Consider the following 72,089-nt stretch of genomic DNA (forward strand, 5'->3'; position numbering starts at 1 on the left):
TTGGGGTGTCATATATTATACATGATCTATAGATATGTGTTAAATCGGGAAATATGTATTTTAATGAATATTCTAGGATGATGTGGCTAGACATTCCATTTAAATATCTTTTCAAGAGTTTTGGGGGTGGGTGAAATAATGATAAATATAGAATATTCTTTGAGGTATTCTTTGGGGACATATAAGAGGTTTTTTGTTTGTTTTTACATTTTTATCATCTGCTTAAATTAGACTATCAAAGGATTAGAATATACTGTCCACTATTCTTTTGTAATTTTATAATAATATTGCAAATCAAAGAATCTGAGTAGTCCTAAAGAAATTTTTCTTAGCTTAATGAAACCAGCTTCCCTAAGTTATCTTTGACAATGTAACTTTTGTTTCCCTCTAATGTTTGTCATCAAGCATTTATTTGAGAAGTTGTTATCCCAAGCATTTTTTTTCCGTCTATTCTGTGATATCATCTTTGTTATTGTGAAGGTGAATAGTAAATAACAAAGATTTATTATTTCAAATTGTGTTTTATACTCAGCTTTTCCGAATCATCTTTGTGACAGGAAATTGGTATATGATTGGAGAGCAGAGATTAGTTTGGGGAGGAGGAAATTGGCATGCTTCTACAGGCGTAATCGGCTGATTACTGCAGAATGTGGGCGAAAGGGACTGCTTTTATGTCCTATAAGCAAAAAGAACACGTATCTTTCATTGAAAATTTACTTTCACAAAAATAGACTCCATTATTTTCCCTCACCTTTGATTATTCTAACAGCTGTCTCCTATAATTGGAAACTTCAAAACATGACCTCTTGGCATTGATGTATTTGTGAAATTACTTCTCTGTCTTTAAGAATCACACTTGTAACAGTGAGTTAATAAGAGGTGGCCTGGTATTTCAGCAAGAATTTTTGTTGTCATTTTGTGGAAAGACCACGTTGCTTTGTGTTAAACAATTTCTCTTTCCACCAGGACATGACAGCAATCAACTAGCTAAAATCTTGGGTTTTATATTATTGTAATTGAAAGAGAATTTGTGACAATACCTTCTTTTTCCTTTCGGTACTGGTACATAATTGCGAAAAAAAAAACACTATTCTTTTTTTGTGCTTCTCTATGTAATATAAAACATTTGTCATTTCTTATTAGCTCTTCAGATTTCTATTATTTACAATCCCTTTGAGATGCAATAAAAGTTTCCACACAAAGCTCATTATTTCTAATTAATCCCGTAACAAGACTTCAGGATGGCTGTGCTATGAAGCTCTTTTCCAAAACAATAGTGTCTTATTATCCATTTCATTTTATAAATTTTACTTCTGAGGTATCAGGATAATTTGTCTAATATACATTTTCTGTTGTTTTAATATGCAGCGAGACTTCCAAACACAATATTTGATAAATTATTCACATCTGTGAGATTATAACTTTTTCCTTTGAATTATAAATAAGATATTTGAGTTAACAGTTTGGAAATAGTGCCTCTCCTCTAAACAAACAAAATATGACAATACCCTTAATTTTTCTCTATCACAAATGGATGCCATCTGAAATTGATACCTTTTGAAATTAAATTTCTATTTTGTGCCTATCGATTATCTTGGAAGTATACTTTTTTATTAGAATAAAAAATATGATCTCCTTTTTCATAAATTGAATTTAGTTTTAAGCAAAGAACAGATCATTTGCAACTATAGTTCTTAATTGCTATAATGTCATTGATCATATTTTTACACCTAGCCCTGTGACTCTTTCTTTTGAGATCTACCAAAAAGTCAGAAATTTTATAAAGATTCATTTATTTTTGAGAGAGAAAGAGAGAGCAAGTGGGGAAGGAGACAGAAAGAAAGGAAGACAAAAGATCTGAAGCAGGCTCTGGAATGACAACAGTGAGCCCGACACGGGGCTCAAACTCCGGAACCACCAGATCATGGCCTGAGTCGAAGTGGGACGATCAACCGACTGAGACACCCAGAAATTTTAAATCAAGTAATCAGTGGAAGAGAATACTCAGGGAAAATCTGTTGCATGCACAATGAGATAAAACTATTATATGATATAAAGGACTTAATTGAAAACAGAACCTTCAGGGAGAAAAATCACTTTTAAATTTTTAAAATCTCAGTCAAGACAATGGTAACTATATAGAAAAAATAAATAAATCTGCAGGAGTTTGGCTGGATTCTTTTCTTTGAAAAAAAACAAAGTAGCTACTATTTACATATGTGGGCCACAGTAATCAGATTAATAACAACACTTAAGATATAAGAAAAGGATGGGGTCAGAACACTCTTACTGCTCTGTGTGAAATCTACTTCCCTGTGTATAAATGGCAACACCAAATGTGGACCTTCACAGGATGTCTGTGGTGATTACATAAAGGCATTTTATATTCCTGACTCTGTTTCTTCATTCCCTATAAGTAAGGCCTTTTGGGTTCACACTGGGTACTAGTAATTCATTTTCCTTCTCATGCTAAATCAGGAAATAGTAAACAAGATTTTATTATGAACCGGTGAAAACTGTCTTCTATTTTGCAGTCAACATGTTAATTTTTTTGTGTTTGTTTGTTTCAGTTTATTTATTTATTTTCAGAGACAGAGAAAGAGAGAGAGAGAGAGACAGGCAGAGAGAGAGGGAGATAGAGAATCCCAAGTAGGCTCCACGCTGTCAGCACAGATCCAGACACGGGGCTCAACCTCACAAACCACAAGATCATGACCTGAGCCCAAATCGTGGGACACTTAACCTACTGAGCCACCCAGGTGCCCTAGCATGTTAATTCTCTCAAACGTTCCTCTGTAGCTCTGATTTCTGAAAACTCTGCCAATCTGTGCTCTTTTTGTAAAACCTTTCCCATTAACAAGGTCTTTTGAAGAAATGGTTAGAAGATGTAGAGACAATAGTGTGCGTTTAACTCATCACAGAGCATTCCCTCCTTACCCTGAACAATTATTACCGAGTTGAAATAAAGGGATTATGTGATCATGTTTAACACATAGTAAACATGTTTTTATGTGTAAATGTGATGTTTCCCAACCCTATCCTAGGAAGCATTTGGCTAGGAATGAAGTACAGTGACAAAGGTGCTCTCGCTGACTAAACTTAGTCAACCTTCTCTAAGCACTCTGCTCACCGAGGCCTCAACCTTGGACTTCAGTGGCCAGCTCTGGGGAGCCTGCACGAGATGAGAGAAAATACATATACTGGTCTCCACCCCTACTTCCCGACACAGGGCTCCTGAAACCTTTGTAGTTTCTGGGGTGACAGGAGTGTCTTTTGTTCTAATGAGGCAAATTTGGGTGGACTCCTCTATGAGCTCCTCCATGAGGTCCTGGATGAGGGCTGGTCACCGGAATAAAGAAACCATGATTGGAAGCTTGAAATTTTCATCTCACTCGCCCTCGCCATTCTCTTGAGAGGGGAGAGGACTGCAAATGGAATTAATGATCTATCATGTCTATGGGGCAAAGCCTCCAAAAATAATACTGTAGTATAGAGTTGGGAGAGCTTGCAGGTTGGCAAACACATTGACATCTGGAGGACATTCCAATCCCACAGGGGCGGAAACTCCTGTATCCTGACCCTTCAGCCCTTCCCCTAAGAATGCCTTCATCTGGCTGTTCATCTGTATCCTTTATCATGCCGTTTGATAAGCTGGTAAACTTAAGGGTTTCCCTGAGGTCTGTGAGTTGTTCTAGCAAATTAATCAAACCTGAGGAGGGGAACCTCCAATCTGTAATCAAATCAGACAGAAGTTGTGGATAACTTGGGACCTACTATTTGCAACTGGCAATGGGATGGGAAGAGTCCTATAGGGCTGGCCCTTAACCTATGAGAATTAAGTTAAATCAGAGGGCACCCGGCTGATGTCACATAGAATTGCTTGTCGTGGGGGAAAAAATCATGAATTTGAAGTGTCCTGAATGAGTGTGACGTAAAGGAGACACAAAAGACAGAAAAGAGATAGGAAGGAAGGGTTTCCCCTACTCAGAAAAATGGGGCTTTCCTAATTCAGCCTACACCACTCAGTATCAGCAAGAATATTGTTAAGTCAGTTTAGAGAGAACCCCCACGCTTGATCTCTAATAACCCTCAATGTCTGCTGAAAAGTCTCATACTCCATGGGATATCAGATGACCCTGGCCTGCCTTTATCTAGAAGCCTGCTAGGTCAGTTTAGCAACAATTTCCCCTACCCTTGATGTCTCCCTCTTTGTAACTTTCCATCCATTGATCCCTCTCCACAGACTTTCTCCTTAGCTATAAATCCCCATTGGTTGTTGTGTTTAGAATTCAGCCCAGTTCTATTCCAAGGTCTCTTTTTCCCTACTGCAATAGTTTCTGAATAAAATCTGTTTTTACTGATTCACTACTGTCCTGTACTGGTTTTCTTCAACAATGGTCAGATAAAAACAAGGCTTGATTAATTGAAATAGAAAAAAAGTACTTAGTTTCAGTTATCCTTAGTAACCTAGGTAAGAAAGTATCATGTAATGATCTAGAATATGGTATAATTATAACTCTCGAGGTAATTTCCGATTGAATTTTCTCATTTCACTTTCTGAAAATGCACGTATGTATTTTCCTAACATCACATAACACCAGGGATGATAAAAATGGAATACAACATCTGTCTTATAATAACTCTGATGTGGTTGGGTAATTTAAATGATATTACAGTCACAAAAATAAAAAGCATGATGGAACTTGTTGATATATAATATTCTTGTTATCTCTATGCCATTTGTTAACTGCCCTAGTGTTACCCTAGTTATGCTTTGCTAGACAGTTTTAGGATGAAAATTAAATGAATCCTTTCTTTGCACTGAAGGAGTATATATATATTAAAAATACCACTATTACTTCATTAGTAAACAAAGAAAGTTGTCATATGGGCTAATATGATCGAAATTCCCTCAACATTAAATTATGACTTAGTATTTAATACCTCATAGTTCCCTTTCACCTCCTTAACCATTCATCACAGTTTGGAAATCTACATGGATGTGTTTTGTTGTTTGTTTACTCAAAGTGCTCTATTCCTGGCCACACGGACATGTAAACCTGGAAAGGGCAGAGGTGGTGTCACTCATTCTTGTTTGTTGCAGGCAAACTTCTAACAGCCAGTGTTATGAATAGCATACGGTAGGCATTAACTCAATATTTGTTGAATAGATAACTGAATAAATCTACTTGCTCTTAAACTCTGTAAGGGTGAAGACTTTGTTTAATTTGTTCAATAAAATATGCCCAGTAATGAACACTATACTTGGAACTCATCTGAATGAAAGAGAAAGGAAGGAAGGAAAGGAAGGGATAAAGGAAGAAAGGCAAGTAGAAAGAAAAAAAAAATCATGGAATAAAGACAATGGATAGAATCTTTAAATGTATATATTTTCCTCAGTTTTCCTGAGGAATTATATGTAAAGTATATACAAATCATCTCTAAAATATATACATTATCCACATTTTCCATATAAATAAAATGAGATATTAAATTTAGCTCTACTTTGACAAAATGAAAATGACATAAAATATAAAATTATCTTTGTAACAGTCAAGTATTTACTTTTAACAGATAAACCTACGTGCAAAGAAAAAAGAAAACAATGAGACATAAAGTACTTAGATGATATTTCTAGAGGCACTTATCTAGTAAGTGGTGAGCCAGTGCGAAAAGTAATGGCTGTGATACAGTACATTTTTCTTCCTAACCAACAATATTCAAAATCAGCCTATATTACACTTTCGATTCTATCTAGCTAGAAAGAACCAGACATAAAGTATTATTTGTTAGAGGTAAAATCTCTACAAATGGGCAGTATATCATATCTCACATGAACTAAAGGCTTAATATTTTATGTTAATTTGTCATTCCACTGAGAATATTCTATGTGCCAGGCACCATTCAATGAGCTAGAAATCACAGTGAAAGAGCGGAGAGAAATCTCAGTCATCACTGAGATGTGAATTCAACTGGAGAATTAAATGTATCATCAAATATTACAAATGTTTAACAAGCATTCAATAAAAAGAATAAATACACACACACACACACACACACACACACACACACCTCTCTCTCTCTCCTTCCTCTCTCTCTCTCTCTCTCTCTCTCTCAAACACACATACACAATTTTACGAGTTTACTCTACAAATTCTTCATTCTCCACCTTCTGCTTCTAAAAAGTAATTGATAGTAAGAGCTGGATGTAGAATTTATATACATTTTTTGTGCTTATAGAAACCTCAGATCATATGCAAGCATGTTCTAGGTTTCTTCGTAAGTAAATATATAATTATTATTGAGAAACCAGACAGGTCACTTGGCCTTCTGTTTATTACTGAAGGCCATTGATATTTTCAAATTAAGGTATTTACATGTAATAAGATTAACCCTTATTAGTGTAGTGTTTTATAAATCTTGAAAAATGTATATGGGTGGGAACCACCCCCACAGTCAAGATATAAAATAGTTTTGTTCGGGTGCCTGGGTGGCTCAGTTGGTTAAGCATCTGACTTCGCCTCAGGTCATGATCTCACAGTTGGTGGTTTTGAGCCCTGCGTCGGGCTCTGTGCTGACAGCTCAGAGCCTGGAGCCTGCTTCGGATTCTGTGTCTCCCTCTCTCTCTGCTCCTCCCCTGCTAATGCTCTGTCTCTCTCTGTCTCTCAATAATAAATAAAAATTAAATTTTTTTTTAAAAAAATAAAATAGTTTTGTCACCCCCCAAAATACCCCTTATGTCCGTTAGTAGCTAACCTTCCTCCCTACCCAAAACCTTTGGCAACTACTGATCTGTTTTTATTTCTATATGTACCTTTGCATGAATGTCCTACAAATGGATTTTTGCATGTGACTATTCAATAAATGTTAGTTATTAATGACATATGCCATATGTCACAGGATTTAAGAAGATAATGATTATATAGAAGATTTCCTTTATAGTTTAATACCAGCAAAAATATCATTAAATTTTAATGTATGCTTTCTCATTAATCATACCTATGGAATCATGCCTATGGAACAAAATTGGGGGAAAAAGTGATTTTGAATCATTGAGACACTGTATTATTGTTTATTCCCAAAACATTTGGATCATTCCACATACATCCTCAATACTATCATTATATAATTTTTCATATCGTGATCTTCCCTTAAGATCAATGATGTGGATCTGACTCACTCTTTTTATTTAATGAACATATACTGGAGTATGAATAAACTTCTCTTCATTCAACAATTCCTATTGGTATTCAAGTTCTTTAAAATTTCATGGTATTACAATCTATGCTGTAATCAAAATAATTGTGCATGTATTCTTGTTTCTTAGTGAATTTATTTCTATATGAAAGAGTTTGTAGTGCAAGGTTATGTGTATTTTAAATTTTCATAGAAATTTCTTGTTTATTTTCTAAAGCACTTTAGCAATCCACACATCCAGTTACAATGAAAAAAACATGTCTGTTTCCCTAAATTCTTATTACATGCAGTATCTTTAATTTTTTTTTTTTAACATTTATTCATTTTTGGGAGACAGAGACAGAGCACGAGCAGGGGAGGGGCAGAGACAGAGGGTGACACAGAATCCAAAGCAGGCTCCAGGCTCTGAGCTGTCAGCACAGAGCCCAATGCGGGACTTGAACTCATGAACAGTGAAATCATGACCTGAGCCACAGTCGGAAGCCTAACTGACCCAGGTGCCCCTGGATGCAGTCTCTTTTTAAAATTGTTGTGAAAATAGCATTTCATGTCTTCTTTATTTTTCTTCTTTATTATTTTAAAAGTTTTTATTTAAATTCCAGTTAGTTAACATGCAGTGTAATACTAGTTTCAGGTGTAGAATTTAGTGATTCAAAATTTCCATACAACACCTTGTGCTCATCACAAGTGTACTCTTAATTCACACCCCCAAAATGAATAATACAATTTAAAAATGGGCAGAAGGCACAAATAGACATTTTTCCAAAGAAGACATATAGATGGCTAACAGACACACGGAAAGATACTCATTTCTTCTTTTTATTGTTTTTCTATATACTAGTAAATTGCAATGTGATATTGATTCTAAGCAAAGGACTTAAAAATAAGTAAACAGTTATTTATTGAAATTATTCATGGAAAATATGGGAGGAAAAAAATAAGAGCAGACATATCGAGACTTTAATATTAAAGAGGAGAAAATCCTGCACTTCACTGAAAATATTTGGTTGAAATGTAATAACTCAGATTTCTTTCTGAGTCAGGTGAGGGGGTAACGATATGTATGCAGGATCCCTTAGGTCCTGTGAAGTGAAAACTTTCAAGATTCTAAAATATTATAAATGATTATAAGCATAGGAATTATTTTATTTCAATAATGTTCTAGCTTTTAAATTAATTTCATCTAAATACTAAATAAACCAGATTTACAAAATATTGTTGAAATTCAGCTTGTGCAACTTTGTATTAAAAAACACACACACAAGAATTTCCTGAATAATGTATCCTTTCCTGTCTGTCCTCATTTAAATGTACTTGTGTTTGGAGATTCGCTACTGTCTTTTTTTCCATGAAAGCAATACTCTAATCTACCTGTATGAAATAGGAGACAATTTATATTGAATAGCCAACATCTATTTTAGTGTAACTCACTAGAGATACAGTATCTGAATTCTCAGTGTTTGTGAGGTCACCTTCAGACTCAAGAATAAGAATACCTCCATATCTACTTCTCTCCTGTTCCTATCAATATTTAACATAATCATTGTGTGTTGTGAAATATATATATATATATATATATATATATATATATATTTTTTTTTTTTTTTTTTTTTTTTTAACTTCCATTTTTCCATGACTTTATTTGGAGACTTTTTTTTAAATTTTTTTTTCTTAATGTTTTTATTTATTTTTGAGACAGAGAGAGACAGAGCATGAGCAGGGAAGGGGCAGAGAGAGAGGGAGACACAGAATCAGAAGCAGGCTCCAGGCTCTGAGCCATCAGCACAGAGTTCGATATGGGGCTCGAACTCACAGACTGTGAGATCATGACCTGAGCCGAAGTCGGACGCTCAACCGACTGAGCCACCCAGGCGCCCCTGGAGACTTTTTGACAACAGAATTAAAATGTGCCCAAATGTGTCATGTGAATATTGCCAAAGGGTATCATCAAGGGCCATCATGGCTGATACAAACTGCAAATTAAAGGGACCTAAAACAGTGAAGGCAGAAAAGTCAACAAAACCCCATAGGTTAAAAAACAAACAAACAAACATAAAGATGGGATATAGAGTCAAAATCTGTGGACCTGATCATCTTCTAAGTCACTTTAAAGTTAAAAGAGAAGGGGAATCAAGACTCAATCCTCTTGATACTGATAAAGTTAACATTAATTGTAAAATAGTAGACTCTCACTTGGTATATTTTTCACTGCTCTGTCTCTTAATTCTAGAATTCTTCTCATAAATAGAGACATTCAGTAAAGATTTGTGGAATCAATGAATAATAAACCAAATTTAAATTTTATGTTTTAAGGATATATAAATGGCAGTAAGCCACATAAACCCTCTGCCCCTTGCTGCTTTCAGATAATATGTTTTGGAAGTCTTACAAATCGGTGTATATCAGTTTTCATTTTCTTTGTAATGACTGAATAATATCCCTTTTATAATTTTATTTTTAAGTTTATTTATTTTGAGAGGGAGAGAGAGAGAGATAGAGAAAGCGTGTGTGTGTGTGTGTGTGTGTGTGTGTGTGTGTGTGTGTTTGCATGAGTGGGGAAGGGGCAGAGAGAGAGAGGGAGAGAGAAAATCCCAAGCAAGTTCCTCACAGTCAGCACAGAGCCTGACGTGGGGCTCCATCTCTGGAGCTGAAATCAAGAGTCAGACGCTTCACCTACTGAGCCATTCAGGAGCCCCCAAAACATCCCAGTTTTTCAATGCACCGTAATCTATAAAATTTGAACATTTTGGTTGTTTTTATTCTTATGCTCTTTAAAACCTTTACATGCATCCTTTCATAAGTTAGCAAGCAATATATTTATATATGTGTATTTAAGTTGTACTTCTTATGTATAAATATAATATATATATAACATAAATGTATTTTTGTGAAATATATAAATACATAAATTTATAAGTTATATATAGGTAAATTATTCATTATTCATATTGGGTCAAAGGTTTGGTGTATTTTAATGTTAAATATATTGTTAAATATAATTTCCCAGAGACTGGCCAATATATACTCCCATTATTCTTGTACTGAGACGTATCTGATTTTCTTCTTATCTTCTAGAATACCATTTTCTTCTTCAACACCTACATTAACTCCAAAATGAAGTGTTACTAATTCTTTAAAATGGCTTTTTGTATCCTTTTAGGCTCTTTAAGACCCTGGTTGTTTCCCTTAGATAAACCACCGTTCTAACTACTCCTGGTCTATTGCAGCAAAACAGGTAGAGTGTACTTTCTTATCTACATCCTGTGCTTATAAGTCTGCAATGATTTTCTGTTTAACTTAATTCAAAACCCAAAACAGTTACTATGGTCTCTGCCTAATTCTCTAAAATCATCTGTCATTCACTCCCTCAATCACTACAATAACGTCACACTGATTTTCTGTCAGTCCTTGAGATATTCTGTTTTTAAACAACTCTATAATTTATTTTTTAATGGCTCAATAATTTACTCTATTTTTTATTTTATCTAGAATATATCACTCCTTGTTCTTCAATTTACAGATTCCTTGCTGTCCTTCACATAACTGTTAAGTATGTCTTTTTTTTTTTCCAGACTTTAACTGAATCCCTATCCTAGTTTAGGTTTTTCTCCATAGCAGGATTTGAATCAAGAACTTGAATATATGTAGTTTATTTGGAAGATGATCACAGGAAACAAAAGAAGGAAAAACAAAAGGGTAAAGAAAGACAAAAAAAAAAAAAAGAGAGAGAAGACAATAAAATGTACGTTGACAATCAATTAACCAAGACTAAATCTATTAGCAGCTCTGAACAATTATGTGAGGTATCTCTCAGATTCATTTCATTAAATGGAGAAAAGGCTACAGCACGATCGAATGATTTCCACCCATGGTTGGTGAAGGGAAGCCCTCTGTATTTAAGGATTTCATGTGACTGCAGCTGTACAAGTTAACACTTTATTAGAAAATGCTATCTGGCAGAAAATAAGAGAGGTCCAGCTTCTTCAAAGAGACAAGTGACATATGCTGAAAACTTACTTCTTTTCTAACTACATGTGGACACAGATAAGCTTATGGGATATGGGGTGGAAAATGCATAGGGTCTGTTACAGTTCACCACTCAAAGCATACAGACCCATCCATTGTGCTCCACATGGAGTCTAACTTGTTACTGATGAAGCAGGAAATCTGGTAGCCACAATGTCAAGAAAAAACAAAAGAGTGAAAATAGGCAGTTAGTAAAACCAGGTACATAGAATTTCTTCTGCTTCCACTTATATGAAGGTCATATTGATATTAACATTTTTGTCTCTATCAACCATTGCAGATTTTTTTTTTGCCCTTGGCTAGCATATTTGCTATGTACTTTTTTGAGGTAATTGTTTTTTATAATGTTACTAAGTTTATAAGTTTGAGATAACTATTATATAATCAAGGAAAGACATTGAATAAACAATGGAATGAGTTAATTTGTGATTCTGGAGAAAGGTCTGTCCTAGAGAAAAAAAAAATGATCTGTAAATAAGGGTATGTAAAGAATTTAAAGCTGTGGGAATTGAACAGTATGGGAGTGATTGAAAATAGGAAAAATTCTCAGTAGTAAGACATAGGGCACAACGGCACTTAGAGTTTGGTCCTGGGAGAACAGTCCTTGAGATTAGAAGAAAAGAGGTCAGTTTGATGCCCTGAATGCCCAGTAGAGAAAGTTTATTAAAAAGCCATATCCATTCGACGTAGTAACATGAAAATAATGAAAAGAGAAGACATAATGAAGCCGTTAGAGAGAAAACTTGACTGGATTATGTTCAAACTAGAATGGAGGTGAGCAGAATTGGAGGCCTCTAGTGAAGAAGAATGTGTCAAGGAGTTTTACAGTAGAGAAATGAAGAGGCAGCTGGAGTAAGGAGTAGGATCTAGACATGTTTTGGTTTTTGTTTCTAAGGTTGGGTAAACAAAAGAGTGGTTGAATGTTGAAGGGATTGATCCAGTAGAGAGCGAAAAGTTGATGAAGCAGGATATGAAAGGTGGATCTGCTAAAGTAATTGCTTTAGGAGAAAGTAGGATGACAGCTAATGAACCAGTTGAGTGTTTCACACTGCATGCATCCATAGTAATAGGCAACTCAGAGTATACGCACACAGATCCAGATACATGATCAGGTGTGGTGATGGCAGCTTTTGGAATTTGTCTTCTTACTTATTCTTTCAGTGAATTAGGAACAAAGACATCAACTCATAGTAAAAATGAAGGAAATTGTATTGAGGTTTGAGGGGAGATTCGAAGATATGAATGAATATGTAGAAGAGAGGGAGAGTGACAGAACATGGAATGTTACAGGATGAAGAAAAACATTCAGGGTCTACTTACCGCTATTGATCATTGATTTAATTGGAAAATGGATCCATGTTTGTTTTCTTTTTTTTTTCCCCAGATACCTTTAGCCACTAGCAAAGAGAGCAGAAGAACTGTTTCATCCAAGTCCCCGCCCCGCCAAATGAATACAATGAAATTAAAGAGAATAAAATGCAAAATGAAAATGATAGACAAAGGAATTTAAGCTGTGTGAAGGCAGAAGTAACCAATGAAGCTAATGACAGACTAGAAAACGGTAAGCATAAATGGATTGTGAGTCCTGATGTCCTGATGGGGTGTGAAACTTGCACAGGTCAGGAGACTAGGTGGAATAATCCAGAATAAGAATTTCTAGGGGTTTGAAACTATTCTTGAAATTGAGACTTGGGGGATCTTGCAAGTACTGGTATCCAAACACCATCCATGGTATGAACAGAGAAGTAAGTAGTCAAGTTTTGTGGGTTTGTTTATCTTTACTATTAGAATATTAACCACAATAGAATGGGAATAAGTCTCATTTGTCCAGCGTTAGGAGAAAGTACACACACACACACACACACACACACACACACACACACACACACTTGAGTTCCTTAAAATCCTGGTAGATGGTAAAGGCTGAACTTAAAAAAAAAAGATGTTCAGTGAATGAATACATAAAGGAATTCATATGCCATTATGAGCATTAATGCCGATTAATATTAACTTACATTTTACTCTGTTTCTCACCTAATAACAAACTTTTAACTACAGAATATGTAATTTCTATTAAAGTGTCCATGTTTTATAGCCAAAGACCATGAAGAATGCATAAATACACAGCACAGGGAACGATGGTATGTCTCCAAAAGAGGATGTTAGCAAAACACCTTGTACCGGATTTGAGTGTTCACGAGGTGATTTGGAGGGAGTATAAAGAAGTAGAAGTTTGCTCCAGATTGTATGCTTTTTAAAAAAACAGGAACAACTCAATAATTGAGGATCTTAATGAATTTCATCTATAGTGTGACAGACCTGGAGTAGAATAAAACTGTAGCTGGTAAAGAAGTAGCAGTCGTTTATTTTGACCAAGGGTTGGTATTTGCTATTTTGCTGATGGCACAGTGATCTTGTTTTTGTGTGTACCTAGAAAAATTAAAGAAGTAGACTTGCTTTGTCTTATTTTTTCATAATCTCAGAGTAACATTGTCTGACGGTATTCTGCAAGATTGTTTATGCCTAATGAGACAATAACATGGCTTAGCTATAAGTGTAGGGCCAGTTTCTTGAGGTCAGGAGCTGTTCTTTTTTTCCCTCTTTCTCAGAAGTAACTACTAATATTCCATCAGTAAGACTTCTGTTAATATTTCACCCTTAACAAATAAGTTATGTAAGGCAGATAACTTCTACTGATTGAAGTCCACTAAAGACTATTTTGATTGATGCTAAAAGACCACTTTATAAAATCATTTATTTAAAAAAACGATAAGATTTCAATGGATGTAAAACTATAGGCAGCACATTGGTAAATATATAAAGCTTGGATATGGTGAAGGATTTGTGCTTATCAGTCTTTACTACCCCTTAAGTCTCTTTTTCAGACATTTCTTAATGAAACTGTATTTACAGGTAAGATGGCTTTCAAAACCTGCCCATTGCCACAACTGTATCTGTTTTTTGTCTTAATCAGGGAAGATCTACCACATGTTTTTAATGGGAACAATGCATCTTTTATTACTGGTTTGCCCCTAGTTTTCCTTTCCTAGTTCGCTCTTTCCTAATTGCAACTTTTCATCTTAGGTCAGTCAATTTGCTATTCTGTTTTTATTATACTATTGCGGGGGTGGCGGGGGGGGAGGAGAAGAGACATGCATTGTAAGAATGTTATTCATTTTACCTATTGAACATATAAAAATTAGGGTTCAAAGATAATTTTAAAAGTGTGTGATTCAAAATCATATGTCTCCTTGAAGTAAGTTTAACAGAATTTCCTCTTATCTGTACATATGGATATTTATATGTGTGTATATATGTAGGGTATATGTACAAGCACATTTTTATTTTCTTTTGCAACATACTTCAGTAGTCCAATTAATATGTATGCCTGTTCCGTCAGATCAATTTTCTGCCCATCACTCAATCTTGACTTAAAGTAAAATTAACCCACCAGCCCACCAGCAACTCAGTCTAAACAATTTAAATAAAAAGACTTCTTCTGAATATTGATTTATTCTACCAATTCACTTAATTCTACCAAATTGGTTCTGATCTTATTTAGAAGTCTAAAAATGTATGTTATCACACTAATAACCTTTTTTGAATATATCACAATTGATTAACCCTTAGCTGAGGAAATTTTGAAGAGTGATATACACTAATTTGCACTCTTAGAGACTGGAATTCATTTTATAGAATATTCATTTAAAATAGCTTTCAGATTATCATTATCTTCCTGTGTAAGGTGACTCACACTCTCTCTTGGGAGTAAAGGTGTTCATTCACCTAATTATCGCCCCTTTCCTTTCATCATATTTTCTCATTCTGATCCTCAACTGTAACGTTACTTCAGTCCCTGTTAGTCAGTTTTAGTGGTTTCTGTGATCTTATGTACATAAGATAATACATAAAATTAATCCATGGTCTTATAGAAATCAGTGCCTATATCTAATTTAGTAATTTTCCATAATAGATTTTTTTTTTTAATTTACCTAGGGATTGCAATCTACTCTATAATATTAAATAAGATGCTTCATGTTTCCCCCAGTTGGGGAAGAAAGCTTATGGTGAGAAGTGGAGATCACAAACCAGAAGTATAAATAAATAAGTAAACACATACTTGTTGTGGGATACTTGTTTCAGAATTAGATTGCTTTCCTTACACCCTCTTTGGATTTCCTCCTCCTCCCCATCCGCCACTACCTCTAAATATGTAGCGGTTCTCAGTTTGCTAACACTACGTACTTAAAGCAATGCATGGAAAAAAATTATAGCAAGTCCGTAACTAAAATTAATGTAAAACTGTCTTCTGCTAGCATGGAGTCTACTAATTCTAGCATAAAAACTTCTATAATGGGAGGATGCATAATCTATTGGCAGGATGAGAGAACAAAGAAATAGAGAAACAGAAAGGACCAGAGCAAAGGAGAGAAAGACATTTAAAAAGGAAGGATGGAAGGAGTAAAAAGAAGAGAGGGAATAAGGGAGATATTCTTGTGCATTAACATGAGAAAATTCACCTACTTACCAATTTTCCAAGTCAAAAATTATCTTTATTAATATTTTAATGACAGATGCTACAGGAGAAGTAGCAGAGAAACAGCATTTGACACATGTCTCATTAACAGAGTATCAGTGAATATAAAGTCAAAACATGCTATTATCCAAGGAAAATGATAGATTCTCATGTTTTGTAGCTTTTGGAGAACTGTTAGCACTACAAAGAGTGTGTTGACGTTTAATTTTTATTTGGAACTGTATTGTGCTGATGATATTGCTAAATCATCCATGGGTAAGTAATACATTTATGAGGTACATATTTATGAAGAGTAAATTAAAAACTTACTTTAAGGAAGTGACTAAAAATAAAAATTACTTCCATATAATTTTATTTCTCATGTACACTTACTCTAGGATAAATATATGAAAAATTATGATAAAGAAAAAAATCACTAACATTTTGAATGTTTACTTTATTGTATAAAGTGGAGATCTAATTTAGATTTTAAACAATAACAATCCTCTAGTCATTATTTGATGTGTTTTTATGCACAGATTTATGTTTTGTAATATTAACTTTAATTATTAGATCCCAGCCTGTTAATTTAATTTTTTTTTTATTTTTGTAACAGAATCTTACTATTCTAAGAAATGAGACTGCATAATATTCATTATTATCTGTATAGGAAATTCCTTTTGCAAGCTTATTTTTTCCCCAAATTTTCAGTTGTTTTCACATGTTCAGCAATATTTGGGCCTGGCTTGCATAGTCAAAAAATTTAGTTTGAGAATATTTGTTTTGCATTAATATTCACAATCTCTCCATTATTTTTTCCAAAATAAAATTTTCGTTTTTTTTTTTTATATGGGTGTTATATTTCTTTTTTATAATTGTCTCTGCCTCTTATTCTTTTACTGTTTTAGGTTGTGACCTAAGTTGGATTCTTTACTGCTATTATATTTTCTAAATGGTAATTACATGAAAGACGATTACTAAATTTAATAGCCAACATATAACACTTCACGAAGTGCTATTATTGATATAAACAACTTTCATGGGTCATCTGCAAAATAGTTTTTCAATAACTGCCTTTTCAAAACATCTTTTTCAGCACAAGGAAAATGATGTGTTTTTTTAAAAAATTGTTATAAATTCAGATATTTTTCATGCTTATGATTCAATAATCATGAAAACATTTGATTTTTATCAGAGAATATTATCCCTTTTATCAGATTTTCAAATTAGCCTTTTTTTAAATTATATATGTTTCTTGTTTCAAAATGTTTTTCATGTCTGTTCTATCACTTGTTTCCATTCTCTTTTTATAATTTCTAGAATACATGACTTTCCCCCTTATCATTTTAAATATGATTATACTACCATTTTTATAATTAAAATACTTGTTTTTATATTTATTTTGTATTATCTTCTCCCTGTTTTGTTAATTTAAACACAATATTTTTTTTGTATTCAGAGATAAATGCTAACTAATTAATCTTCTTGCTTTTTTGAATGAACACACTTTAGGTTGCAGATTTTTTTATTGAGGAACATCTACATATTCAGATTTTATATGTGTTTCGAATTCTGTTTTATTTAATTTCTTACTTGAACCAGTACATTTTAAGACCTAAAAATGTATTATATTTGAGGATTTTTAATTTTATTGTGCTATTAATTTCTAAATGTATTGAATTTAAAATATACTACAAGTACAATTTATGATTTTAGAGTCACTGAACATTTCTCTGTTTTCCATGATCACTATTTTTATTTATTGTTATTATCATTTGGCAAAGTTTCCTTGGAGATATGAAAGATTTGTTCTCCATTCGTAGAGCATAAAACTAGTTCTATCAGTATTTTAAATTTCTTGCTAGCAGTTTTTGAGTGTGTGTGTGTTTTTAAGTGTGCTTAATCTCTAGATTATAATTGCTTTACCCAATAGCACACAAAGAGCCAGCACTAATGTAATGGTTAAAATCTGAACCCTTATATCTGGCACAACGCAAAGTTGAGCTTTTATTATTGAGACATTTGTTGTAGTTGTGTCACTTATGTTTACTGATTATTATTTTGTGAAAATTCTACTTTATGGAAATGATGCTTTAAAGCCTTAGAAAGTTCTTATATTAGAGTTGGAGAACAAAACACAAGGTAAACAGAAGATACAGGTTCTATATACCTTACTTTTCAGCTTAAGGTTCTTCAACTACTAATCATATAAGATAGTGTACGTTTAAGTGTAACGACCTCTGAAGTTCAGTATATATTGTCTTATTGAAATATAAAATTAATGATACAGAGATGACTCTATCACTGCCGGAGTAGTGATATATTCAGATAGTCAAAAAAGTCTTTGAATTTAAGATAAAATTTCTCTTCTCAAATTTTCCTGGTTTAATTTTAACACAAGTAACTAAAATTGACTTTCTCTCAGTGAAAAAAACAAACTATAATTAATTGAAACATTTAAAGAGTTCTTAATCCTCTAATTACTGAATATAAGCATCATGTCTTAAGAATTTAAATATAAGACGCAAGATAAAATCTCACATATGGCTGTTTTCTTTTCCCATGTGGTACCATGAACTGTAGTCCAAAGTGAAATAAGTTGTGAGTAGGGAGATTGGCAAATGACATTTTCCTCCATTAGTTCTGCAGTCCTCGTTCCACTCTGGAGTCCCATTCCCACATGAGGCTTGTCACAATCTGTACCTGTCACCTCAAGTGAATGAACAACTTTCTAATGTTACTGACATCAGGATTTCAACATGTGGGAGGATTTGGCAACAACCCCTTGATTGGCATTTCAGACATCCCTCATCAGCTACATGGTGGTTTCCGACTTGCTAAAGAGCTGAGGCATTGTAAGATGGCGTACTTTAACTATTTCTGGGCTGATTTTCTTTATCTTGAAAATAAATAGAGAAGTGTACTATATACTGTATTGATTTTATACTTTCTACAAATTCACCTCTCAAGCATTTGATGACTCTGATAGCGTCAATATAAACCAACTAATCAATCCAATAAAGTAAGGATATAATGTTATAAATAAGCATATCTAATTTGCATATATTACTATCCATTCACAGTAAAGAGACATTAAAAGCAGACACGTGTCAAGCATTAAAGTATATAATACGTTTAAAATAAATTTGTTACCTAACAACTAATGATTTCAACAATGGTATGGGTGGAAGAGATAATGTGTTTTATGTATCAGTAACACATTAACATATTGGAGAACATCTAAACTTTATATATTTCTTAATATCTACCAAATAGAAAGAACAGAAAAAATTAATTTAAAAGTAAATTAGATAGACTGCAAATGGGACACTTTTAACATGTAGATAAATAACAATAAAATATTTTCCAAAGTGTCATTCAAGTGTTATGTATCATTAAAAAAAAAAAAAAAAAACAGTGTTAGGATATAGCTAACATGGAAAGAAGTGAAAAAGATGGAGACAGAAAGAAATTTTAGCCTTTTTTTTGTAACACCAAAGATGATTTAGAAAAGATGTGAGAGTGTATATAGACTTTGCAATTTCATTTCGAATATGATTTGACATAAGCACCATTTTGTCCTTCCTTACTCTATAATACCTTTAAATCTGACCCTCAGGAAAACGTCAGCAGGGACCAACAGACCTCTGAAGCTGCCTTCTAGTCAATTGATTCTATTAAAGACCTATTAAAAATCAGACCTTAATTACTATAATAAAATTAATATTGAACCTTGATATAAGAAAAACTCTTCCCTCTCACACCCCCTACCCTTTTCTCTCCTTCTCCCCATGTAATGGCGAGAATTGGCCTTCACAAGCTATATCCTTCATATTATAGACCGAACTTGCTTTAAAGTGCATTTTTCAAGACATTATATGAAAGTTCTCTTGTCTTATGCTTTGAGATTTGTCCCTTAGATTTATATATAAAGAGCTATTTTCTTAAATACACTTAGGGAGCCACTGTTTCTGACAATAAATTTGTACTCATAATACTAACCTGTTATTGTGTTGATATTTATATCGGGTTATTTCACAGAATAACATTTGTAGGCAAAGAAATATTTTTCAATAGGCTAATTTGCATTAGCCCTAGAAATGGAGGGTAGTAACTCTTTTCATAATAAAACTGGGTTTCTTGGTGTTATTAGGTCAGGGTGGAGGCATTTCTAAATAATTTAAAAACAAAACACATGCTGACAGGCCTCTTGTATTTAATAACATAATTATTTAAAGGCTTATGGAAAAGGAGAAAAAAAGATTCAGCGAATGCTTACAACTTTTGTGCTATTTCAAACTTGCTAAAATGAAAAAAAAAATGAGAAAGTGTTCAGAAACGAGCCTGTAGCACAACTAACACAAACTATTTGTTTTCCTTTTTAATCCTCTAAGAGAATTTTTTCTGTCTCATTTTTTGACATTATTTCCTATGCCAACCTAACATGCTAGGTTCAAATGGTTAAACGTTGTGGTGGCACTTTTTGAATTAAAGAATTAAGGCTGGTGACTTAATTTTTTTAAATTTTAAAGGACTGTGTTAGCTTCATGAAAGTCCTCAAACAACTGAGGTTACCCGCGTCTATTGTGACGGACCACAATGGTTCCATCCTCACTTAACAAATGGGGACATTCGTGGAGTCCTGACAATAGCTTCTAGAAATCATGTTTGCAGAGATGGTTGTTGCCTACAAGAAGGAATAGGTAATTGGGCAAGTGGTGGAGTGTGGCAGCTGACGAGAAGGGAAAGTGCTGGCAGCTTCAAACACATGAGACGATTTTAGTGACAAACAACTACAGAAAAGGATTTCCTTTTGGGACTTGAAAGATGCCAAAATAGCCTACACACATCAACGGAAAGCAGAGCACAGTATTTTCTTCCTTTAAGATAGTGAAATAAAATAAAAATGAACTGGATATTTCAATCTTCTAGACTCTTAATGTATTTTCATTTGGAGAGACTTCTGTTATATCATAAAAGCAGCAATGAAGAGTAAAAATGGAAAGCACTAAAACACGGTCTTTACTGACCATATTCATTTCATTCTGATCTGGGGCTTAGGCTCTTTTCTTTGTATATACTTGGAATCAGAACTTATTTAAATAGCAAATAATGCTGATAGCTGACCTAGCTGGTAAATAGCTTTAAAAAATAATGAGAAAACTATTGGCCCACATTTTCAAAATAAAAGAAAAAGAGAGAGAGCAAGGGAAAGGCTGGGAAGGAGAGAACAAGGATAATAATTTAGCTTTTGGAGGCAAAAGAAGCAAATCTCACATATATTTTTGGTACATTATATTTGAGATGACAAGTGTGAATGTAAACAAGGAAGGAAAAGTATAGAACTGAAACATTAGATATACAATGACGACAATGAAAGAATTAGCCTTCTATTGGGTTTCTATTGGTTTTACAAAATGTTTGAATATATATTTTCCCAATTGCATATATACAGTTGCTAAATATATAATTATAAGGGAGAAAACATGGCATATATATGTATTATATAATTAAATATGAAGATTTTTTATACATCATATAAAGATATAAGATATAAAAGCAATATTTATATATATTCACATACTTACAATATTATATATATTTATTATAAAAAAATAGGAAAAAATTCATCTGCTTTTGGGTTCAAACCTATTTCTTTACAGTGTCATGGCAAATAGCATAAAAAATGCGTCCCCTTTTATTTCTATCAATGTTATGATCAGGTAGACATTTGGGTCATTTCTTCTGTGATGAATAGAAAGAAATGAAGTCCAAACTATGCTTCCAGTGAAATATGATAGGTAAGATTTCCAGTCTCATTAAAATTTTTAAGACAATGAAATATAGTATACAAAAGATGGGATTTGAAATCAATCTTTCCGTTGCTATTACTATAACTTCAGAAACATAACTCGGCATTTCTATGACTGATTTTTTATCTGTAAAATTATAATTCTTACTCTATCAGGTCATAAGCAACACATGTAGCAAAATGTGTAATTATTTTAGAATTCGAAGATGTTCAATCAAACTTAATGAATAGAAGTTATCCAAAGGAAGAAAACTGTAAACTATTTGCTTCCAGGAAGATGGAACAGAAAGCTGATTAATATTTCTAGAGTGTCCTATGCAAGACAAAGAATTGGGGTTGCAACCAGCCGGGTAGGCATTATTAAGGGTAGGGAGAGTCTTTCATGCCATGCTAAAAGCTCAAAATTCTTCTGTGGATGGTGTGCAGACATCGGATATTTATATGGATTGGGCAACATGGGTAGATTTGTATCTTAAATCATTATTGAAGAAAGAGACAGAATTATTAGGAAACTATTATAGTCATCAAGTTGGGATCTGATAAGAATCTGGATCAAGAAAGTACTAGCAGGGATTAGAGTGGTAAACACATTGATGAAAATTCTCAAAATACGAATTTAGAAGGACTTTATGAAGCCTCAAATATAGGAACTAAAAATCAAGAAATAAAGACCAATGATTTCATACTTGTTTGGATTTGGCAAGGTGTGGGGCTCATCTTTCAAGACTTTCAGATAAATGACGTTTTTTTTAATTGCATAATGCTATTAATTATTTCTTCTAAGTAATGCTTTTGCCTGAACCTAACAGGATAATTCCAGGAACTTAAGACTCTTTTACCTATACGTAAGTCAAGTATTGAAAAATATCATTCAGCTTTAAAAGATTATAATTTTACGAAATTCATATCACTGAAAGTATTATGTATTTCGGTCTCTGTACTGTGTATATTTTTCTCAAAATTATTAAACATATGTTGGTTTTGAAGGAAAAGAGTATTGTTCTTTGAGTTTGCCATTTAGTATCAATCAGAACCTCCTTGTGATGAAGCATAACATTGGAATTAAGAACAAAAACCAAACTAAACCAAAACAACAACAAAAACATGATTCTAATGAAGTTAGTATCCATCTTTTACAACTTCCAAGCTTTACTCCAAGCTTTACTTTTATTCCAAGAGGCAAGAACATGTATTAGTTTGGTGCCATGACCCTGATTGGGTTATATTTACTAACATAGCTGTTGCCAAGAATTCTTTCTCCAGCAAGGCTGTCATTCAAAATAGAAGGAGAGAGAAAATGTTTCCCATACAAACAAAAGTTAAAGGAGTTTGTGACCACTAAACCAGCCCTGTAAGAAATATTAAGGGGGACTCTTTGAGGGGAAAAGGATGGAAATATAAATAAATAAATAAATAAATAAATACCCAAAGCAACAAAGATTAGAAAGGACCAGAGAACACCACCAGAAACTCCAACTCTACAAGCAACATAATGGCAATAAATTCATATCTTTCAGTACTCACTATAAATGTCAATGGACTCAATGCTCCAATCAAAACACATAGGGTAACAGAATGGATAAAAAACAAGATCCATCTATATGCTGTTTACAAGAGACCCACCTTAGACTTAAAGACTCCTTCAGAGTAAAAGTAAGGGGATGGAGAATTATCTATCATGCTAATGGTCAACAAAAGAAAGCCAGAGTAGCCATACTTTTATCAGACAATCTAGACTTTAAAATAAAGACTGTGTCAAGAGATGCAGAAGGGCATTATATCATAATCAAGGGGTCTATCCACCGAGAAGACCTAACAATTGTACACATTTATACACCAAATGTAGGAACAACCAAATTTATAAATCAACTAATCACAAACATAAAGAAACTCATTGATAGTAATACCATAATAGCAGAAGACTTCAACACCCCACTCACAGCAATGGACAGATCATCTAATCAAAAAATCAACAAAGAAACAATGGCTTTGAATGAGACACTGGACCAGATGGACTTAACAGATATATTTAGAACATTTCATCCTACAGCAGTGGAACATACATTCTTCTCCAGTGCACATGGAACAGAATAGACCACATACTGGGACACAAATCAGCCCTCAGCAAGGACAAAAAGATCGAGATCATACCGTGCATAGTTTAAGACCACAACACTATGAAACTCGAAATCAACCACAAGAAAAAAATTGGAAAGGTAACAAATACTTGGGGACTGAAGAACATCCTACTAAAGAATGAATGGGCTAAACAAGCAGTTAAAGAGGAAATTAAAAAGTATATGGAAGCCAATGAAAATGATAACACCACAACCCAAAACCTCTGGGACCCAGCAAAGGCATTCATACGAGGAAAGTATATAGCAATCCAGTCCTTCCTAAAGAAGGAAGAAATATCTTAGATACACAACCTAACTTTATGCTTTAAAGAGCTGGAAAAAGAACAGTAAATAAAACTCCAAACCAACAGAAGACAGGAAATAATAAAGCTGAGAGCAGAAATTAATGCTATCGAAACAAACAAACAAACAAACAAAACCAGTAGAACAGATCAATAAAACCAGAAGCTGGTTCTTTGAAAGAATTAACAAAATTGATAAATCACTAGCCAGTTTGAGGAAAAAGAAAAAGGAAAGGACCCAAATAAATAAAATCAAGAATGAAAGGGGAGAGATCACAACCAACACAGCAAAAATAAAAACAATACTAAGAGAATATTATGAGCAATTATATGTCAATAAAATGGGCAATCTGGAAGAAATGGACAAATTCCTAGAAACATATACACTATCAAAATTGAAACGGGAAGAAATAGAAAATTTGAACAGACCATACCAGTAAGGAAATCGAATTAGTAATCAAAAATCTGCCAAAAAGCAAGAGTCCAGGGCAGATGGCTTTCCAGGGGAATTCTACCAAACATTTAAGGAAGAGTTAACACTTATTCTTTTGAAGCTGTTCCAAAAAATATAAATGGAAGGAAAACTCTGAACATCATTCTATGAAGCTAGCATTACCTTGATTCCAAAACCAGAGAGATACCCCACTAAAATGGAGAACTATAGACCAATTTCCCTGATGAACATGGATGCAAAAATCCTCAACAAGATATTAGCCAACCGGATCCAACGATACATTAAAAAAATTATTCACCATGACCAAGTGGGATTTATACCTGGGATGCAGGGCTGATTCAATATCCGCAAAACAATTAACGTGATTCATCACATCAATAAAAGAAAGGACAAGAACCGTATTATCCTCTCAATAGATGCAGAGAAAGCATTTGACAAAATACAGCATCTTTTCTTGATAAAAACCCTCAAGAAAGTAGGGATAGAAGGAGCATCCCTCGAGATCATAAAAGCCATATATGAACAACCCAACGGTAACATCATCCTCAATGGGGAAAAACTGAGAGCTGTCCCCCTAACGTCAGGAACAAGACAGGGATGTCCACTCACCACTGTTATTCAACATAGTATTGGAAGTCTTAGCCTCTGCAATCAGACAAAACAAAGAAATAAAAAGTATCCAAATCGGCCAGGACGAGGTCAAACTTTCACTCTTCGCAGATGACATGATACTGTATATGAAAACCCTAAAGATTCCACCAAAAAAATGCTAGAACTGATTCATGAATTCAGCAAAACTGCAGGATATAAACTCAACGCACAGAAACCGGTTGCATTCCTTACATCAACAATGAAGCAACAGAAAGAGAAATCAAGGAACTGATCCCATTTACAATTGCACCCAAAAACATAAAATACCTAGGAATAAATCTAACCAAAGAGGTTAAAAATTGAAAAATCTATACACTGAAAACTATAGAAATCTTACGAAAAAAATTGAAGAAGTCACAAAAAAATGGAAAAAGATGCCATGCTCCTGGATAGCATGAAAAAATATTGTTAAAATATCGATATTGCCCAAAGCAATGTACATATTCAATGCAACCCCTATCAAAATAACACCAGCATTCTTCACAGAGCTAGAAAAAATAATCCTAGAATTTGTCTGGAACCAGAAAAGACCCTGAATAGCCAAAGTAATCTTGAAAAAGAAAACCAAAGCAGGAGGCATCACAATCCCAGACTTCAAGCTATACTATAAAGCTGTAATCATCAAGACCGTATGGTACTGGCATAAGAACAGACACTCAGATCAATGCAACAGAATAGAGAACTCAGAAATGAACCCACAAACGTATGGCCAAGTAATGTTTGATAAAGCAGGAAAGAATACCCAATGGAATAGACAGTTTCTTCATCCAGTGGTGCTGGGAAAACTGAACAGCGACATGCAGAATGAACATGGACCACTTTCTTACACCACATAAAAAAATAAACTCAAAATGGATGAAAGAACTAAATGTAAGACAGGAAGCCATCAAAATCCTCGAGGAGAAAGCAGGCAAAAGCCTCTTTGATTTTGCCCACAGCAACTTCTTACTTAACATGTCTCTGGAGGCAAGGGAAACAAAAGCAAAAATGAACTACTGGGACCTCATCAAAATAAAAAGCTTCTGCACAGCAAAGGAAATAATCAGCAACACTAAAAGGCAACTGACAGAATGGAAGAAGATATTTGAAAACGACATATTAGATAAAGGGTTAGTATCCAAAATCTATAAAGAACTTATCAAACTCAACATCCAAATAATGAATAATCCAGTGAAGAAATGGGCAAAAGACATGAATAGACACTTCTCCAAGGAAGACATCCAGATGGCCAACTGACACATGAAAAAATGCTCAACTTCACTCATCATCAGGGAAATACAAATCAATACCACCATGAGATACCACCTCACACCTCAGAATGGCTAACATTAACAATTCAGGCAACAAAAGATGTTGGCAAGGATGTGGAGAAAGAGGATCTCTTTTGCACTGCTGGTGGGAATGCAAGCTGGTGCAGCCACTCTGGAAAACAGTATGGAGGTTCCTCAAAAAACTAAAAATAGAACTACCCTACAGCGCACAATTGCACTACTAGGTATTTATCTAAGGGATACAGGTGTGTTGTTTCGAAGGGACACATGCACCCCAATGTTTATAGCAGCACTATCAACAATAGCCAAAGTATGGAAAGAGCCCAAATGTCCATCGATGGATGAATGGATAAAGAAGATATGGTGTATATATATATATATATATATATATATATATATACACACACACACACAATGTATATACACACCATATATATATATGTGTGTATATATATATATATATGGTGTGTGTATGTGTATATATATGTACATATATATGTATGTGTATATACATACACGTATACATATATATGTATGTGTATATATATATATATACACATACACACACACACATACACACAATGGAGTGTGTGTACTCGATAATCAAAAAGAATGAAATCTTGCCATTTGCAACTACGTCGATGAAACTGGAGGGTATTACGCTAAATGAAATTAGTCAATCAGAGAAAGACAAGTATCATATGACTTCGCTCATATGAAGACTTTAAGAGACTAAACAGGTGAACATAAGGGAAGGGAAACAAAAATAATATAAAAACAGGGAGGGGGACAAACCAGAAGAGACTCTTTAATATGGAGAACAAACAGGGTTATTGGAGGGGTTGTGGGAGCGGGGATGGGCTAAATGGGTAAGGGGCATTAAGAAATCTACTCCTGAAATCATTGTTGCACTATATGCTAACTAATTTGGATGTAAATTTAAAAAAATAAAATAAAATAAAATAAAAAAACAATTGTGCAACCTCTTTTAGCCTAATTGAAACTTATTTTACAAGTGAATTATTTCAGTTGTTAGTTACCGGCTCTATAGTCCAACCATCAGGGAAATTATACTTGCCTCTGCCATTTAAGGGTGTGTATTGTTTACTGTCACTAAGCACCACTTTTTACAATTTTGAAACGGGAATTAAAATAAATATCCAAGGAGAGCCTGGGTGGCTCAGTTGGTTAAGCCTCTGACTCTTGATTTGGGCTCAGGTCATTATCAAAAAAATAAATAAATAAACTTTAAAGAATAAAATAAAATAAAATAAAATAAAATAAAATAAAATAAAATAAAATAAAAATAATAAAATAAAATAGTAAAATAAGTAGCCAAAGTGTAATTATTAAATAAAAGAAGACATGTGAAGGTCTTAGTCCAGTGTCTTTAATATAGTAAGTACTCAACTAAAAGATGAGTATTACTACTATTTGTGCAATATCAGTATCTATGATTGTTCCATAAATAAATTATAATCACAGATGTGAAAAGAGTTTGAAAAACAACTATAATCCTATTGTTACCAGTATTAACATTTTTACAGACTGGTGTTTAAATTACAACTGCTAGTCAGTGCTTAGACCATATTAAACACATACAAAACGAGTGAACCCATGAATGGGAGAAATATCAGTGTTAGTAATTCCTTCAACAAGGCTCCATCTAGCATATCCCCTTTTTCTTTTGACCCCTCTAAACATTTACAACCTAGCTAGTATGAAAAGTGAACCATCCAGTATCAGGAATATGAATTACAAGTTTACTGATTTGCTCAGTTACCAACATGGTGTAAGAACTGGGATTTAAGTCAGGCTGTCTGGCTCAGAAGACTAGGCTTTATTGCATCTTTAAGTATTATGATTAATTTGCATTTATTCAGCACAGAGAAATAAAGAAAATATCCTTAAATTACAAATAAATATAAACAGGATTAGTGATTAGGCTTAAAAACAAAACAGATCATAAGTATATAGATAGAGGAATTTAAAGCCTCTGTAAAGAATGAATTCCTGCATTCAAAGTGATATGGTCCTTGTGCTTCTAACGTACTGACTGCATTAAGTGGGTACTCAACACATGACGTAAATACTAGGTACTTAAAATTCTTTAATGAATACATTAATTTGTCACCAAGCATTTTCCAGTTTTTGTTTTGTTTTGTTTTGTTTTGTTTTGTTTTATCCACTCACTGGTTTGGAATGGCTAAGGACATTGAATGATTTGTATCAATCACACTGTCAGTACCTCTCACCACACCAGAACAAAGGCAGGATCTTAGACTGAAAGACGTATGCCTAGAATTTAATCAGGTACTTAATTTGTTCAATAAACATTGATAAAGTGTCCCAGGCGCTGTGCTGTGTCCTTGCTCTTAAACAATTCACCTCCCGAGGCAGAGGGACACTTATAAAGCAGCAATGGTAATGCCAAGTAAAAAAATACTATCACGGTATTTTAAAATTTGCATTGTAAGGGGCAACCTTAGTGGCATGGGAAGGTAGTGAAGGTTTTACAGAGAGAAGTACCTTTGCGCTGTGTTTTAATGAATGTAAATCACTTTGTTATCCGAAAAGGAAAAAAAAAATGTTTCAGGCAGGAGGAATAGCAAGTGTGCAGGCACAGAGCAACTTGAGGCACGAAGAACTATTCAGCGAATATTGCAATTGATGGAGAGAGAAAATGAGAGCAAAAAAAAAAAGCCCTCAGGGAAAGCATAATGCTAAATAATATGACTTTGCACATACAGTCCTGGCAAATATCATGCTTTTATAATATATCAAAGATGAAATTTTGATATAATGCAAAGGAAAATAAGACATGATACAAGATAGATGACTTTTTTCCTAGCCTTATAAGGGTCTGATTTTCATTACAAGAGATCTAATGAGCTAACAGTAAACCTTGACTATATTTTGAAATAACCATTCTTGAGTCTTTATTGTATATTCATCTGACAACTATTTGATTCTTCAAAGAAGACTTTCCTAATAAAGTGGGAATATATGTCAGGAAAAGATTAATTTTTATCTTTTCCTAGCTCATATTCAAAGATACTGCTCTCTTGCTAACATGATTGAGTAACTCATGTTGAAATCAATTAGTAACTTGAGACTTTTAATTTGAGTTTGCATGGCAACCAAAAGGTCATGAAAACCCAAATACAGTTAAAATAATAATGTGTGTCATAGCAGCTAGATTCAACAACAGTAATCAGAGCAAATGATTATTTCAACCTGAGCTCCTTCAGATATTTTTTATAGTCCTGGTTGGTTCCCTCAAAAATCAAAATATTATTGGGGCACCTGGGTGGCTCAGTCGGTTAAGTGTCTGACTTCAGCACAGGTCATGATCTCATAGTTCATGGTTTCGAGCCCTGTGTCAGACTCTGTGCTGACAGCTCAGAGCCCAGAGCTTCCTTCAGAGCCCGTCTCTTTCTCTCTGCTCCTCCCTGCTTGGGTTTGTCTGTCAGCCTCTCTCTCTCTTAAAGATAAATAAATGTTAAAAAAACTTTTTAAAATCTAAATATTATTTGACTTGACAATGTATGAGTTTCATAATAACCATACAGGATGCGTTGGGTTCCTACGGTATTTTAACAAAGTGCTGCAACAATTTGCAGTGACTTAAAATAACAACATTTATTATCTTACAACTGTGGAGGTCAGAAGTCCAAAACAGGTCTCATTGGCTAAAATCAGGGCACTGACAAGGCTGTATTCCTTTGGAGGCTCTAAAGGAGAATCTATGTCCTTGCCTTATCCACCATTTAGAGGCTGCCTGTATTCCTTGACTCCTGACCCTGTTCATCTCCAAAGTCAATCGTCTGTCAATTCTTGTTCATTTCTGTCCTTTTCTGCTGCACTCCTCCGCTATTAAGAATCTTTTGATTACACTGGACACACCTGGTTAATCTGCTTATTTTAAGGTGTGTTGATTAACAACCTAATTTCATCTGAAACTTTAATTCCACCTTGCCATGTAAGGTCACATTCGCTGTTACCAGGATGAGGGCTAGGAATTGGGGCAGGGGGTGGGGGCGGGGATGGCAGGATATTATTCTGTGTGCTACACAGAATAAAAATATTAAAACATAATTTAGAATATGACTTTACACCTGTAAACTATGAGGAACAAGAAAAAAAAAGCATCTTTATAGTAAAGTGCTTATGTGTTGGGTACTCCAATATTTTGATGGCTACATTAGGCTGCTTCAACTTTCTTTACCCTTGGGATCAGTAGTTACATTTAATTTAATTTTCCAATTAAGAAAAATTAAATTAATTACTTGCAGTTTGCCCTTGAGAATACATTCTTCAGTTTTAATGGCACGTAGTTATTATGCCTCAGGAAAGGAAGGTTTACAAAATGTTTATTAACAGTCACATTTGCCAATACTCTTCTATATTCATCTCCAAAGTATATAATTTAAAAATCTATGGACTATCTTTTAATAAGATACACAGGTGGGGGAAGTGGAGAGAGGAGGACGGAAAAGGGAAAAGAGGAAAGCTGTTTTTATCTAAAGTTAGGAATTGCGTATTTCCCCCTTTGAGTCACTGGTTAGAAAAGAAGGAAAGGAAAAAAAAATTAAAGAAGACAGAAGCGTATTAATATGCTGTCTCAGCAATCCATTATTTTCAACCTAGTTTTCAGATACGGGGGATGTGATCCTTTAAGTCCTCAAAATTCTTGCATTCAACAGCTGCAAATGCCTAGTGGCTTTTTGTTCTTCAGCGGTATCCTCCGCGCCCCTCCCCCTCCTTTTTAATTCCCTTTTATTATCAGTTTGGTTTGCCATCTTTTTTTATCTGTTCTATGAGGGCCTTGAGGCCTTGGTTACTAGGATGTATTGAATGTTCTTCTTATATTAATTTTTCTTGAATCCGTGTATCACCCAAGGTGCTGCTCTTTCTTACCACCTTTTTTATAGACTATAGTTCTTCCCCTTGCCTGCTGCCTGCCACTTTCCCTGTCATGTTGCTTTCACTACAACTGTTACCAGTTCTGACCATTACTTCTGCCACTGCTGTCCCAGCCTTCCTGCCCGATTGCTGTAATCATCTCTCTTCCTTCTTGGTCTGTATCGCTTCTTCTTTTTTTCTCCTATATTTATTCCATATCGGTCCACTTAATACCTGGTCAGGACTGACCATTGTGATCGTACTTGCATTCGTTGACTAAATATTCTACTTACAACATTTACATCTTCTGCTCATAAATGCTATTCATTTATTCATTCATCTAGTCACTAAATATTAATGGAATGCTTACACTTTAATAAAAACAGCAGTATTATTATTATTATTATTATTATTATTACTATTTTAGGGGCGATAAAAATAAATAATAGATGACTGCTATCCCCAAAGAGTTTAAAATTTAGTTGTAGAGATGACAAACACACACACAAAAGCCTATAATTTTAAAATCACAGATAATGAAAACGAGAATAATAGAAAATGTTGTCAAACACCAAAACCAATGATCATTTTATGTTAAAGTATTAAGGGCTAGTTCACTGAGATAACTCTAATCTGCCCCTAAGCTGCAAATATCGTCATTGTTAAAAATGAGAAGTTCTAGCTCTTGGACAGATAATATAGGATAAGTAGTAGGGGTCCTTAATTCTTAAAAGACCATTTGGTATAAGACATGAAGTCTAGATTCAGAAGATTTCAGTTTGATTTTTTTGCTTCATGTCCCTTTTATTTACTGTCAGCGTTATCTGTGCTCTAGTCCAAATATCCTGGAAATCGTCCCCATCTACATAACCAGGAACACCTCAATGTGCCAGAAAAGTTGGTTGACCAGTTTCCTATACAAGGTGTGGGAAGTCTCATTTATAGACTATCAATTAATAGACTATCCACAAGTATGCAAAAATGTAGTAAGACATCTGCAGGCAAATCAGGTGCCTATTCTTTTCCAAACGATAAACTAACAAAATGGGGTCTGACTCAATGAACTAAAAGACCGTTGAAATTTCCACCAATTAAAGTAATTGTATTTTATCTTTCTATGGCAAAGTACATTCTAAAGGAATATTGTTCGGGCATCTGGTTGCCTCAGCCAGTTGGGCATCCAACTTCAGCTCACGTCATGATTTCACAGTTCATGAGTTAGAGCCCCACATCGAGCTCTGTGTTGACAGCTCAGAGCCTGGAGCTTGCTTTGGATTCTGTTTCCCTCTCTCTCTAACCTTCTCCTGCTCGTACTCTCCCTCCGCCCCCCCCTTCTCTCTTTCAAAAATAAATAATAAACATGAAAAACACTTTTAAAGGAATATTGTTGAACTTCTGACCCCAAATACTTTTTTTTCATAACATATTTCTAAAGTACTGAAAGTTTATAACAAAAGCACACAGGAAAGAAGTACAGGTTTTTGTGGGTTTTTTTGTTTTTAATTTTTTTAATACGAAATTTATTGTCAAATTGTTTTCCATACAACACCCAGTGCTCATCCCAACAGGTGCCCTCCTCAATACCCATCACCCACCGTCCCCTCCCTCCCACCCGCCATCAACCCTCAGTTAAGTCTCAGTTTTTAAGAGTCTCTTATGGTTTGGCTCTCTCCCTCTCTAGATTTTTTTTTCCTTCCCCTCCCCCATGGTCTTCTGTTAAGTTTCACAGGATCCACATAAAAGTGAAAACATATGGTATCTGTCTTTCTCAGTATGACTTATTTCACTTAGCATAACACTTTCCAGTTCCATAGATCTACCCTATGACCCAGCAATAGCACTGCTAGGAATTTACCCGAGGGATACAGGAGTGCTGATGCATAGGGGCACTTGTACCCCAATGTTTACAGAAAGAAGTACAGGTCTAAATGAATTTAAAATTTAAATGGCTAGGGAAACACAGCCCTATCAGATTTACTTTGTTAAATGAATTACTGCATTAAGGTCCATAACTATGACAACAAAAATCTAGACTTTTAAAGTATTATAAAGTGAATGAGAGCAAAATTAAGAAGACATTATTGTACTTCAATAAGCCAAATGTTAATAGTAGGGTAACTGCCATTTTAGCTATATCATAAAAATCCTGTTTCTTAAAAATCTCATGGAAAATCATCGTTATAAAAACTAACAAAATTGTTAACGGTTGGAAAAAACTAAACATATATTAATCTATGCCTTCCAAAATATCTTTTTAATGATACGTAATTCATGGTTTTCATTTTTACTTAGACAGTAAACATTCCAGTATTAGAAATATTCCAGTATTAGAAAAACTATCTGTGTATTGGGAAGGAATTATAAAGTACAGGAAATAAAAATTTTGGACTTTTTATAAGATATAATTTCAACTGAAGAAGACAACATTCTCCAATAAAAAAAAAATCACCATTTTGGAATAATACTGAAAGCAGTATCTATTTAAGTTGATTCTATTTTTATTTTTATTTATTTTTTTAAACGTGTATTTATTATTTTTATTTTTTTTTTTTGAAAGACAGAGCACAAGCAGGGAAGGGGCAGAGAGAGAGAGGGAGACACAGAATCAGAAGCAGGCTCCAGGCTCAGAGCTGTGAGCACAAAGCCTGACACGGGGCTCGAACTCACAAGCTATGCCATCATGGCCTGAGCTGAAATTGAAAGCTTAACTGACTGAGCTATCCAGGTGCCCCTGAATCTGATTTTTAAGTTAAATTGAATAATATAAATGAAGATCAATTCATTTCATTTATCTCGTCTGAATATTAATATTATCCATTATTAGGTCAGAAAATGTGTTTCAATAGCTGCTCTGCTTCCATTCTAAAAATGAACCTATGTTGAGTCACTTTTTGAAGGAATGATAAGCAGCTAGTTGATTCATTGGTGTACTTGACCATTTGGGTACCTATGTGCTGCTATAGACTAGATTTTGAAGCTTGTGCCCAAAATCCTTGATGTGTGACCTACTGTATAGAATTACTGGTTCAAATTGAAATACCTAATTTCCAGGGACTTTCTAGGGATAGTTGAACTGAGTCCTAAAAGAAGAATCTGGATAGAATCAGCTCTTTTCTCTGGTGGCATGAATTTTGCCATTTAAGGGCAACAGTTATGTTGCAAAGGCAAATTCATAGGAACAAAAAACAAACAAACAAACAAACAAACAAAATACACTTGTTCACACAAAGTTCTCCAAGAAGAGTGATCTCTAAGTCATCCTAAACATCACTTTATGAATAAGAAAAATGTTTTCAGCACGCACATCTACGATTCGATCTGTTTGTGTTTGATCAGATTCAGTGGAAGCCACTTTCAAGCAGAACTGATTCTGTTAGGGGTGCACTCTGCCTTTGCACTTTGATGGGATCGCGAGTGGGAGGCAGAAGGCAGCCTGGCTCTCTACCTATTGTGTAAAGTACCACGTTAAGAAATGATCCACTCCTACAAAGAGGAGTGAGGACAAAGAATGACTGGTTCATTACCTTGCTTTAACTTGACCCTCATTATACTCAGATAAATATTCATGAATCCCCCTCAACTACTGGGTCATAGGTAGGATAAGAAAGGTATTGGGGATAATAAACGACAGTGCTTGAACTTAAGGGGAAGAAAACGTCTGGCTAATTTGTCATCTGTATTTATAGCTCAATATTAACACACATTTCTTACAAAAAAAAAAAAAGAAAAAGAAAAGAAAGGAAAAGCACTTATTGAAAACTGAATTCACTATCTGTAATACAGTTTTCTAAAATAAGATACAAAGGTCAGTAATTGCCATTAGGTTCCATTTTAACATACTGAATATTTAGCTGATAAACAACATATTGGAACAGCATTTATTTGTTAACATAGAAAAATAACTGAAAATAGGTATCTTTGATCCCTTTAACAAATTCAGCCTCACAACCCCTAAGTACATAAAACCATCACATTACTTCTCTGTATTATCAACAGCTTCTTATCAGTTAGCCACACAGCAGAATGGAAACAATGTGTTTTGTTTTGTTTTGTTTTTTATTCCAGGTATATCTGATGTATTAGCAGTTTTTTTTTTTTTTTTTACAAAATGTAGGATAATAAACATTTTAATTATAAATATAATTATGATGTGACAAAAGAAAACTTCCCATGCCAATGTGAGTGTGAACATTATTCATATTTATATAAAAGTATCCATGCACAGATACATTTTTTTACATTTTACTTGTGGAAAAAATGTTGAAATTATTTCATCTATAATATTTGAGATCTAAAAACAGGAACATAATACAGATACATAATTCATATTTCTTTGTTTGGCTTATATTTAAGATGGAATAATTCTATCCTATTATTTTAACAATGTATTTTAGTCTTTCAATGAAATAAATAACATCTGTTTAGAAAATCGACACCAAGAGATGCAATCCAAGTTTTCCTAGGATTTTGTTCCCACAAATGGATGTTTATGGATCTAGTGGAGGAAAAGGTCAAGGGAGAAAAAGGTAAATGTTCAAGGAAAGGGACAAAAAATGGCTGTCATCCTTCTCTGTAGCACTATTTGTATACCTGCTATCTTCCTTTCCTTTTCGTTTCTCTTGAACATAATGTGGAACTTTTTGACTGGGAAGGCAAGGGAATCTAAAATAGAATTACACTATTTTTCTTCCCATAAGCCTCAATTCCACAATTATTTTCTTAATGAGAGACTGACAGAATAAACTAATGAATAAATCAATAAAACGCTGAAGGAACTCAGTAGTCCAGGTAATTCTGCTCTCTTCAACTATGAATTATAAATATAACATTCCAATAAAAATGCTTAATTTGATACTTTCTATGATAATTTTACAGAGAGGACATTAAAATTTTATCATACGATTTTTAAAAAGGGCAATTATATAAGTGAAAATAAATATCTTATCTGTCAGCTGCTACTTCTGACAGACAAAATGTGAATTCTCATACTTTGAGGAGTAAGGCCAAACAAGGTCATCGGGGTATGATTTTCCTATACTTATGAATAAAGCAAACGAACACAATTTAGTAATTTTGAATATAATTTGGTGAATTTGGCTAAATAGAAAACATTCGGTAACTTATTCAGTCATTCATTAATTACTGGTACAAAATATTTATTGAGAAAGTAACTACTTAGTAAAAGTGTGGGCTTCAGGGGAGTCTGGGTGGCTCAGTCGGTTAAAATACCCAACTTTGGCTCAGGTCACGATCTCACGGTTGGTGGGTTCAAGCCTCACACCAGACTCTGCCTTGACAGCCCAGAACCTGGAACCTGCTACAGATTCTGTGTCTCCTCTGTCTCTTGCCCTTCTCCTGCTAGCACTCTCTCTCTCTCTAAAATAAATAAACATAAGAAAAATTTTTTTAAATATGTGGGCTTCAAAATCTTGGAATCCAGATTCCGTGTTTTGATAGGATGTGTGCCTTGAGCAAGCATTGTAACCTTTTTATTGCTAGTTTCTTCCTGTGTATTTTTTTAAAAACCTTTACGATACGAGGAATATTCTCATGTGTTTTGTGTGGATTTAATGAAATACTTGTTGTAAAAAGCTTAGATATATGCTTTTATATAAATGTTTAATAAATAATATCAGCGATTTCAGTGAATACTGTCTATGCCTTGGGTATCCTTATAGTTTTCTTCCTATCAGTTCTTACTATCTAAACTTATAGATGTATTTATTTATGTGTTGACCTGACTTTATTTCTTTGTTTCTGGTCCATCTCACCAAGGATAATATAAATTCCCAAAGGGAAAGAATTTGCAATTTAAATTATTTCATACACATTCTCAACATTTACTATTGCAAATACATGAATATCAATGTCTCTTGCACATTTTAAAAGTTGGGGCCTTGGTGTTTTTTCCATATGAATAAATTTCTAATTTTCACATTTATAAATTATAACTCCGTAGCATAATGTTGAAAATCCTTTTCTCATTTTTTTTGCTTTTTTTGTCATTTTAAATTTTAATTAATAAGTTTTGCTTATGAAATGTTTTAGGTCTATAGAAGAATTGACTGAAAAGTAGAATTCTAGTGGCATTTTTTTAACTTCTAGAAGTTTTGCGTCTTTATGTAATGTGGCATTAATTATTATCCCAGTTAATTTAATATGTGTTAAGAAATTATACCATGCCACAAATTGATTAATTAACTCATTGTTGATAGATCAGTGCTCAGAAAAGGCAAGGAGACTGACCTCACAGAGGTTACGTTCTAATGTGGGAACACATACAGTAAAGAAGTTAACAAATAAAAAAAGAAAATGTCTGCAAGTTATGAAGGCTGTGAAGGATGCCCCTGGAATGTACGTGTGTTGAAGGTAGGGGTTACTTTACAGTTGGTGATTTATGTCTGAGGAGTTAATATTTGATTGACACTGAGAAGAACCAGGCAGAAGTCAGGCCAAAAGCAAAAGGTTTAGGTGAGAATCATCATGAGAAATGTGAAGAATTCAGTGCCAGGAGTATGACTGAAGTCTTGTGAGAAAGTGATGGGAGTCATGTAAATGAGCCGGGACGGAGGTTTGACACATGATGGGAAGAAGCTTCTAGATAAATACCAAGGCTGTCTTCCAAGACTGCAGTGTGGAGTTTAGCGTGTCAGCTCTGGCTGTAACTGCTGGGGTGTAAATCTCGTCTTGCTACTCTCAACTGTGGGACCTTGTTAAGTTTAATGCATGTTTAAAAAATTAATAAATTTTAGTTTCCTCATCTAAACTCAAGGACCTTAATAGTACATGTACATGATAGCACAGTATTTTTTAGGAGTAATATGAAGATTTGTGTATTATTATAGCCAAATAAGCAAAAGAGTACAGGGCCTATATAATAAACGTTCAATAATCGTTAGAAAATATTCACGTTTCAGAGTATAACTTGGCAGCTGAGAGACAAAGCGGGGCAAGCCTCTGGACAAACAGGATAGTTTAGGAGACTGCTCTAGTAGTTTAACTATGAATTTTGGGTGGTGGCAGGGCAGATGAAGAGAAATCGATAGATAAGGAATATGTTTTGGTGATCAAATCAAAATGCCTTATTAAAGAATGGGAATGTGGGAATGAGAAAATGTATGTTTCCCTATATTAGCTTGCCTTTTGCATTTTTGCTATTAAAGTCTTTTTCCTTCTGTAATCTAATGAGTAGTTTTTTTGTTTTTTTTTTTGTTTTTTTTTACATTTGCTGCTTTTATATTTCATGATGGAATTTATTTTGGGTACATAGCATGAGATATGAATCTTTTTAAAATTTTATTTTAGGGGCGCCTGGGTGGCTCAGTCGGTTAAGCGTCCAACTTCGGCTCAGGTCATGATCTCACGGTTCGTGGGTTCGAGCCCCGCATTGGGCTCTGTGCTGACAGCTCAGAGCCCGGAGCCTGTTTCAGATTCTGTGTCTCCCTCTCTCTATGCCCCTCCCCAACTCATGTTCTGTCTCCCTCTGTCTCAAAAATAAATAAACATTAAAAAAAATTTTAAAAAAATAAAATTTTATTTTAAAATTTAATATTTATTAAATACTCCATTCCTTTAGGTTATTTGTTTAGTTTTCTTCATCATATATTAAATTACTTATACTCTAGACTCCCATTTTGTTATGTAAATCATGCTCTCTATTCTGGAAACAAGACCACGATTGCTTAGTCATTGGAAGCTTAAGAGGAGTCTTAATTTATGTTAAGGAAAGTCCTTTTGATGGCTTTTCTCCTCTAGAGTATCTTACTTTTCGTACCTATTAACTTTCCATTAGAACTTTAAAAATAATTCACATTTGATTGTCATTGTATTGATCATTACATTTATTTGGGGAGAAACTGAAATCTTTATAATAGTAGCCAACATTCACAAACAATGCAAAACTATCTCTACATATCCTCAGGATACATTTTGTGTTTCTCCAGAAAATGTATATATGTATATAGATATATACTTAGAATATTTATCTCTATGTCCCTGTGTCTATCTACTGTCTATCTATATCTGAAATATCATTTAGGTAATGTTAGGAATATCCTACATATTGCCCATAAGATACTTTACATTTTTATAGTCTACAGGAAAAATACTTCATTTATTCCATTTTAAATAATTATAATGTATACCTCCTTTGCTTCTCCCAGCAGCCTAGATTAAAAAAACGAAACAAAACAAAACCAAAAAACAAAACAAAAAAACAAAACAAAGAACAAAAAACAAATATTATCTATTCAAATAAGGGAATTACCAGAATTTTTTACATAGGTGTATCTTCTTTTTTTGTTGTTATTATTCATGCATTGATCAGTTCGTCCTAAATGATTTCAATGAGTAATAGCAATATTGGCCATGAACGCTTCTATTAAATCACCATTTCATATTATACTGGCAAACTGCTAGAGATTTTCTCCAGTATACCAAGGAAATATGTTTCTCTATCTGTTTTATAACATATCAGTTATTTAAAAAATACTTGTCTGCTACTAAAATTTCATTTTTTTTCCAGATGCTAAGATAGCTGTAATCCTCCAAAGTAGTATATACATTGCTAACAAAATGGGGATTTACAGAGGTGGGTTTACAGAGATGGTGAGAAATTGGCCGAGTGTTGAAAAACTGAAGGACAAATGGAGACATGTGCTAGAAAGACCGAGAATATTGGTCTTATTAATTTGGTTCTCATTTGATGTTGAAAATTTGTTTCAGTATAATAATTTGCTGCTTTAAATGATTTTAGATATATTTATAGTTAATCAAGTAATGGTTTTTGAACAATACAAATGAAAACAGAAAATTTTCATTTTTTCAATAATGTCTCAGAAAATTATATTTGTGGTTATGTTAAAGTCTGATCTAATTTTGCCAGTTGTCAAGTTGGATTGATTAGTTAAATGTAGTTCTGTTTAGTGCTTATATTAATGTAATTTTTAAGAAGATATTTCTGCTTCTTTTTATTCTGAAGAAACCAGGGATGTTATGAACTGAATAGTTTCTCCCTCAGAATTCATATATTGGGGCACCTGGGTGACTCGGTTGGTTAAACGTCCGACTTTGGCTCAGGTCATGATCTCACAGCTCATGAGTTCGAGCACATCAGGCTCTCTGCTGACAGAAGAGAAGCGCAGTGGATGCTTGAGATCCTCCCTCTCCCTCTCTCTCTGCCCCTCCCCTATTTGCGTGCTCTCTCTCTCTCTTTCTCTCTATCTCTCGAAAATGAATAAAACATTACAGATATTATTTACAAAATTCGTACTGAAATCCTAATCCCCAGGTCTTAGAATGTGACTGTATTTGGAGATGGGAGCTCTAAAGAGGTAATTAAGTGAAAATAAGGTCCTTAGGCTGGGTCCTAATCCAATCTGACTGGTGTCCTTAGGAGAAGAGGGTCCAATGAGGGACACCAGGCACATGCACACACAGAAGAAAGTCCATGGAAAGACGTAACAAGATGACCATCTGTGAGCCAAGGAGAGAGGCCTGCTGACACTTTTATCTTGGCCATCCAGCCTCCCGAACTGATACATTTCTATGGTGTGAAACAGTAGTCTGTGGTATTCAGTTATAGCAGTACTAGCCTAGGACCTAGGAAAGTCAAATAGTGTGTTTAAAATCATAGAGTTAAGTGAGAGGGAGGTCCTGGATGGAAGATACATCATTAATAAATGGCTTCAACACATTACATCACCTGAGATGATAAAATTGACTTCTTTCCTCACATTAGTTACTCTTTTGTATACATTTTTAAAAATGTGCATTGTTTTCATTCAAAATATTTATTCAAAATGGAATATCTGCAAATGTAATTCGATATAAACTATGAGAATGTGGGTTTAACTTTGGAAAAATTTAGAAATTCTTATTTCTTAAGTGAAATTATAACATTTATCTCAAAAATGTTGACCTTTTTAAACCTAAGCAAGTTTGTCTCGGTAATGAAACAGATTTTTCCTTGGAAAAAAACATGCATCTTTGATCTCATGAAATATTCAAAGCGATAATGAAGCATGTTTTGCTTTCTTGTAAACCTGTTAAAATATTATTTTTCTCTGAGGTTGACAGTGGTGAAAATTTTATCACACAGCATGAAATGTGTTATTTTGATACATTGACACCATATCAAACTTATCCTTGCACATTCAACTTTGTGACAAAGAATATTTTCCTATGAATTTCACAGGCAATGTCCATGGGACTTTAAAAAAGTAATAATTTCAGACACGGCATGTATTTTAAACTGCTCACTGGTAAGGACAGGTTGATGAATATGGTGATGCTGGATTAACACCACATTGTAAGGTAAAGGCAAACCTGTAAGATAATTTCTGACATGTGACTATTCACATAAACTGGTGAAAAAACATCTTTGGAATTAAAGTCATTAACAATCTTACTTTCCACCACCATTTACACAACTCTCACTGCCAATATGGCACATGATTTTAATAGGGTAGGAACACCGTTTTAAAAATCTGTTCCCATGGTCAAAGTACCAAGAATCCAATCTTACTGTCTTTCTTTTGTTTTTCTTTAATTCTCAGTTTATTATGTATTATATTATATTATAATTTATACTATAATTTATATTATATATACTATATATAATGAGATTTCTACTTTAGAAATGTAGGATAGTCATGTGGTGGAGGAAAAGGGAAAAGAAAATCTGTCCATGCAAGAAATAAAATAGTAACAAATAATAAAATGTGATAATTCGGAATGATACCTTTCCTATATTTTGATAACACACTTAATCAATTTCTCAGTCCTATCTTTCTAATTTTCTACTATCATCAGTCCACTGCCATTACCTTAGGTCAAGTTACCTTTGATCTTCAAATGAATACAGCAACAGCACACAAGGGCATCTTTCAGTCTTCACCGTCACCTCCCTCTCACACACCCCATAATCCAGCCTGAGTGATTATTTGGAAAGTAAAATGGGATCATGCTACTCCCTAGCATGAAATATTTCCATATGTCTTAATAATCCTCATGGTAAAAACTTACACTTGAGTTACTGCATGCCTGTTCTCTTGTTGCTATCGAAATGTCATCTCCATTCTGTTCCACTCTTGGTTGTGCTTTTCTCTACCACCTGTGTATTGAGAGTCACCATGGCCCTGGTGGTTTGGAATGAATGTTCACATACATCTAATTACATATGACCACTTTCAAATATCTTCCCATACCCATCTTGTTCTTTTAACGAAGAAAAAATGTTGCTGCAAATGCCATCAGTGAGATTTTTTTACTCATTTTTTTTTAAGATTTGACTCAAATATTATCTCCTTCAAGAAGAATTACCTAAAAGTTTATGACTCCCCAGCAAAAATTAACTGCTCATTTCTCTGCGGTTCCATGAAATTTTATTTCACCAAAATAATGCATCGTATTCTGCCTGCTTTTATAAAATATGTATATGTATGTTCAAAAGTAATCAACTTAAAAGAATTGTGTTTTAATATATTTTTACAGTCTCTTTGGATTTAGTTTAGTGGTGTTTGTGGTACAACAATGAGCTGTTTTTTTTTTCTTTACTTAAATTGAATGAATATTAATTTATACAGTAATTTAATCATGTGTACTACACATGCACACACTCTTAAAAATATATACTTTTAACCAGAATCTTCCTTTGATTGCCAAATGTGTGTGTATGCAAACGTGAACACACATACACACGTCAGATATAAGGTACTTGAAACTTAAGTGCTTTCTTTTTTGTTTCATGATATTTTCAAAGTGGCTCAACTGTGTTAAGTCAACACGGGTTATGTAACTACACTGATAGGTGTAGTTACAAATTGATGATGCAAAGCCTGTTTTATAATATAAGTACTCTGCTATATTTCACAAATATGTTTTTGAGGGATTAATACCACAAAAGTGTCATCAACATTAACTCTGAATGGCATTAGTCACTTCAAATATCTGATAGAAAGTTTAAAGCTCTATTTGAAAAAAAAATGGAACATCCTTCCTGAAATCCTCTTGCAACAGATTCTGCATTCATTTATCTTCAAGAATTGAAACCATCAAACTCTAATGTTTCCAAATAAAACCTAATAGTAAGTCTGAACTTTCTCTTAACAAAAATCTGCCAGTGCAACCTAGGTTTTAGAGTTAGAAAGACAGATAACATTGGGGCGCATTTTCCCTCAGGCATACTTCCAGCTTCCCTGTTCTTTCATCCTGATAACCTACCTGAGTAATTTTAGCAAAGCCCGATGAGGCAGAGCCTTCCATCAGTATAATATGGTGTCTTTTAATGAAGGTTGAGGACAATTATGGAGCTGTAATTAACACCCTTTGACCTTTAGCCGAGAAATATAGGTGCTTAAATCCATGCAGCATATAGGTCTTTGTAACTGAAAATGGCCGTGAGGAATGTATTTTGGTGACAAGACAGAAAAATCTGAGCAGAATGAAATTTCCTTGCATTCATTTCTTGTGGAATAGATGAATTGAATAATATAAAGCTGTTCTTAAAATGACTGTCAGGGGAAATCCTTGAGTTAAGAACATTTAAGTACCTAAATGATTAACTTGAGTCTTATTCAAGCATAACCCCCAAACCCAAACAAAATCCTTTGGCTAATGTAACCAAATCATAGGAAATTAACTAGGCTCAAGTGGAATTTTAGTGGACTGAATTTATCTATATCATTTCAGAAATGTAAAGTGTCAGAGAGATTACTTTCTAGCAATCATGCACTTGATATGAATCTTGGAAATTACTTTTGGGAGTCTGAGTGGTAAATTCTTATCATTCTTGGGTCTTTGGCACATAGTTATAAGTACCTATCAATACTATCCAGACTCAGGTGTGCTTACCTGGAAAAGTTAGTCACACTGCTGTTGTGTGATGCTGAATTGTAATTCAGCTTCAAATCTAAATATTTCTCCTCTTGATGGTAAATTAAATAATTCTTGATATGAAAATAATTAACTTTTATGTCAAAATTCCTAAGGGACACATGGTCTATTGTGCTTCTTCTATATAGCATAAGACAGGCATACAGATTTTTGAGAAATGAGATATGCCTGTGAATTCATTTTCTGATTTAACTAAAAACTATATTGCTATCTTAAAGCAATAATTTCTAGCATTTTGGGAAGTCCCAGGAGACACTACAGAATTTTGTTCTATGTTGTCATCACAGTTTGAGCATGTTTTAGGTAAGTCTAATCCCACAGTCCATTTTAATATTGGGTCAATGGTGGCTTGCAGTTGCTTGGGGTTTATTTAAAAGTTAATTTCCCAGACCACCTGGGTGGCTCCGTTGGTTGACATCCAACTTCAGCTCAGGTCATGATCTCATAATTTGTGAGTTTGAGCCCCACGTCAGGCTCTGAGCTATCTGCACAGAGCCTGGAGCCTCCTTCGGATTCTGTGACTCCCTCTCTCTCTCTGCCTTCCCCTGCTTCTGCTCTGTCTCTCTCTCAAATAAATAAACTTTAAAAATAAATAAAAGTCAATTTCCTGTTAGTAAGAAAATTGAGTATATTTATACATTATAGTCCTGGTGATGGCTATCAGTAAGTTCCCAGGAAAGTATAACCATCCTAAAGTTTTGGTGGCATGAAAAGCAAAAAAACAAAATTAAAAAATTAAAAAGCACAAGTATTTTTGGACTAAGATCTGAGGCACCTTAGACAAGATGCTAAAATATCTACTAGTTAGTTATAAAAAAGCATTGAAAACTATTCTATATAAATAGTAAAATATGTACATTTTCCTCCATGTTTACTTATTTCGAAGAACTCTTTCATGTTATCTATTATTACATATTTGCAATGCATAATAGTCACTAAATATAAATAATGTGTTTATTGTCTTCTGATATATTTAGTGTTTCCAAGATTTTAAAACTAAGATTTTGCATCAGACTAAATACATTTGTTACATTTTATTTATTTATTTATTTATTTATTTATTTATTTATTTAATGAGAATCCTGTTTGGTTTCACAGGCAATCACCTTTGACTATATTGTGTATTAGTTAAACGCAACAACTTTTTTTTTGTCCTGTTTTGTTTTGTTTTGTTTTATTATAATGCTATCTTATTTTAAAACTACCCATTCTTTTCCAGGAGCCATTTTATGAAAAGAAAAGCCCATTATGTTTGGAGAAGAGTTTAGGTATCAAATTGCTGAATTATGATTGACCAAAAACCATAGAAGTTTAATTTTTTTTTTTTGACTTTTTTTTTTAATATATGAAATTTATTGTCAAATTGGTTTCCATACAACACCCAGTGCTCATCCCAAAAGGTGCCCTCCTCAATACCCATCACCCACTCTCCCCTCCCTCCCACCCCCCATCAACCCTCAGTTTGTTCTCAGTTTTTAACAGTCTCTTATGCTTTGGCTCTCTCCCACTCTCACCTCTTTTTTTTTTTTTTTTTCCTTCCCCTCTCCCTTGGGTTTCTGTTAAGTTTCTCAGGATCCACATAAGAGTGAAACCATATGGTATCTGTCTTTCTCTGTATGGCTTATTTCACTTAGCATCACACTCTCCAGTTCCATCCACGTTGCTACAAAAGGCCATATTTCATTCTTTCTCATTGCCACATAGTATTCCATTGTGTATATAAACCACAATTTCTTTATCCATTCATCAGTTGATGGACATTTAGGCTCTTTCCATCATTTGGCTATTGTTGAGAGTGCTGCTATAAACATTGGGGTGCATGCACCCACCCCTATGCATCAGTACCCCTGTATCCCTTGGATAAATTCCTAGCAGTGCTATTGCTGGGTCATAGGGTAGGTCTATTTTTAATTTTCTGAGGAACCTCCACACTGCTTTCCAGAGCTGCTGCACCAATTTGCATTCCCACCAACAGTGCAAGAGGGTTCCTGTTTCTCCACATTCTCTCCAGCATCTATAGTCTCCTGATTTGTTCATTTTGGCCACTCTGACTGGCATGAGGTGATATCTGAGTGTGGTTTTGATTTGTATTTCCCTGATAAGGAAAATAAGGAGCAACGTTGAACATCTTTTCATGTGCCTGTTGGCCATCCGGATGTCTTCTTTAGAGAAGTGTCTATTCATGTTTTCTGCCCATTTCTTCACTGGGTTATTTGTTTTTTGGGTGTGGCGTTTGGTGAGCTCTTTATAGATTTTGGATACTAGCCCTTTGTCCGATATGTCATTTGCAAATATCTTTTCCCATTCCGTTGGTTGCCTTTTAGTTTTGTTGGTTGTTTTCTTTGCTGTGCAGAAGCTTTTTATCTTCATAAGGTCCCAGTAATTCACTTTTGCTTTTAATTCCCTTGCCTTTGGGGATGTGTTGAGTAAGAGATTGCTGTGGCTGAGGTCAGAGAGGTCTTTTCCTGCTTTCTCCTCTAAGGTTTTGATGGTTTCTTGTCTCACATTCAGGTCCTTTATCCATTTTGAGTTTATTTTTGTGAATGGTTTGAGAAAGTGGTCTAGTTTCAACCTTCTGCATGTTGCTGTCCAGTTTTCCCAGCACCATTTGTTAAAGAGACTGTCTTTTTTCCATTGGATGTTCTTTCCTGCTTTGTCAAAGATGAGTTGGCCATACGTTTGTGGGTCTAGTTCTGGGGTTGCTATTCTATTCCATTGGTCTATGTGCCTGTTTTTGTGCCAATACCATGCTGTCTTGATGATTACAGCTTTGTAGTAGAGGCTAAAGTCTGGGATTGTGATGCCTCCTGCTTTGGTCTTCTTCTTCAAAATTACTTTGGCTATTTGGGTTCTTTTGTGGTTCCATATGAATTTTAGGATTGCTTGTTCTAGTTTTGAGAAGAATGCTGGTGCAATTTTGATTGGGATTGCATTGAATGTGTAGATAGCTTTGAGTAGTATTGACATTTTGACAATATTTATTCTTCCAATCCATGAGCAGGGAATGTCTTTCCATTTCTTTATATCTTCTTCAATTACCTTCATAAGCTTTCTATAGTTTGCAGCATACAGATCTTGTACATTTTGGTTAGATTTATTCCTAGGTATTTTATGCTTCTTGGTGCAATTGTGAATGGGATAAGTTTCTTTATTTGTCTTTCTGTTGCTTCATTGTTAGTGTATAAGAATGCAACTGATTTCTGCACATTGATTTTGTATCCTGCAACTTTGCTGAATTCATGTATCAGTTCTAGCAGACTTTTGGTGGAGTCTATCGGATTTTCCACGCATAATATCATGTCGTCTGCAAAAAGCAAAAGCTTGACTTCATCTTTGCCAATTTTGATGCCTTTGATTTCCTTTTGTTGTCTGATTGCTGATGCTAGAACTTCCAGCACTATGTTAAACAACAGCGGTGAGAGTGGGCATCCCTGTCGTGTTCCTGATCTCAGGGAAAAAGCTCTCAGTTTTTCCCCGTTGAGGATAATGTTAGCTGTGGGCTTTTCATAAATGGCTTTTATGATGTGTAAGTATGTTCCTTCTATCCCGACTTTCTCAAGGGTTTTTATTAAGAAAGGTGCTGGATTTTGTCAAAGGCCTTTTCTGCATCGATTGACAGGATCATATGGTTCTTCTCTTTTTTTGTTGTTAATGTGATGTATCATGTTGATTGATTTGCGAATGTTGAACCAGCCCTGCATCCCAGGAATGAATCCCACTTGATCATGGTGAATAATTCTTTTTATATGCCGTTGAATTCGATTTGCTAGTATCTTATTGAGAATTTTTGCATCCATATTCATCAGGTGTATTGGCCTGTAGTTCTCTTTTTTTGCTGGGTCTCTGTCTGGTTTAGGAATCAAAGTAATACTGGCTTCATAGAATGAGTCTGGAAGTTTTCCTTCCCTTTCTATTTCTTGGAATAGCTTGAGAAGAATAGGTATTATCTCTGCTTTAAATGTCTGGTAGAACTCCCCTGGGAAGCCATCTGGTCCTGGACTCTTATTTGTTGGGAGATTTTTGATAACTGATTCAATTTCTTCGCTGGTTATGGGTCTGTTCAAGCTTTCTATTTCCTTCTGATTGAGTTTTGGAAGAATGTGGGTGCTCAGGAATTTGTCCATTTCTTCCAGGTTTTCCAATTTGTTGGCATATAATTTTTCATAGTATTCCCTGATAATTGTTTGTATCTCTGAGGGATTGGTTGTAATAATTCCATTTTCATTCATGATTTTATCTATTTGGGTCCTCTCCCTTTTCTTTTTGAGAAGCCTGGCTAGAGGTTTGTCAATTTTGTTTATTTTTTCAAAAAACCAACTCTTGGTTTCATTGATCTGCTCTACCGTTTTTTTTTAGATTCTATATTGTTTATTTCTGCTCTGATCTTTATTATTTCTCTTCTTCTGCTGGGTTTAGGCTGCCTTTGCTGTTCTGCTTCTATTTCCTTTAGGTGTGCTGTTAGATTTTGTATTTGGGATTTTTCTTGTTTCTTGAGATAGGCCTGGATTGCAATGTATTTTCCTGTCAGGACTGCCTTTGCTGCATCCCAAGGCATTTGGATTGTTGTATTTTCATTTTCGTTTGTTTCCATATATTTTTTAATTTCTTCTCTAATTGCCTGGTTGACCCACTCATTTGTTAGTAGGGTTTTCTTTAACCTCCATGCTTTTGGAGGTTTTCCAGACTTTTTCCTGTGGTTGATTTCAAGCTTCATAGCATTGTGGTCTGAAAGTATGCATGGTATAATTTCAATTCTTGTAAACTTATGAAGGGCTGTTTTGTGACCCAGTATATGATCTATCTTTGAGAATGTTCCATGTGCACTCGAGAAGAAAGTATATTCTGTTGCTTTGGGATGCAGAGTTCTAAATATATCTGTCAAGTCCATCTGATCCAGTGTATCATTCAGTGCCTTTGTTTCTTTATTGACTGTGTGTCTGGATGATCTATCCATTTCTGTAAGTGGGGTGTTAAAGTCCCCTGCAATGACCACATTCTTATCAATAAGGTTGCTCATGTTTATGAGTAATTGTTTTATATATCTGGGGGCTCCGGTATTCGGCACATAGACATTTATAATTGTTAGCTCTTCCTGATGGATAGACCCTGTAATTATTATATAATGCCCTTCTTCATCTCTTGTTACAGCCTTTAATTTAAAGTCTAGTTTGTCTGATATAAGTATGGCTACTCCAGCTTTCTTTTGGCTTCCAGTAGCATGATAAATAGTTCTCCATCCCCTCACTCTCAATCTAAAGGTGTCCTCAGATCTAAAATGAGTCTCTTGTAGTCAGCAAATAGATGGGTCTTGTTTTTTTATCCATTCTGATACCCTATGTCTTTTGGTTGGCGCATTTAATCCATTTACATTCAGTGTTATTATAGAAAGATACGGGTTTAGAGTCATTGTGATGTCTGTATGTTTTATGCTTGTAGCGATGTCTCTGGTACTTTGTCTCACAGGATCTCTTGTAGGGCTGGTTTAGTGGTGATGAATTCCTTCAGTTTTTGTTTGTTTGGGAAGACCTTTATCTCTCCTTCTATTCTAAATGACAGACTTGCTGGATAAAGGATTCTCGGCTGCATATTTTTTTCTGTTTAGCACACTGAAGATCTCGTGCCAATCCTTTCTGGCCTGCCAAGTTTCAAAAGAGAGATCAGTCACGAGTCTTATAGGTCTCCCTTTATATGTGAGGGCACGTTTATCCCTTGCTGCTTTCAGAATTTTCTCTTTATCCTTGTATTTTGCCAGTTTCACTATGATATGTCGTGCAGAAGATCGATTCAAGTTACGTCTGAAGGGAGTTCTCTGTGCCTCTTGGATTTCAATGCCTTTTTCCTTCCCCAGATCAGGGAAGTTCTCAGTTATAATTTCTTCAAGTACCCCTTCAGCACCTTTCCCTCTCTCTTCCTCCTCTGGGATACCAATTATGCGTATATTATTTCTTTTTAGTGTATCACTTAGTTCTCTAATTTTCCCCTCATACTCCTGGATTTTTTTATCTCTCTTTCTCTCAGCTTCCTCTTTTTCCATAACTTTATCTTCTAGTTCACCTATTCTCTCCTCTGCCTCTTCAATCTGAGCTGTCATCGTTTCCTTTTTGTTTTGCATTTCGTTTAAAGCGCTTTTCAGCTCCTCGTGACTGTTCCTTAGTCCCTTGATCTCTGTAGCAAGAGATTCTCTGCTGTCCTCTATACTGTTTTCAAGCCCAGTGATTAATTTTATGACTATTATTCTAAATTCACTTTCTGTTATATTATTTAAATCCTTTTTGATCAGTTCATTAGCTGTTGTTATTTCCTGGAGATTCTTCTGAGGGGAATTCTTCCGTTTGGTCATTTTGGATAGTCCCTGGAGTGGTGAGGACCTGCAGGGCACTTCCCCTGTGCTGTGGTGTATAACTGGAGTTGGTGGGCGGGGCCGCAGTCTGACCTGATGTCTGCCCCCAGCCCACCGCTGGGGCCACAGTCAGAGTGGTGTGTGCCCTCTCTTCCCCTCTCCTAGGGGCGGGATTCACTGTGGGGTGGCGTGGCCTGTCTGGGCTACTTGCACACTGCCAGGCTTGTGGTGCTGGGGATCTGGCGTATTAGCTGGGGTGGGTAGGCAAGGTGCACGGGGGCAGGAGGGGCAGGCTTAGCTCGCTTCTCCTTAGGTGATCCACTTCAGGAGGGGCCCTGTGGCAGCGGGAAGGAGTCAGATCCGCTGCCGGAGGTTAGGCTCCGCAGAAGCACAGAGTTGGGTGTTTGCGCTGCGCGAGCAAGTTCCCTGGCAGGAACTGGTTCCCTTTGGGATTTTGGCTGGGGGATGGGCGGGGGAGATGGCGCTGGCGAGCGCCTTTGTTCCCCACCAAACTGAGCTCTGTCGTCCGGGGGCTCAGCAGCTCTCCCTCCCTTTGTCCTCCAGCCTTCCTGTTTTCTGAGCAGAGCTGTTAACTTATGACCTCCCAGACGCTAAGTCGCGATTGCTGTCGGAACACAGTCCGTCAGGCCCCTCCGCTTTTGCCAGCCAGACTCGGGGGCTCTGCTTGGCCGGCAGGCTGCCCCTCCGCCCCAGCTCCCTCCCGCCATTCCGTGGAGCGCGCACCACCTCGCCGCCCTTCCTACCCTCTTCCGTGGGCCTCTCGTCTGCACTTGGCTCCGGAGACTCCGTTCTGCTAATCCTCTGGCGGTTTTCTGGGTTCTTTAGGCAGGTGTAGGTGGAATCTAAGTGATCAGCAGGACGCGTGGTGAGCCCAGCGTCCTCCTACGCCGCCATCTTCCCTCTCTCCCAGAAGTATAATTCTTATATGGCTTCTTCATTTGTTGATGTAATGACCCCTATTTCAGGTATTAAGTTTAGTAGTCAACTGGAATGAGAAAATTTACGGTAATATACAGGTAAATCCTATTCGGCAGGAGGCTATACAACCTTAGGGAAATAAAATAACATCAAAAAACAAGAATTGCAGTGTCAGGTCCTGTACTTGATAAGCACCTTGATAATTCCGGATGTCAATGTTGTCATCTGTACAAAGAGAAATAAAAATACCTGATGGGATCACTGGTCATGAATCCACTTAGCGCATGATATAGGTCACGGTTTGTAAATTTCAGAATTTAAATTGTTTTTCATGTTTTGAGAGTCATAATATATTCATATGAAGTAGTGTCAACAACTAAACCTTTCAATTAAAATAAAAGTCAAGGACAATTTGTAAAAGAACAAAATTTTAGAGGCCAAATTAAATTGGAAAGCCTAAAGGAGGATACAATTTATGCCTTCATGTGCAAGAAGGGCCATTTGGTTAGTGTCCATTTAATAAATCACTTAAGGTCACAGAGCAGTAGAATTGAAATTAGAAGTGGAATTCAAGACTAGATTAAAAGTCCAACCCAAGAAACTTATATTAAGCACTGAATCTTCACGAACATGTATCTGAAGACTAAATATGATAAAATGCATACTATTCTAAGTGGATAAAATAATCAGTTAATATTTTAGCTATAAATGTTATGATTTATAAATATAATGATTATTTACTGTCATCTTTCTCTTCGATATTGTGGCCATTAATACTCACTTCTTCACCACTCCATTTCTTGGAAAAATCTAATTTAGTTTGTCTCTCAGTTTAGATTCCATTTATTGTCTACTACTGTATACATAGAAGTTGAAATAAATGTCAGCTAGTGAAATATTTCAAATCATACTTTCATAGTATTTCTTCCTGGTAACAGTTTAAATGTCTTCTTGATTTCATATGTTTAATACATAGACTTTTTTTTCTGAATTTGCATAAGTAGACATGAGTCTATACACACTATCTTTAAAGACTCTGCGGTACCTGGGCGGCTTAGTCAGTTAAATGTCTGACTTTGGATCAGGTCATGATCTCACGGTTTGTGAGTTTGAGCCCCGCATTGGGCTCTGCACTGACAGTTCAGAGCCTGGAGCCTGCTTTGGATTCTGTGTTTCCCTCTCTTTGTGCCCCTCCTCCACTCACGTTCTTTCTGTCTCCCTCAAAAATAAATAAACGTTAAAAAAATTTTAAAAAAGGTTTTATTGAATGTGCTATTAAGAAATGCATACTTTGTTATGCGTATCGATGTGTGTTAATAGCTTTTAAACACTAAACAATATTTTATAATCCATTTAATTTAAATTATACAAAACAACTTGATTGAAACATGAATACAATCAAATATGAGGATATAAGATCAATAAGATGATAGAAACAAAAGTCACAAAAATCTTCCTGTTATCCAAAATTAGTTTCTAGAACTGTAACACAGCAAACTTAGGAACAAGTTTCTATATTTTTCGCTTTAAGGAAATCACTTTTATAGATATATTAGAAACAACTGATTGGAAGTCTGGCATAGTGAACAGTAGATGTCACTCAATATGTACCATTTGGAGGAAAATCCTTTGGAAAAGATACTTTCTAGCTTTCCATAGCAGTAATAGAGTTGAACAAGTCATTTGTAAATTGCATATAAATTCAGTTCAGAAACTAATTCACTGGGATATTCAATGACCAGTGACCAATATAAAAAATATCATGTTCACTAGAGTTTAAGTATTTTTTACTGATAGTAAATGAGTTGTCCGGTATTCCCTGGTGAAAGTATACGATACATTGCCCACAGAGCTATATCCGCTGCAATCCCTATAGTCATGAAATCTTGTGAAAGCTTTGAATCACTAATCCGTCCAGCATTTACAGTCCATGTCATTTTTTCCATTTCCCTAGATAGGAATAATCAACTTGTTTCTGATCCACAGTTAGCACTTATTTTCCCTTCAGTATAATGGAATTTGACTTTTGAAACCAATTGACATGTAAATGGCAAAACAGAAATAAAAGTTTTCCAGGCCATCATCTATGTTGAAAAGTGTTAAGTATGCCAAGATGCTATTTTGTTAAACAAACAAACAAACAAAAACCTCAGAAAAAAATGTATATGACATCTCATATTGAAGAAATAAATACAGTGTCTTCCATAAGCTACTTTCTAAACCATGTCCAATGTGTCATGTACACTTAAAAGAAACAGTTAATTTTTGGTCATTTACTTGCAAACTACTAGATGAGGATCTATTTAGAGAGAATTAAACAACTCTGTGATATAGGTAAAGGAGTAAACACTAAATGTATTAGGTACCATTTACTGAAAAGAAGCCACACTAAAATTCAGTAGATTAAAACAACAAACATTCTATTTATTCTTCATTTCTATGGTTGGGTAATTTGGATTTATCTTCAGCTGCTTCCTATGATGACTTCTAGTCTCACTAATGCATCTGCCATTATCTGGGATGACTGGGATGTGTGTTACTCATTACCCAGATGACTTTCCAAGTTTGTTCACATGTTGGCTACAGCGTTCCCAATATTATCAGAGTAAGTCCTAATGCACAGGCATTTTTCAGACCTCTGTTTGCCATGTTTCTAAGTTCCCATTGTCCAAAGCAAGTGAGACTCACACTGATAGAGAATCAACTCTTGATGGAAGAGCTAGAATGCTGTATTATAAAAGGGCATACGCATGCTATGAAGAAATTGTGGACATTTTTTTCCTCACCTATCATACTAAAAATTCTAAGATAACACAACAGTATTAGAAAATCAAAGGAGTAGTATTCTGAAATATAGCATACTATATAGAGAGCCATTATTCTTTTGGGGACACTCACACTTGAACTCCTTTCAAATTTGGAGAATACTCTACCTTATATGCATTTATAACAGGTTAATGATGTTCAAAATGCCAAATAATTGACTCATTTGCTGAGCTTCTCTTCAGCCAGAGTGTAGACACATGACCTCAGATCTATGCTTCCCTTGTTTGAAGATTAGGATGCAAAGCAAAAGACGTATGGAAAAGAAAAACAAAACCAACCAACCAAACAAACAAACAAAAAACAAGTCCAGCAACCAGAGCCAGTTCCCAGGGCAGCAGTGGTAAGGGTTGTGTTGCCATATTCCATATCCAGTGTTACCAGAGTGCTAGCAGTATGATCTAGTTCTCAGAACTCGTGAGGTGACAGAATTTGGAGGAAATATTCCAGACCATATAACATCTGTATCCAGTTTTTTTTTGGCCCTTCTGAAATGTCTATGATCTATCTATTAACCATCACTTAATTCACTTCTTTTCTGCTTAATTTGGCCAGTGTCAATTTGGTGGCTTACAACTAAAATGTTAAACAATATACATGATGTGATCCTTTTGGAAATTAAGTCTTAATGGCAAAAGGTCTCAGTGTGTGTGTGTGTATATTTTTAATAGTATCTAGTTTTCCAGTGAATTTTTATCAGAAAAACACTCATTTGAAAATAAGAAGGCACAATAATATAAGCCATTTCTGTCTGTTCCACTAATGATACATCTATGATGATGCCAGGTATTCAAAGTCCATGTGCTAGTTTAGAAGAAAGATGTACAAATAGCTGACATGTTTAGATGATCAATTTAGAGATAATTATTCATTGATTCTGTCGATCCAATGGATATAAACAAACAGAGAATATATCTTAACCAAGGTATCTTTATTTCACAACTTAGGAAACTGTTAACTCAGAATGATTAATGAAAAACTTCCCTCTACTCCCCAATATTTTCAGGTCTGGATTTTATCATTATTCAAATCTTGCTCAAAAGTTACCTCTTCAGAAAGGCCTTCCTTTCCTATGTATATTATTCTTAGGTAAAATATAAAGCAGAGTCTTCATCCTCCAATTTATATCTATTCCCTTCCCTGTTTCATTGTCTACACCACACTCTAAAAGGCCATATAACCTAATGGTTAATATTTTGGCCACAAGGAACAAATTAGAAAATAAACAACCAAGTAAAAAGTAGGCAGAAGAGCTGAACAGACACCTCACCAAGAGGATACAAATGGCAAATAAGCATATGAAAAGATGTTCTTCATCAAATGCCATTAGGGGATTGCAAATTAAAACAATAAGATCCTACTATATATCTCCTAAAAAGACTGAAACTAAAAAAACAAAACAAAACAAAACAAAACAAAAAAACCAAATAGTGGCTAAGAGGTAAAGCAACAGAAAGTCTCATTTATTGACGGTGGGAGGGCAAAATGGTACAGCCACTTTGGAAAATAGTTCAGCACTTCTTAAATAACTAACCAGCCTAATAATTATACCATCCAGCAATCACACCTATTGGTAGTTGGAAAAAACCTGCATATGAATGTTTATAGCAGTCTATTCATAATTGACAAAAAGTGGAATCAAACAAGATGTCCTTCAGAGGGTGAATAAACACACTGTGGTACATCCATGTAATTGATTATTATTCAGCAATAAAAGGAAATTAGCTATCAAGCCATTAAAAGACATACATGGACCTTACATGCATGTCATTTACTGAAAGAAGCTAGTCTACCACGGATGTATGTTATAGAATGAATGTGTCCTTACAAATTTCATATATAAAAACCTTATCCTCATTGTGATGGTATTTGGAGGTGGGGCCTTTGGGAGGTGATTATGTCCTGAGTGGGGAGCCCTCTTTAATGGAATTGGTTCTTTAATGGAGAAAACTCCTCTGACCCCATCTGCCATGTGAGGATATAAGGAACAGATGTTCACCCTCAAACTAAGCAGGGAGCTCTCATCAGACACTGACTCTTCCAATGCCTTGATCTTGGACTTCTCAGCCTCCAGAACTGTGACAAATAAATATTTGTTGTTTAAGTCACCCAGTTTATGGTATTTTTGTTATAACAGCCTGAACAAGACACTGTAAAATTCCAATTATATAACATTCTGGAACAGGTTAAACTACAGAAACAGTAAGAAGATCAGTGCTTGCCAGAAAGAAGGGGAGAAGGATAAATACGTGGAGCCCAGGGATATTTAGGACACTGAAATTAATCTGTGCTATTGTAATAGTATATATGCAACATCATATATTTGTCAAAACTCATAAAACTATACAACATAAAATTGAGTCTTAAGGTTAACTATGGACTTTAGTTAATAATAAATTAATTAGTTACTGACAGTATATCAATACTGGTTCATCAATTATAACAAATGCACCATACTAACATAAGCTGTTAAAATGTGGAAAACTGTGAGTGAATGAGAGAAGGGGTGTATAGGAATTCTCTGTATTATCTGCTAAGTTTTCTACAAATTAAAAACTAAAAAAAATTAAGTCTACCAATTAAAAAATATAAAAGAAACACATTGCCTGGCTAACCTCACCAACTATTTTATGGATATGTGCCTGAGTTACCAAACTTGAAAAATATGAATTATAACATTTCTTACCTGATATTGCGCTTGTGAAAATCAAATGCATGTAAATAATATGGAAAAATGCCTGCCATATAATAAGAACTCAATATAAGTTGCTTTTACTATAATATCCTCACTATTTTTTTTCTTTTTTTCTTTTTTAATTGTCCATTCTCTGCCTGCTCCAAAATAAAATGAAAATCCATTGATACAGGACTATTTTTTGTCCCGTTCTAGTTGAAACATCAAAATTCTGAATAGTGATTGGTATGAGTAGGAATTCAATAATATTTGTTGAGAGAATAAAAGGGTTAAGTGTAGTATTATTACTAGTTTAATAATGAAATAAGGAGCTGCCATTTTGGTAGTAAAATGAATCTTGATAGTCATTTCTCCATCTGAATTAAATATAAATTTGAGGTCTTAAAATATTTAACATTTAAATATTACTCCTCATGTAATACCATAAATTCTGCTTCTCTAAATTACATCTTAAATGTGCAAATCTCCCCTTCCTCTTACCCAATTATAAAGGGTTCAACTGATCTTTTATTCTGTTGCTATAGTTATATATATATATATATATATATATATATATATATATATATATATACTGCCTTGTGATTAGTTAACCAGGGAGTTGTGCTCTCATACTTCTTAGAAACTACTGTCAAGAAAAGCCATCAATTTTTATTAGTCATGTTGCTTATGAAAATCATTAAAATGTTTTATAGGAAGAAGTCCTTTAATATATAAGGACTTTGTGTGCTGCATATTGGTTTGTAACATAGCATATCAGTACTAGCACATGGATCTGAAACTTATTTTCAGCAGTTCCTGGCTATGAGTTCTCAGGCTGCGCTCAGAATCCTTACCCAGAGAGTACAGATAATAATAGTATCAAATTCATAGGATGGACTAAAGGTAATATAAGCTAACACACAAATGTGTGTGTGTGTGTGTGTGTGTGTGTATAAATATATTTATACAAACATATGTGTATACCAGGTTCTGTACACATATATATGTATATATATATATATACACACACACACATACATACACACATACATATGTATGTGTGTGTGTGTGTATGTATGTATATATACACATACGCACACATACACATATGAGTATATATATATATATGTATACAGAACAGAACATGGTATAGTCAATGAATGAAAGATGCTATTTAAAAAAATACTTAGTTGTGGGGTGCCTGGGTGGCTCATTCGGTTAAGTGTCCGACTTCGGCTCAGGTCATGATCTCACGGTTCGTGGGTTTGAGTCCCGCGTCGGGCTCTGTGCTGAAAGCTCAGAGCCTGGAGCCTGTTTCGGATTCTGTGTCTCCCTCTCTCTCTGCCCCTCCCCCACTTGCACTCTGTCTCTCTCTGTCTCAAAAATAAATTAAAAAAAAACATTAAAATATTTAAACAAATACTTAGTTGAGATAAAAAAATAAAAACACATGTCTTATGATGACAACCATCTGATTCCAATGTTGGAGAAGAAGACACATTTGAAGTTGCCAAGTAATAACTAGTCAACTCATTGTTAATGAAGCCTTTGTTTTCATTCACAAGCTTTTTTTTGTCAATTCTTTGGTTATCTAGCCTTAAATTGTCACAATTTTCATTGAGCAAGAATCAACATGGATGAATGGCAATTTATCCCCACTGCCAGTAGAGCCAACAGGATCCAGTTGCCCATAGAGCCAATAGGAAGCAAAGCCCAGGTGAGCCAGGATTGCTTATAATAGTGAAGGCATGCCTGATGAATCCCCTTATAGAGAGAAAAGAATCAAAGTAGAGTCTTCTGACAACATTCAAAGAGACACCATATTCTAGAAAACTTTTCCTGATACTAATGTAAGGATCACATCCAAGAGATTTCCACTTAGGAATCACAACTCGGGAAATGTTAGTACTTCGCATATTTGTGTAATTAATAAGACAAGCTAGAGTTTATATAAAAACACTTGAAGAATTCTGTCCAGAAAGAAAGTATGCATGGGTTAGTCTTTAGGTAACTGAAGACAGAATCACTGAGAAACACTTATAATTTATCCTAAAAGTTTCAAACTGAGAATTGACTGTTTAGCCTGAAATTACCCAACACTAAAACAAAATAAAAACCAGAAATATACAAAACTAATCAGAGTAACTGAACCAGAATGAACAAAACATAATTTGTATTAAGAACAAAGATTATGGAGTAAGTAACTTCATACTCACTCACTCTGAGTTCACTTTAATTCTTCTCTTGTCTTTGTACAGGTAGATGCACCTTCAAGTATTTCAAGGAAACAGGCTGAAAAAAGATGGACCCAAACAGTATTAAAGTAGTATGTTATAATTCCAATTTGTAAACCATACATGTCTCTTATTTACATTTGAATAGCCATACTTCCAAAGGTGCTCCCCAAATTATGAATATCTGAACTGAAAAACCATTAACTTATAAAAGCCTACAGGAGATAAAGACTAAAGACTAAAACTGAAAGAAAAGTTTTTCTCTACTTTAGTTTTATAATTGGGACAATTGAAACAATATCAGAAATATAAATTTCTGCTGTTCTGATCAGAATTTAAAAAAATAATAATCACCTTACTATCTTTATCTTGGTTCTTTTCTCCTCTCTTCTTTACTTTGTCGTGGCGCTATGGGAACTCAATGACTATGTCAAAATACACAGATGAATCTATGGTAAGTTCTTACTGCATGAGAAATGGTTATGTGTAAAATACTATTGTCTCATCTACTTCTCCCTCCTCCTTCCCTGCAATAAACACGTGGCTTCTGACCCATTTCTGGTGCAAGTGAAAACAGTGGGTCTTAGCACCTAACAAAGTCAGGTGAGGAGATGTAGGAGTTCTGTTGGAAGATTCCATGCTGAAGGTGTGAGATTACAGAAGAACTTCAAGAGTCAATCTGGGAATCATGATAATAATGAGCTTGTTTTGTCCATAATTGGAAGCAGCATACCCTTATCAAGTTTTCAAATAATCCTTCCTATCTCTATTATAATAGTGAGGATTGGGCCAGGACTTGGCGTTCCAGTCAGTGTTCTATTCATAAGTATAGCATTTTTCTTCTATTTTTTGGTAATTACCAAAAACATGACATTCTTGGTTAATGCCTTAGGCTTATGTGGACTATAGGTACAGAAAAAGAAATATGATTACAAATGGCTGATACATATAAAAATATTCTTATATAAACATTTGAAACATATGTTTAGAATTTGAGGAATGGCTTCTTTAGAGAAGTGTCTATTCATGTTTTCTGCCCATTTCTTCACTGTATTATTTGTTTTTCAGGTGTGGAGTTTGGTGAGTTCTTTATAGATTTTGGATACTAGCCCTTTGTCCGGTATGTCATTTGCAAATATCTTTTCCCATTCCGTTGGTTGCCTTTTAGTTTTGTTGATTGTTTCCTTTGCTGTGCGGAAGCTTTTTATCTTCATGAGGTCCCAATAGTTCATTTTTGCTTTTAATTCCCTTGCCTTTCAGGAAGTATCAAGTAAGAAATTACTGTGGCAAGGTCAGAGAGGTTTTTTCCTGCTAAAATAAACAAATCAGGAGACTATAGATGCTGGAGAGGATGTGGAGAAACGGGAACCTTCTTGCACTGTTGGTGGAAATGCAAACTGGTGCAGCCACTCTGGAAAACAGTGTGGAGGTTCCTCCAAAAATAAAAAATAGACCTACCCTATGACCCAGCAATAGCACTGCTAAGAATTTACCCAAGGGAGACAGGAGTGCTGATGTATAGGGGCACTTGTACCCCAATGTTTATAGCAGCACTCTCAATAATAGCCAAATTATGGAAAGAGCCTAAATGTCCATCAACTGATGAATGGATAAAGAAGTTGTGGTTTATATATACAATGGAGTACTACATGGCAATGAGAAAGAATGAAATAGGGCCTTTTGTAGTAACGTGGACGGAATTGGAGAGTGTTATGCTAAGTGAAATAAGTCATACAGAGAAAGACAGATATCATATGTTTTCACTCCTATGTGGATCCTGAAAACTTAACAGAAGTCCACTGGGGAGGGGAAGAAAAAAAAAAAAAAGACGCTAGAGAGGGAGAGAGCCAAAGCATAAGAGACTGTTAAAAACTGAGAACACACTGAGGGTTGATGGGGGGTGGGAGGGAGGGGAGGGTGGGTGATGCGTATTGAGGAGGGCACATTTTGGGATGAGCACTGGGCGTTGTATGGAAACCAATGTGACAATAAATTTCATATGAAAAAAAAAAGAATTTGGGGAAAGGATTTCTACAGAAATAACATATCATCTGCTAATATTCATTAGTATCATCTTCTACATCATGTTATTATGCATTTGTTTATTCTTATATTTTCCTCCCTATACAATAGCCTTAAAATCCATGAGGTTAGGGATTTGCCTAGGACACAAATGCTCAAAATTACTTACTGGAAGAATGAGAAGATAAGGTATAAATGAATCTAAAAAAAAAAAAAGTCAACCATTGAACTAACAGCTTAACTGGCTAAAATCATGGGTTGCACTGATCAGATGACAATCTTCCTATTATACAATGGTTTATTAACTACTCAATAGACTCCCAATTGATGAAATCATTGTACTTTCTAGACCACTACAGTAATAAATACAAAAGAGCATGCATTAACATCACCCAGAATTTATTTAGCTATCATTTACTTAGTGGTTAATACTTATCAAGCATGGTTATAAATAGTTCATTTAATTTTTGCAGAGTCTACAGATATAACTGTTATTATCATTCACATTTTGCAAATTAAAAAATGGAGACAGAAGATGTAAGAAATTTTCTTAATGTCACCAAACTAAAAGTTGTTGAGACCAGAATCCAAACCCTGGAAGTCTAATTCAAAATTCTACCATTTAAAACCACTCTATGCTGTGTCTGCATCATTCCACTGACTGACAAATTATCTTTTCAGTAAGAGTAAATAAACCAAAAGCTCCAACAGAACATTTGATACTGTTCTATTCTTTGTAATCTCAAAAGCAAACTTTTTTTTTTAATTTGTGTTTATTTTAGTTTACAAAGAAACAGATGATTTCAAAATTCTGTGTCTATTTAAGGGAACAAAATGCATGCATAAAATGAAACAACATGAGATTAATAGCAGTTCATTCATTTATTTATTCATACTTTCAAGTGGCGGACCACATCCAACAAGTATTTTTTTGTCACTCATGTGCTAAACCTATGAGACATTTGGGACACATCAGTGAATATGTGAGGTGTCATACATGCTTTAATAAAGCTCACACTTTATGAGAAAGACAGAGGCAAATCTGCACAAAAATAGTTATGTGATTGTGATTAATGTTTAATGCAAGTATAACATGGATGCTAGAAAAACACTGCAAATGTTCCCAGACCCTCTGTGTCATAATTTAGAGAGTTCTGATTAAGGGGATATAGTCACTGTGCAGAGTGAAGTTTCCTTTAAAAGTGATGAGTATGGGGGTGCCTGGGAGGCTCAGTCAGTTAAGTGTACACCTTTGGCTCAGGTCTTGATCTCATGGTTCGTGAGTTTGAGTCCTGCATTGGGCTCTGTGCTGACGGCTGGGAACCTAGAGCCTGCTTCAGATTCTGTGCCTCCCTCTCTCTCTGCCCTTCCTCTGCTCACGCTCTATCTCTCTCTCTCAAAAAAAAATAAACATTAAAAAATTTAAAAAAATAGTGATGAGTATGTAGTGAATTATAATAAAAACAAAACTCTACTGTAGAGTTTTGTAGACTCTTTTTTTCATTCATCAATACAGTATTTGTTAAAGCATGTTATTAGAGAACACTAGCATCAGAATCATCTGGAGTATTCATTAATATGTATGCTCACGGTTTACTCCCTAGATACACTGATTAAAAACCCTGGAAGTGTAGCTATGGAATCTGTGTTTTATTAGACTCCATAATTATTATTTTACAAGCTGAAGTTTGAGGAGCACTGAGTTAAAACTTAGCTAAGATTTATGATGTGTTTAGAACATTAATATATTTTCATAATTTTGCACAGTTCATGGAATTTTTTAATTCTACTGAAAACAAATTTCAGGATTACAATACCAATGCATACATTTTACAAAAGCTAATAAATAAAAAGAACAGAAATATAAACATCTAAGAATGACCTTCCCCATTACTCTTCAGATAATAACTGTCAAATGACTGGAGAACATCCAACTGTGGATCTGTTCTCTTCCTCTCACTCTCACTTTCTTACTCTCTCACTCTGTTTCTCTGTCATCTATGTGTGTGTGTGTGTGTGTGTGTGCGTGTGTGTGTGTGTGTGCGCGCGCGCATGTGACTGGATCAATATCCAAAAAGGCTATAGTGTTTATGGTCTAATGAAAAGTGATGAAAACTATTCTCTAATTCCGGATAACCAATATTTATATTCTTTATTAATCTGATCAATAAAGACTAATTCATAAAATGACCTTAAGTAGCACTTTTAAATAAAATGGACTTGAATATATTGTCATTCATTGACTATAATTCTTCCTCTTGTTACCTTTCTTAACAAGAAAGTTCTTTTTCTACTTTCCTAAGGAACATTTTTATTGCTGTGTCACATGTGTTGATCAGGATTTTATAATTTCGAAGGAATAAGATCATGATTACCATTCTCAGATTGTGTTGCATTTCCTAAAACCTGAGGGTAAATAGATCAAGATGAGAAGAAATTCATTTTCTTCTCTGGCAATGCAGAGTATAGAGACATTTACTACTCAGCAGTCCTTCTAATAGTAGAGGTCCTTTATGGTCAGGCACATATTTAAGACCATAAATAATAATGATGACAATGATTCCCATTTCTCTCAACCAATATCAGATTTGAGTGTTTATGTGCTATTTCCTTTGGGCATGCATCTAACATGATAATTGACATTAACATATTGACAAGTCAAACACCACTTTGAATACAATTAAATACATACACCTGTAATCCACTGCCTAAGGAAGATTTCTTATGAGTTGTTTCCTATGAAGAGAAGAAGACAACTTAGAGGTTTGAGGCAAATTAATCTCACAAGATAAGGAGTAAGAGTGGCATGTACCTTCAACCCTGGGTTCATAACCATAGAAAAGACAGCTGTTTGGGTATTTTTGACTGGGACTCCTGCCCTCAGCAAACACATCTGATGTTCATTCATGGTGTCTTGGCTGCAGATACTCACAACCATCTGTTAGGATGGCATGTTGCCTGGTTACAAGTTGGGGAGCCTGTTTCATTAGGAAATGGGGGCCAAGTAAATAACTGTTCGCTCTGGTAGCTATGTAATCTTGCACTACGATTGCTATAAATAGACCATCCTGTGTGACAAGTATATCTTATTTGTGTGGAGGTTTTGTTTTGTTTTGTTTTCTATGAAATCAATTTTGTATGTTAATTTCTTTTTTTTTTTTTTTTTTTTTAAGAAACCAAGATATATTTAGCTTAGCGGAACCTGGAGACTGGCTTCTTTATACAGATGCTATCTGTAATTTTTAGCATTACATGTCAGCAAACAATAGGCTGCCTTTTAAAAAATAACTTTTGAAAATAACCGTTGCCTGTGAATTGGGTAATTTGTCCCAATATTGTTTTTCTCTTATATATAATATTGTAGTTTTATATTATTATATATTATAGACTCCTGTTCAATATCTTAGAATGGTGTTTATTCTCTAGCTAAATTTCAGAACTATCTTACAATAAGTACATATACGTAAATATTGGTTTAAAAAATCATTAATACTGTGTATTGATGTAGAATGCACTAAAAAGGAGGGAACTCAGTCATTTCTACGCTATTCTTGTGACATAATAAGCATATGAACAGGAAAAAAACTAATAATTTTCTCTCACTTAATATATCTTTTCATCATGGCCTTTCAGTTGACTTAGATCATAGTTTTCTATACAAAACATAATTCTCAAGTGATAAAAAGCTATAATAAAGAAAGGCATTTCTTAAAATGTAGTTGTATAGTTTTTATTCCCTTAAAATATAAATTCAACAAAAGATCGTTGTTTACAAACATCACACCTACCTATTCTATGTACCTGTTGTAATCATGAGTGCACTTCCTAATTTAGAAACCCATGATAAAAATGAAAAGAAATCAATGCTAACACTGATCGCTATACAGTTCATGGGCTAGATTTTATAAAATAAACTAAGCAGGACCTATCAGAAGCAGTAGGGGAATGCAGTGAACCCATCTTAATGTTTTAAATCTGGTACCATCTGTTAGCAATGTCCCTTTTATGTGAAGTAAATGAAAATGGCCATGATCCCCACAGCCCATACACAGTATCAGTTTCCTACAGTTGCTAAGGATTCCAAGTAGATGTCTGCCAGATTTCCAGGCAAATATACTTCTTATGATCAGCAAGGGATCTGACTTCACATCCCTACATAGCGTCTTACTGAGTGAAACAGGATTTGTAAGGCATGAGCATTCCATTGCCCTAGTCTAAAGACAGTCTCAAGCAATCAGCTTGTTTGATGATTTACCTTAGTGTAGCCTAATTCTTTTTTTTACAACTCCCTGATGACTAGGATGTTTCCCCTGCAAATAAGTTTGCACACATTCCTACAAAGAGCAGCAGCCTAAAAAGTTATCTAATGTGGGCTAAGAAAAATCCAACACAGAGCAGTTCCATTTAATGTCGTTACTTCTCCTTAGAAGTTTCTCAGAGCAGCACTGGTATAATTTAATTTCTGAATAAAATTTTGTCCTTGATCCCTTTAAAAATTCTTCCACGTCTTCTTGAAGTTAGAGTGAAATTAGAGCAAATCTTTAGTCCTTCCTAAAATCAGAGATAGAAAGAAAAACATACGAAAGACATTACCCTACAGTCGAAGTGTCTTGGCAAATGAGCATTAATATACACTACATAGGGACAATTAAAAAAAAATAGTCAATGTGACTAGATATTAGTTCCAGGGCATTTGTCACAGAAGTTTAAAGTGTATTCTTTTGAGGAGGGAAGGGGCAGGGAGAGGGAAAGTGAGAGAATCCCAAGCAGGGTCTACATCTAGGGTGAGCTCTACATGGGGCTTGATCCTATGAACGTGAGATCATGACCTGAACCAAAACCAAGAGTTGGCTGTTTTACGGACTGAGACACCCAGGCGCCCCTGCCAGAGAGGTTTACATTGGAAATTGGAGACAGACAATTGGATTGGAGGTAATGACCAAGGAATGAATTATTTTAAAGAAGATTATGTAAAAACGTTATGCTAAAGCAACTATGAAAAAAGTGATTCATGTACACACAATCAAAATAGAGATGAGAATTTGTAGGATTGAAAAAGTCCACAGAAATTTAAATGTCTGTTTACTTATTCAGTAAAATAACTGCCGCCTCTTTTCACCCTGTTTAAGATAATTTTTGGAAACAAAATCTGCCAACACTTCTTACACTTACCTTACAACTCATCACAGTAATTAATTGGGATTTTTTTTTTCCATCTTGGTATCATTCATTTACGCATTCTTTTACTTATTTGTTCATTCCTTTAAAACCTGTCTGATTTGAGGCTTGGTGGAGTTAGAGGAAGGAATTACACAAAGATAAATGAGACAAAAGGGGAATCTCTCAGGTTATTTTTTCAATATTTATTTATTTTTTGAGAGAAAGACAGAGTGTGAGCTGGGGAGGAACAGAGAGAGAGAGGGAGACACAGAATCCGAAGCAGCTACAAGCTGTCAGCACAGAGTCCAACACGGGGCTCGAACTCACCAACCATGAGATCATGACCTGAAGTTGGCTGCTTAACCAAGTGAGCCACCCAGGTGCCTCAGAAATCTCTCATCTGAAAGGGAAAACAAACTTATTAGTTTGCTGGGGCTGGTGTAACAATGTACCAGAAGCTGGAGGGCTTAAACAACATAAATATATTATTTCATGGTCTGGAGGTTAGAAGTCTATGATCACAGTGTTAGCAGGATTTATCTATCTCATCTCAACTTATCTAATTACATCTACAATGACTCTACTTCCAAATAAAGTCATATTGCAACATACTGGGGGTTAGGATTTCAGCCAATGAATGGCGGGGGCACAATTTAACGCATAACAAAATCTATCATCATATCACAAAATTATCACAATAACAATATGCTAATTCTATACAGGGAGAGGAATGACTAACAAGGAACCTAGTAAAGGCTACACAGAGGAAGGATAATGGAGACAGTACTGAAACATGAGCATGCAATCACCAGGGGGTTGAGAAGAATCCTATGAATTCCAGGAGTAACAACAGCATGTAAAAACATACAGAAGTGTTAAAAGATGGACTCCTGATGGTGAATAAATGACATATTAAGATTCTCCAAGGCAGCAGTAGGTAAGGATAGAACATTAAAAAGAAACTAGTAAATCATGGTGAGCTTGATTAAGAAATATATCAACAGCTTCTTCTGGTGTATATAGATTGACACCCAATGGAGACTGTAATTGCCAGAGAAGTCTTGGCTTTCATTCATTCATTCATTCATTCATTCAATAAATATTTACCTTGCATCTACAAGCTTCCAAGGCCAAATCTAGTTGCTCATCTCACACCAATGAATAAGAAGATAAATACCCCAGTCTAACAGAGCTAAGAATAAACAAGCAAGCAAGAGGAATACATGAATTGACGTAAGGCGAGAAGTTCCACTGAGATGTGTAAAGCAAGGTAAGAGGGACAGTAAGGTTGATAAGGTACAGTGGATGTTGATATTTTGTATCCTCAGGTGATCAGAAAGAGCCTTAACAATAAGGTAAAATTTGAAAGCAATGCAAAGAAAGAAAGAACCAGGCATGCAAATGTTAGAGTAGGCAGTTGGTTAGGCTTTCCCAGGATATCTCGAGACCAGCAAAGGCGGAATCAAAGTTACGCCCTGACAGCATTCCACAAAAATAGGCCACAAAAAGCTGGATCAAACCAGACAGACCCAAGACAAAGACAGACCCAGAGACTCTGACCAAATAAGGAAGAAAAGTCTCAAAACCTTGCTCCCAATGAAATCCCCTCCCCAAATAATGAATAGCCCACTGCTTAGTTAACAACTCTCAGTAAAAGAGAGAGACCCAAACCCTGGGTGCAGCTCTCCTGTGAGCTTATGGGCTCTCACATCTCAAGAGTATACTCTCACTCTCTTGAATAAACTCTTCCTTTGCCCTGCTCAAACACTGTTGGCATGTCCTGGAATTCTTTTCTTTTGAGGAGACTAAGACCCTCAGGCCCTGTCCCTGGGGAAGTGGCCAGGCAGAGGCCTCAGGGCCCAGTCGTCTTCCCCAGTCCACCCAACAATATAACTGCTTCTCAAACAAAAACAAAGCCAATGTGAAGGCAGTAAGAGCAAGAAAGCCTGTTTGGTATTTGAAGAAACAGCAAAACAAGACAAAACAACCATATAGCTGAAGTAAACTGATTAATAGCGGTAAATTCAGAGAAAGGGTAGGGAACAGAGCCTTAGGGATTGGAAAAGACTACATGTGTTTTTTGTTGTTGTTGGTGGTGGTGGTGGGGGTGGTGGTGGTGGCTTTCTTTCCTCTGAGAAACAAAGTCAGTGAGGACAAAGGGGCTGCAGTCAGCAGAGAAATCATCTTCTCTGAATATCTACCTACCTATATACCTACCTACCACCTGTGAATCTGTAATATTTTAACGATAAATATTCTTGCAGTTCTGTAAGAATAGACTCTATGTTGGACAGTGGCAGAGGCTGAATGGGTAAACGGGAGGCTGTTGCCATGCTCCACGTTATGAAGGCATGATCAAGGGCATTAACAAGGGCAATAAGGAATAAGTGGCTAGATTCTACATTTTGCTGGATATATTTTGTCATGGGGCCAAAAGGATTTGAACTTGGATTGAATATTTGATGTCGAAAAGTTAAAGACATCCAACGTGATTTCTTGACATTGAAAAGACTGAGTGTGATGATGTTAGCTTTGGGGGGCTGGACAGTTGTGGGGCATGAAGAACTTGAGAGAACTCATATGTGACAAAGGCAATATGACACATAAGGCAATAAGAAAGGCAACATATATGGAGAAAAACAATTAGACTGACAGACAGGCAAATTCTGTTGATTGTTTCTATCTACTCAATAAAATGAGAGGCAAACTAAGAGGGAGGGACTAGGTACCACAAGTCTGAGGTAGGAAAAGAAGTGACTACATAAGAAGTCATCCAGGAAAATAACAAAGAGAATGGACTAAGGGCTGCAGAGTACTGCAGCTTGTCTACCTGTATTTTGACAATTGTATTTTGCTGTGCTGCAATATACAAAGACTTATGGAAAAGTGGATGTAGTGAAGATTATCAGGCAAGTATGATAAATCAAGATTAGTGTAAAGAAATCTAGGATATATTCAATGGAGTTAACAGATCATCAAGTCTAAGCTGAGATAGAAGAGAAAAGAGAACATGAGGTGAATCAAAGGTGAATCAAAGAAAGCAACGAACAAACAAAAATCTTTGGATCAACATGTTGGTATTGTGAAATGTTAACATTGTGACAGAAGAGAGAATAAATTGAAAAGAATGAAGGTGGGGCGCCTGGGCGGCTCAGTGGGTTAAGCATCTGACTCTTGATTTTGGCTCAGGTCGTGATCTCAGGGTTCCTGGGTATAAACCCTGCTCTGTGCTGACAGCGCAGAGCCTGCTTGGTTGGGATTCTCTCTCCCTCTCCCTCTTTCTCGGCCCCTCCCCTGCTCACATGTATTTGTGCACACACTCTCTCTTTCTCACAATATAAATAAATAAATATTAACTTAAAAAATGAAAATAAAAGAACAAAGGTGTTGTCAGAGAACAGGATACATGAAATTGTATCCTCCTTTATACAACTGTACCTAGGTCAGTCTGTGTTGTTTAATATGTAGCCACATGTGGCTACTTAAATGAAAATTTAAAACTGAATAAAACTAAAATTCAAATTCTCAAACACATCCTATTTGAAATCCTCAACACCCATATGTGGCTAATGTCCACAAAGAACCTTGAAGAAATAGAACATGTCTATTATTATGGAAAATTTTTTCAGATAGTGTTGATATGGAAAGACCTTGGGAACAATTAATTGACTAGGGTATAGGGAAGAGAAGTGGTCATATTCTGGAAATGCTAGGATATTTTAAAAAAAGAAGTGATAAAAATTTTGAAATGTCTATGAAGAGAAAGAGCGACTTTTATCATTTCTTCTGGCCCACAGGAAAAATGAGACGCAATGCAGAGGGCTGCAGGGGAAACATTTGTTTTCTCACCAGGTTTTGGTTGGAGCAAAAGGTGAAATGATCATCCATACCTGAGGGTGAGGACATAGACATTTTTCTGATGATGACTGTGCTTTCTCAAAAGACAAAGTAAAGAGGTTTAGGGAGCTGGCAAGGTTGGGAGAGCGGGTCGCAAATTAGGATATTCAAGCCCTAGCAGGATCAGAGAGTAGGTAAAATTAATTTAACAGAAATCAGAATGGGGGGGGGGGTAAAAAATGGCTAAAATTATCTCATACCTTTTATAGTAACTAAAGTAAATATAAATAAAGGACTTGGCTGGATTTGTCTTTGTGATGTGTTGGATCAGCTTATACTGGTTTGTGAAAGCTGATTGTGCACATGCCTTACCCATTCTCAGTTCAATGCTGTCATGTTAGTACCTGAAATCAGCTATGGTGGGAGTATTTACACTATGGAAATGAGCAAAAGCTACAAATTAGAGCTTTTTTATTGCTCCTCTCTGTGAGCCGGTTTACCAGTTCTGCTGATTGTCAAATTGGTGAGACTATGTGCTTAGTGGAGGAGGGGAAGGCGCTGTATTTTTTCAATAGAACCACCTCTATATTCACTCCGATGGAACAGAGGTGGGAGCCATTGGATGTGTCGTATTAGGGGAGCCCACAACTACTTTAGTTCATTTTTATGAAAGCATGTCGAAACTACAAATGCTTATGACCAAAGCTCATAGCAAGACAAGATGGGCAGGTAGGGGGCTCTCCAGATCATGAAAGACTTTATAGATCATCACTTATTAATATTATTATTTTTAAAGTGACAAGTAACCAATGAAATATTTTAAAGGAAGATGTAAAAACCAGATTTGTAACTTAAAAAAATTTTTTTACATTTATTTATTTTTGAGAGACAGAGAAACAGAGCACAAGGGGGTGGGTGCAGAGATAGAAGGAGACACAGAACCTGAAGCAGGCTCCAGGCTATGAGTAAGTTGTCAGCATAGAGTCTGATGGGGGCTCAACGTGGGTCTCAAACCCACAAACCGTAAGATCATGACCTGAGCCGAAGTTGGATGCTCAACTGACTGAGCCACCCAGGTGCCCCAGATTTATAACTTTAGATGTCCTCATACAATAGTAGATGAAAAGGGGGAAAAAGGTATGGTTCTTTTAAGATTTCAAATAGATAAAAATTATAATGTCGTAAAAATTAATGGTTGTGTCCAGATTCACAGAGGTGCTTATTTGCAATACAGACAAATGCCTTGCATTATATGCAACACATTGAGGAAGGCAATTTATGTTCATCCCGAAAATATGCAGGTCTTCTTCTTGTCTAGACTAATTTTGTAAAAGGAAACTGATGGGATTCATTAGTCACCAGGAGAATTTATTGGCCATGTGATATTGACTACTCTTTAGAAATTAGAATTCCAATTCCAATTTCATTCAAAGACACATATTTTCCCAAAGGTTGAATAAACTCCAATATTATCCCCTACTCTCTCCTAAATCTTGACCCCTATAGCGATAACCAAGGAACAAAATGAAATGTAATAACAGTGGTAGGAAGACAGGCTTTTGACGTTTATCCTATCTAAGGGCTACATGTCCTTTCATGTTCTTAGACAGGCTGAAATGCTGGCATAAAGTCCTACATTGTTCCACACAGAGGAAGTTTGACTGGGTTCTTAACTGAGAAAGGTGAGAAACAATGTACATTTTCCCAAACAAATATTTGCAGCAACAGAGAAAGGAAAAAGAAAATTCTTAAAGAGTTAACAGGCCATAAAGAATGACAGAACTCACACAATCAAAATTTTTCTTCCTGCCAGTTTCCTCCACTTCTGTTTGATTATTAGATCTGCTTTTGATTTGTATTATGGCCCAGTAGCATCAACCTTCTGCAAACATATCACATTTAATATTCCCCAGAC

Source organism: Panthera leo, chromosome B1 (assembly GCF_018350215.1).
Source record: "Panthera leo isolate Ple1 chromosome B1, P.leo_Ple1_pat1.1, whole genome shotgun sequence".
NCBI classification, from domain to species: Eukaryota; Metazoa; Chordata; class Mammalia; order Carnivora; family Felidae; genus Panthera; species Panthera leo.